Below are 55,123 nucleotides of genomic sequence, written 5' to 3' on the forward strand. Positions count from 1 at the left end.
AAAAACTCGACCATAAACAAATTCGCTCGACCATAAACAACTTTGCTCGACTATAAAAACACAAATACTCGATCATAAATAACTTGCTCGACCATAAAAACAAAAATGTTCGACCATAAACAACAAATACTCGACCATAAACAACTTTGCTCGACCACAAACAACTTTGCTCGACCACAAACAACTTTGCTCGACTACATATATATTTGCTCGACTACAAACTCATTATGCTTGACTACACAGATGCTATAAGTAGACAATGTGTTTGTTCAGAACTTCATATGCAATTGAAAAACATATGGAACAAAATTACTCAGAATATAGATGTACTCACCTGTCAAAAGTGGTATGAAATGTTCACCAATAGAACCTTTCTTCAGACTTGCGATAACGCAGATCACAAATAACTTAGAACTTGAACCCGATCTGGCTTTTTCGAGCTCTATAGAACAAGTTCTGACAGAAATGTTCAAGTGCAGATAAGACGATGAGAAGTAGGGTGCGCAGGAGGAAAGCTATTAGGAGGGTTATGTGTATTCTGATATTGTGAGTGGAAGAAAGGATATTTCAATTAGAGGGGTATTTGGGTCAAAAAAACCAAAGTAGGTCACTTTTGTGGTTTATAGAAAAGTAGGTCATTTATGTGGTTTGACTTTTTGAGAAGTTCATTTTTACAAAATTCCCCCAGTGTAACTCGCATAACTCATCCCGGACAAACAGGCCACTAGTGCTTGAGAAACACGGATCCGAGTCCGAGAAGCGCGAGACATAAAACAAGGAAACACAATGGCAAACTGCAGAAACAGAACCGAGAGCGACCTTACCATGGCGGCCCTTCTTCCCAATATGAGTGCAAGATGACATCTCAATCTCCAGTATTCCCGTGTGACCCATATTGCATGCCGTCTCATTCTGCTTTTACATATTTATAAGGTACATTTTTTGTCTCCGATGCTTTTTATGTCGAATTACTATTATTGACCTCTCTCTGCTTCATGGCTTCATGAATATCGACGAGCTAATTAGTTTTTCTCTAGATACGACAATTGAGAGTGCAATGGAGGCATTGACTGAGCTATGCGACCTGGTGGCACTGAACCCGACGCAATTCGCCGATAAGCTGGCCTGGATTTGCGGGAGATGCCCGCCATCGGATACCCTCCACGCCCGATCACCGAGGGTTTCGCGCTCGCAGCTCAATGCGGTGCTTGCCGTTGCCCGATTCCTCTCTAAATGCCGCGATTCCCCGGATCAACGTCCTAACTCCGTCATCCTTGACTTTCTCCGCTCGATCCCAGATTCATTTCAACGTTCCTTCTGGCCACAGGCGTTTAGTAGCGATTCTATCATGGCATTTTTCGTAGAATTCTTGGGATACGTATCAAAAGCAGCAGAACTGTCACCTGATTTCGCTGAGGATATTGCCGGCTTTGCTGGGAAGGCTGTGATGGCGGCCATTACTTATGTTGGTGAAGATTTAGCGATTTCTAGGGTCTTTTTATTAGCTCTATCACAGAATTTCCTGCCAGTTTTACCACAAGATGCTGATAGATTGGCGGCCTGTCTTCTAGATCAATGCTCTTTTTCAGTGCCGCCCACGTCTAGAGACCAGATTGCTGTAAACTCTGAAACGACCTCCTGTCAGAGTTCTCCACTCCCCAATGAGAGTGCCAGTCCCATAAACGAGGTGAGCCAGTCAAGCGGATCATCAAAGGGGTCTTCTGTGTCTAATGGTGGTAGCATTTTGTGGAAGAGTGGAGGGGATGCAAGTTTTGGTTTTAACGGCGGTGGAGGTGAAGGTGGTGGGGTTTTGCTTCGTCGGCAGATTGCTTTGTTTGAGGAGGAGTCTGTGGAGAGCTTGGGAAAACAGGAGTTAGCTTTTAAATTGATCGCACACATATTGGATAACGTAAGAATTGATCCCCAACTTTTGGACCAAGTGAGATTAATTGCGAAGAAGCAGCTGCAGTCGATGCCTCCTTTTCTAAGGGTAAATGTAACCTCATCTTCAACTGATGCTCAAATTTTGTTTATGGGGTATAATTTAGATACATATTGTCAACTCTATGGTTATTTAGTAATGTTTGAGTGAAGTTATTAATGTAAAAAGATAATCTGCTAAAGTTGGCTATGGTTCTGAAGTTAAGTGTGAACATTCGCATGTACATACATGATATAGATTTCTACAGAAAAAGTAGATTCATTTTTGAAGAAGAGAGTTCATATGGAAAATTGATAGTGATCTGAATGTGAATACGTACATGTGGTTACATAATTTTTTTCCTCAATAATTTTTGTAAATACAACGGGAAAATCTTGCAGAGCTGTTTAATGAGGGAAAAAGTTTGGTTATGTTCATAGCTAATTGTATATTCTAATGCTTTTTAATATTCTATATGTGTTTATACTTCTTGGGGAGATGATGGGGATAGGTGGTTGAGGAAAAGAAAATAAATTGAAACTTCTTCAGGAAGAATAAACAAATATTTTTTGTTATATGAACAGATAAGGAAGCGAGACTGGAATGAACAAGGGCCACTTCTTAAATCTAGAATCAATGCAAAACTAGCTGTTAGTCAGGCTGCAGCCAAAATGAAAATCAAGTGTCTTGCATCCCTTGAAGTAGATGCTAGAACTTCCAAGAGGTTGGTGCTTGAGACTCTTGCATTGTTGATAGATGTTGCGGAGACGTGTTTGTTCTCAGGATGGCGGAAGTTAAGAATTTGCGAAGAGCTCTTCCGTTCTCTACTCTCTGGGAGTGCAAAAATTGCAGCCAGTAGAGGAGGTGAACCGCTGCGCATTTTTCTCATTCACCTCAAACGTCTTGTGCTAACTTCTTGTTTACCGGTACGGTTAATGAGGGATTTGGTAAATGCATCTTGTTCCATTGTCATGCATGGTATAAGTCTTGCTGTTTTTTGGTATTAATATGATGCTTTTATAATGTGATTGTAACAGGCTGATACATGGGGTAGCAGCCAGGAGGCCATGTTTGAGAGTGCCTTGGAGATTTGTTGTGAGATAGTTGTTTCTGGCTGGACCAGGGACCGAGCTCCACTGGTTACCTTTATCAATGGACTAGCTACTAGTATTCGTGAACGAAATGATTATGAGGAACAGGTCTCCCCTACTATTTTACTCATAAAAATACCTATAAATACATTTTTATTTATGCGTGCATACACCTAGACTTCTGTTGTTCCACCTGCATGTGGGTATATGATTTTTTTTCTTTCTACAAGTGCCATTAAATTAATTTGGAATTTTGTGATATTCTTGTGTATTTGCTTAATTTTCCCTTCCCTGTAGTTACCTTTTGAGAATGCCATAAGAAGACAAGGGGCATGCGGTGATATATCAGATGATTTCATGTACGGGAGAATTTACGTCCATTAGCATTTGTTGCTTCCCATTTGTGCCTTTCTTTTCAACAATTCTTTATTTTCCTAGTGAATTTTTTTACCCAGCACATGATTGTTTGTCTCATAATTTTTGCATTTTTATTTAATTTGTTGTTTAATTGCATTCTATTCTGATATTCTCGTGCTAATTTAGGTGGATAAGGAGAAACAGGCAGTTCAATTTATGCAGCGCAATCTTATCCGCCTACTTGCTGAACTGAATGTTGTTGTCAAGAAGCCTGACGTGGTAGACATGATACTGCCACCTTTTATTGAAAGCTTGGAAGAGGGTGATGCTTCAACTCCTAGTTTATTGCGACTGCGAGTATGAAACTTTTGTCTTTGGAGCACGTATTTGCTGATAGTGGCACATCCACTTTTCTGATTACTTTATTTATCATGTGTATCTGAAAGGGTTATCTTATAAAGGTGGTTCCTTGATATTTTGTGGAATTTGCTGCAGCTTCTTGATGCTGTAGCTCGTGTGGCAAGTTTAGGATTTGAGAAGTCATATCGTGAAACTGTTGTTCTTATGACAAGAAATTATTTGAGTAAATTATCCACTGTCGGTTCTGCTGAAAGCAAAACATTGGCACCAGAAGCCACTACTGAACGAGTTGAGGTAAGAAAATTAGCTGAAAATTGAATCGTGATAATTTAGTTAGACCCTATTAACTGTGTGCTGACTGCTTTGAACGCATTCAAGACACTTCCTGCAGGATTTCTTCTGATTGCTAGTGGCCTAACATGTCCTAAGTTGCGTTCAGACTATCGTCAACGTTTATTGTCTTTGTGCTCAGATGTAGGCCTGGCTGCTGAGTCAAAAAGTGGAAGGTAGAAATCTTCTATAAGTATACAGGCTGATAGCATGTCAAGCTTGTATTTCTGTGGTTTTTCATTTAATGGGCTCCTCTTGGGGATTTTATTTTTGCTAACCTAATAGAACTCTTCCGATTTTCTTATGCATGTTACAAATTTGGAGTTTTCTTTTGATACCTAAACAATTGCAGAAGTGGAGCGGATTTTCTGGGACCTCTTCTTCCTGCGGTTGCTGAAATATGTTCTGATTTCGACCCTACTGTAAATGTGGACTCATTACTTCAAAAATTATTTCGCAACTTGTGGTTCTATATTGCGCTTTTTGGCCTAGCACCTCCTATACAAAAGGTCCAGTCATCAGCAAAGGCAATATCTACCAATCTAAACAGCATTGGAAGCATGGGAACGATTGCTCTCCAAGCGGTGGGTGGACCTTACATGTGGAACACACAGTGGTCTTCTGCTGTCCAGCGTATTGCGCAAGGCACTCCTCCTCTTGTAAGTGCACAGCTAATGGTGCTTCTTGACACCAATAATTAGTATCTTTTCTTTGTTTGCTTTTGTGGCTTGCAATTTTGTTCTTCAAATTTTCTATGAAACTGTAGAAATAGGTCTAAAGATATTTCTGTGTTCTGGTCATTCTTGATATCACATTGTCCGAACTAGTGCATTCTATCCACGGCTGTGTCAATTAATCAGAAAAGTAAATATAGTTTTTTTTCAGAGATAGTGATCTTTTAGTGATAAGACATAGGTTTTAAGCATTAAAGAATTACTATATTATTTGTATTGATCGTGAGTATTTTTTTCCCCTATATAATAAGATATCTTGAGTGATATGGGGGTTAAGTGCATATAGGTCACTGAAAGATACCCACGTTTGCAATTAGGTCACCGAAAGAAAAAAATTTCAAATTAGGTCACTCAATATTCCAATTTTGAGCAATTAGGTCATGTGGCTCTAATTCCGGCCAATTGATCGCCGGAACTTGCTGACATGTCCATTTTTGCATACGTGGACCAAAATGACGTGGAATTTTTTTAATAAAAAAATATTTTTTTTTTGAAATATGCAATTGTGAAAAAAATTTGAAAAAGTATATAAAACCTATGTTTTGACAGAATGTTTGTTTGCAAATAAGTCATTAAAATTTATGTTTGTTACCCAAATTGTCACAGAATGTACTTGTTATGTATTTCATATATGTCAACCCATAAAATCAAACATAACACTGATTTCTATCACCAAGTACTAATCCATCAACATCATCCAAAAGACATGAAAAATAAACTTACACATAATCCAAAATACATAAGAAATATACATCTAAAGCATTCAAAAGACCGTCAAAAGACATACATACAAAATGTGACCCAAAAGATAGCTAGTGCTCCTTAATTTCTATCACCATTTGTGCAAACAGATTCTTGAGATGCTTGTATGATTGAGGCAACTCTGGTTGATGATGTTGCAGCACCAACAGTATCACTTGTTAAGTTAAATCCTACTCTCATTGGCACAACACCCCTCCTTCGTATCCCACCTCTTCTGGTCACACCACCTCCTCTTGATCCACCTCTTCTAACACCACCTCCTCTTGTTCCACCTCTAACACCACTTCTAACAGGCCTTGTACTTGCAGCTGTAGAGGTATCAGCCTGTAAAACATACAAATATAAAACAAGTTGCATCAAATACAAATGTCAGACAAAACTAAATTTATAAGAACTATTACCATATTATGATTTCCTCCTGCCATCCCTGATGCACCATCAGATCTACAACCTCTCCTATTATGCCCTGGTTGTCCACATCTGCCACATTTAATCACAGGATAAGCCCTCCTTAACCTCGATGGATCTTGACTCTCTCCAGCTTCCCTTCTCCTTTTTACTTGCGGCCTACCCATTTTTTTCCTTGGCGGTGGTGGAAGCACAGCTTCAGCATGAGTATTGGGATACATATTCATACCATTAAGAGGATGCACAAAGTGGCTATACCCTCTCAAGTATGTTTCTTTTGTGTAATAATGACTTACATAGTCAACAATAGGATGTCCAACGTACCTGAGAGCTGCAATTGCATGGCAGCAAGGTATCCCTGTGAGATCCCAAACCCTGCAACTACATGTTCTTTCCATAATGTGCACAACATACTTCTCTGGTCTGTAGGTTACCTCAAAAAGTGAATGTGCATTATCCCCACTCCAGATAACTTCCCATCTCCCACTAAGATTCACTAGCTTCACAATCCTCTTTGCAACATTTGGTACCAGTGGGCTGTTGGAAGTAGAATCCAACATATCCTTTCTCAGCTTTACAATTCTCTTCATTGCATCCTTCCTCAATTCTTCTAGAAATGTAATAATAGGTTTTCCTCTATGTTTTAGAATGCTACCATTATATCTCTCTGAAATGTTGTTCAACAACATATCATTCTTACAAGTAGTCCTAATCTTAGCTCTACTCCACAACTTGTCAGCCCTATCATCCAGCCACTTCCATGTAGCTTCAGAAAGTGTCTTCATTACACACATCTCATGCTCAAATTCAGGAATTGTAGTCCTTGCAATAATCTTGTAGAACTGGCTTTTAAGTTGCACTCCCTTGTGTTCTTTGCTGAAATTATTGTACAGATGTCTAGTACATATTCTGTGCTTAAAACCAGTTAGCACCGTGTTGAATACATTCTCCAATCCCTACAAAACAAATATTGTCAATGCATGATGTTAGTGAATATGGGAAACAACAAAGAATTATTATGAACCAATTTTGTGAATGCATGAGGTTAGTACCTTTTGTTGGTCTGAAATGAAGGTCCACTCTCTGTCCATCCCCAAATCACCGATTAAATGCATCAAAAACCACCTCCAATTTTCAGTATTTTCAACCAAGACAACTGCCCATGCAATTGGATATATGTGTCCATCCCCATCTTGGCCAATTGCTGTAAGAAGCTGTCCTTTATAGCATCCTTTTAAGAAACATCCATCCAAACCAATCAGTGGTCTGCAACCATCCAAAAAACCCCTTTTCAAAGCATCCAAACATATGTAGATCCTATTAAATTGAGGTGGATTGTCAGCTGTAACCCTATTCACATGCACAATGCATGTGCTCCCCACATTTTTATTCCTTATCTCTGCACAGTAGTCTCTCAACCTGGCATATTGTTCTTTGGCTGTACCCTCAATCATCTCCTTAGCCTTCAATTTGGCTCTATATGCCTGTGAAATTGTAATGTCCAACTGCAAATTCTCACTAACCCATGGTATTAAGTCCATCAGTCTGATATCTGGTTCTAGTCTAATCTTATCAGCAATTCTAAATGCCAACCAATCTGATGATGCTTGCTTGTTGACAAACAACCTAGTACATGTGTGTGAATCAACCAGAGTCTTGATTTGAAATGTTTTTTCTCCTTTGATTTGGCTACACCAAACCTTCCATGGACAATCAACCTTTCCCTCACATTTCATCTGACATCTGCCTTTTTCATTTACATAATATTTAAGCTGAAATCCTCCAGCAATAGCATAGTCTTTCACAGCAATCTTGAACTCTTTTAAACTATTAAACTGCATCCCTAGCTCTAATCTAACTTCTTTCATAGGCAAATTTGGATTGTGTACAGGTCCCCTAGGCACTCTCCTCTTACTTCTCTGTTCTACCTCACTTTCATCAGAGTCAATAGGAAAATTATAATCAAGATCCCCTAAATGGTCACAGTCATACTCATTCAAGAAATCTTTAGCATAATCACTATCTGAGTCATCCTCCACAACCACCTCATCCTCATTCTCTTGCTGTCCATCCTCATTCTCTTGCTGCCCACCCTCATCCTCCTCCTCATCAGTCTCATTCTCCTCTTCATCAGTATCCTCCTCATCAGTCTCCACCTCTACATAGTGCTCTGAATCAGTCAATTCCTCAACATCAATATCCACATCAATAACAGCTTTAGGATCTGGGATTGGGCCATCATAAAATATGGGAACCTCCACAGGGTGCTCAACATAGACATTTACATGATCTTCCCCTTTGATACACTCTATCATGTGAAGGACATCCTGGTCATTCCTTATGGGTTTTAGACCATCCTCAAAACTCTTATTGGGCAACAAGAAACTACAATTCTTCAAACTGTTATACCTTACCTCTCTCAGACATTTCAATATTTCAAATAAACTAAACATATCTGAATTACAATTCTCCCAACATGAAACATCCCCTCCAACATATTCAATCTTTTGTGATATATTATTTTTCACTAGTTTACCCCCATGGTGTAAGACATGTCAAAATAAATGGAGTCCATTAACCTACAAGTGAAAAGCAAAATACCCAGCAAAATATATCAATTGTACTCAGAACTAACAACAACAGGTCAAACTCATATGAAAGATAGGTCAAACTCAGAAATACCTAGCAAAATTCCACCATAAGCAATACAACACCAACAGGTCAAGAACTAAGCACCAATCATGGGCACAAGACAAGCAATAAGCCTAGACGAAAGATATACGAGCTAACCCAGAAGGACTTGACCCAATCGACCTAACTCAGAAGAAAGATAGGTTTAGGTTATACCTTTTAGTTCTGAAACCACTGAAGCTTGCGAGACCTGCGACTCCTGTGATTATGCGATGAAGGCGGTGAAGGCGATTGAAGAAATCTGAGTTTCGGGCAGAGAGAAAACGGGCAGAGAGAAAACGGCAAAGAGTAAATGGGCAGAGAGAGAAATCGGGTTTAGAAGTGTATTTGAGAAGATGGTGGGAATGTATACGGCATATCAAATCTCTCTTCTTTACTCAATTTTTTTTTATTAAAAAAAATTCCGTGTCATCACAAAATTCCACGTCATTTTGATCCACATATGCAAAAATGGACATATCAGCAAGTTCCGGCGATCAATTGGCCGGAATTAGAGCCACATGACCTAATTGCTCAAAATTGGAATATTGAGTGACCTAATTTGAAATTTTTTTCTTTCGGTGACCTAATTGCAAACGTGGGTATCTTTCAGTGACCTATATGCACTTAACCCGAGTGATATGTATAAGGAAGAGTTGTTCAAACAACTCATTATGAATTATGCTTTGGGAGTCTGTCATATAAGATCTGTAAATTTTTAGCAGTCAGACCTTGTTAAATTCTTCCCTACATGAGACTCTTAGAATGTTTTAGACATTAGAAATTTGATCATTTATTCCCTCATATGCGCTGTTTCTACTATACTTGGAACCCATAACACCCTTAATTGCAGATCCAGTGCCTACAACACCCTCAAATTCCTGAATTTAATTCCAATAGCCAATTTATTAATTCTTGATGCAGCGTAGAAGAAGAAACACAATAAACAGCAGAAACCAGCAAGATTATAAGGTATAATTGAAGCTGGAACTATAACAGTACCAATTTTAGGCACCAAAAGACCAAGAACGTAGTTCTGGAATTTTAATATAACGTAGAAGCAAAAACTGACTGCTACAACCCTAAAAAAGAACCTTTTATAAGCCCTTTTTAGTACCCTAAAATCCTAGCCATCCATCCTAATGTAAATATAACAAATCCTAACCTTCCAATAATATTAAGTCACATGACCCACTTAATACGTAAATAATAAGCCTCATATAAAATATAGCTTAGACAATTAAATAAACACCCAAAATAAATAATTCAGAAAATTAGTCACTGTTTACGCTACAGTGACGTGAACAGTGCAATATGCTCCTGCATCAATTCTGTAATGAAACCACAGAAGAACCTGAAAAAAATTGCCCTAGTGCTCATGTTTACTACTTGGTGAAGATAGTTACTTTGCCATTCAACCCTTAAATTAACTTCTTGGGTTGGAGCATTTCACATCATTTTTATATATATATATATATATATATTCTAACACCCCCTCAGGTGTGGGCTGGGCAATCCCACGGCCAACACGTGCACAACAAACAAGGTCCAACACTAAGGCTACTCTAACTCAAGGCCCACACTTTGGGGCAACAACAAACACGCACAAAGGCCCAATTGGGTAATAACAAATGGGGGTTTAAATTGTGGAAGCTACGGTTTGAACCCAAGACCTGTTGATACCATGTTAAGATTAGTTACTTTGTCAACCCAACAACTTAACTTATTGGTTGGAGCATTTCACATCATATATATATTCTAACACTACATATAGAACCTCTTATGAGATGATTATCTTTGCATTTATGGATTGGCCTTGCTAACTTCGGCTGAACATACAATATTTTATGTTTTTATACATTTCTTTGTATTTCCATGGTTGCTGTTAATTTATATACTGTGGCTATATTTAAATTTTGGTACGATAATTTGTCACTCGAGGTTGTCAGCACAGTAAAATGGCTTGAAGACGAGTTGGAACTCAATGCACTTCACAACCCTGGCAGTCGTCGAGCTAGTGGTAATGAGAAAGCTGCTTTATCCCAAAAAGCCGCTCTTTCTGTCGCTCTTGGAGGGAAAGTTGATGTTGCAGCAATGACCACAATTTCCGGTTGAGTAACCTCCTTAATTTTTTGTTGCCTTCATTGGAGGGAAAGTTAATATTGCCTGCATTGGGTCAAGTCTAATTTTTTGGAGATGTTTGGTTATTCTTACGTTTGAGTTTTATGGGAATAGTGTCAGACCAAAATGAATAAACTCTACAATTCCTCATTTGGAAAGAGTATTGTATTATTTCACCATAATGAATAAACTTTCGATTTCTCATGTCAGGACACTACAGAGACATTTTTTCACTTTAGTTTCTTTCTTTTTTTAAAAAAAAGAGTTCTTTTGAAACAGGATGGGAGAGTTTTAGTTGTTCTTAGTTTTATGCTGATATGATGTCTGAGGTTTTGTTGTCTACTTGTGTTATAGGAGTGAAAGCAACTTATCTTCTTGCGGTAGCTTTTCTGGAGATAATACGTTTCAGCAGCAACGGTGGCATCCTCAATGGTGGTACTAGTGTGACGGATTCTAGGAGTGCCTTCAGTTGCGTTTTTGAGTACCTGAAAACTTCAGATCTTACGCCCGCTGTCTTACAATGTTTGACAGCTATCGTCCATAGGTCATTTGAAACAGCTGTACTGTGGCTGGTATGTCTGTCTTTTATAGAAGACCTTTTATAACTTCTTCTTTTTTATTGCCTTGTCATTTATCCCTAGATTAGTTGGACTTACCATGAATGAAACTGGTTTATAACACCTGTTTGAGGTGTTGTTTGTCTTGTATCAACTATTGGATGAGTTGGAGGTGCACCTGTGATTGAAAGTGGTTATGGGGTTATCTTTTTGTACGTATAAGGATGGAGATAGGATCCTTCTCTTTTTCCTTTTACTTCTCTCGTTATCATTTTTTATTATATTATCTGCATCTAAAGTTTCTTCTGGTATTTGTTTTTAATCTAGGATATATACAAAGGACCAATTATTAGTGTAACAATATGTTTAGAAGCAACACAAGGAATTCTTATCATAATAGGTCTACGTCAAAGATGATGTTGAGCTCATTCGTGTTTTCTGATTGTGAGGAATGAGCTTACAACATGTTTAAGATAAATACCCTTGATTTATTTTGTCTGCCACGGATGAGACCGTATGAAGAACTAGTATATGAAAGTTGGAGGCTTGAAGAGATGCCCCTGAATCTAGAGGCTCTAGAATAACTAGGACAAAATAAATGGAAATAAGTGTGAAAAGTCTGATTTTTTACTCATCTTGGGTCGATTCAGGATGATGGAAAGATTAAAAAGGATATTTCCGGCTTGATTTGAAGTGGTTCAATAGAATGGAAGAGTGCATGTGGTGTATTGTGCTCCCTATTCTGCCGTGAAGCCTTTAAGGGACAATATGCTCAAAAAAAAAAGAATGTTTCTGGAGATGAGAATGTTCTGTTGGGTGTCGGGTAAAACCTTTTGGATAAGCCTCTAATTCTGACTTTACCTTTAGTGGTACCAACACTAGGTTAATAGCCGGGTAACTTTGTTTTTTTATTGTATTTAGTTATATTCCTTTTATTGAGACTGATTTTAATCAGGTCAAGCAAAATGGTATGGATGAAAAGAGCTAACTTGGATATTTTAGGATTAGCTTTGATAAAGTAATAATGCGTTATTTGACATGTCACTCTCTCTCTCCCCCTCTCTTTCTTATCCATCTTGAAAATTTAAAAATTCCATACTCAATTTGGTTTCAGGAGGATCGAATAACTGAAACTGGTAATGAAGCTGAGGTCAGAGAATCAACTCTGTTTGCACATGCTTGTTTCCTCATAAAAAGTATGTCACATAGGCAGGAACTCATCAGGGAAACCGCTGTGAACTTGCTGAATCAACTTAAAAGCAGGTTTCCTCAGGTATAGTGTTTTTGGCAATTTTTTGTCTCATTCAGGGATTATTTTCTGCTATTATACATCTTGCACAGTACTTCTAAAACAAATGGGGTTGCTTCTTCTTCTTCTTTTTGTTTTTTTTTTTGTTTTTTGCAGATTTTGTGGAATTCTTCTTGTTTAGATTCCCTACTTTTTTTGGTTCATAATGACTTGTCTTCTGCTGTCATCAACGATCCGGCTTGCATAGCAACAATTCGGCATTCCTACGAAAGAATTGTTCGGGAATGGATCATTGTATCACTTTCATATGCACCATGTACTAGCCAGGGCCTACTGCAGGTTAAAAAAAATATTCTTTATGATTGTGCATTTAATCTGTTTGCTTTTCAGTGGTATGTCTGCCCATGTTAGTAGTGATAATTTGTGGTCAAACTATACCACCAATCTTTCCAAAAGAGACATTTGGGTACATATTTGGTTTTTCATTAAGATGTTCGGTGTAGTCAAAATTGTTTCTTTGAAACTTGTAATTTTGTTAGTCCCTTATTGTCTTTGACATTAATATTTGCTATTGGAAAGTATTTAATAACTTTTAATGAAGACTCAGTCTTACCTCAAAGGAATTCTTTTGAGTCTCTTAAAAAAATTTAACTTAGAATGTTATTGAGATATTAGGTTTGCTCCTCTCTTTAAATGTGTTCTTAACATCGATGTCTTGAAAATCGTGGTCTCGTATCTATTGTTGTTGGATTTTTATTCTCTAGTAAATTGTTTGAAATGTATTTTTCAGGAAAAAATCTGTAAAGCAAACACATGGCAAAGAGCTCCTAATACAACTGATGTGGTTTCTTTGTTATCCGAGATAAGGCATGGTACTAGTAAGAACGATTGTTGGACGGGTACACGAACAGCAAATATTCCAGCAGTCATGGCTGCTGCGGCTGCAGCATCAGGAGGAAACTTGGAATTGACAGAAGCCTTCAATATGGAGCTGCTGAGTACTGCAATTGTCAGTGCAACAGTGAAGTGCAACATTGCTGGACAAATTGATGGAATGAGGAAGGTTTATGATATTCAATCAAGTGCTACACCAACAGGTTCTGCGCTTGGTAGTGGCCTTCAAAGACTGATTTCGGGAGCATTTTCTCAGCCAACACAGGCTAAGGATGATTCATTTAATAAGGTGCTACTTAACAATTTTGTGCGTCTTCTTCAACAATTTGTTAACACTGCAGAGAAAGGTGGGAAAGTGGATAAGTCGCAGTTCCGTGAAACTTGTTCTCAGGCAACTGCATTACTACTCTCAGATCTGGTTAGAAGAGATACTCCTTTGTTTTGTCTGCATTTTTTGTAGCCTAACATATTTTTTTCCGGGTTTGTTCAATTCTTCTGAATGGTTGCTTTCTGGTGTCAGGGTTCTGCTTCAAGATCGAATATAGAAGGCTTTGCACAACTTCTGCGCCTTCTTTGCTGGTGTCCTGCTTATATTTCTACTCCTGATGCAATGGAGACTGGCATTTTCATTTGGACTTGGCTAGTTTCTGCTGCACCACATCTGGGTTCCTTAGTTCTTGCCGAGCTTGTTGACGCTTGGTTGTGGACAATTGATACAAAAAGAGGTCTCTTTGCGTCTGATGTAAAGTACTCTGGACCTGCTGCAAAACTAAGGCCACACCTTGCTCCTGGGGAACCAGAACCTCAACCTGAATTTGATCCTGTGGAGCAAATACTTGCTCATCGATTATGGCTTGGGTTTTTCATGGATCGCTTTGAGGTTAGGAATTTTTGTGTTATGTAAACTCTCTCTGAAACACATCTTGTCTGCTATGAGTGCTCATACTTACTACAGAGCAGTAGAATCTATGTATTAGTAGTACAAGGCATTTGTGTCCCCCACAATAAAAAGGAATAAATAACATAAAAGATAGTAGATTTTTCTTTTTATCTCTGTTCGCACCATCTACCTTTTATTTGTAGATTCCTTGGGGGTGTTTCCTTCACAATTTTGATGGCATTCTATTTCTGCTCCCCACCCGGGTTTTATAGGTAGTCCGACACAACAGTATTGAGCAACTTTTGCTCCTTGGTCGTATGCTACAAGGGACGACAAACTTTCCATGGAACTTTTCTCACCATCCTGCTGCCACCGGTACCTTTTTCACTGTTATGCTTCTTGGGCTTAAGTTCTGCTCATGCCATTCCCAAGGCAACTTGCAGAAATTTAAAACAGGGCTTCAATTGCTTGAAGATCGCATTTATCGGTGAGTGCAACTGAATCTAGTTTTTGTTTCTTTCTGGTTTTCTTTGGAGCATGTTTTCTTCACATTGTACTGAGAGTTCTTAGCATACCTGATCTTTTTGCATCACTTCATCTTTTCTGAATATAAATGAAACCAATTTTTTTCATGTTTTCTTATTCATTGTATATTTTTAAATAAAAAACTTATTTATTAGTCTTCTAGCTCGTATATGCTGCGACATTCAAGATTCATTTCGGAAAAGGCCTTTGTGTGTTAAATTTATATCTTATTGTTTTCAGTTTTTTGCATGTTGTGTAGGTTTTTTTTTGGTTTTCTTCAGTTGTCAAAGGTTGTATGCTTATTAAAATTTCAAATTCTTGAGGTTGCAGGGAACCTATTCTACTGGTTTATTTTAGAATTGACTAGTCTTTTAAGGTCATTTTTCTAAGAAAGTTTAGCATTCAAGATTTTTAGTTGACTTGCAAAACTGAAATAATTAAATGGGTATTTGGTGTTTAAGTGAAGCATATGGCAAGGAAAAAATTTGAGGATCATAGTATTTTAGATTTATGGTTTATTTGGATACCGTGTAGATTTGAAGAAGGGTCAATAATTTGACTCTGAGTCTCTAGGGTTTATTAGTCTCTAAATTCAATATTATTATAGAAAAGACTGCTTTACAAGGAGTGTTTAGACACTTTGTCTTAGGTTAACAGACTCTTGGAGAATCCTAATTCTATTAGAACTTTTGACTCCTAACAAGATGGTCAACGGACATACCAAACATCGAGAATACAACATCAAGGATGTATCAAACATTGTCATTCAGAACCATCAAATTCGTTAGAGAAAGCACCAAAGAAGTTACAATGCATGGTGTAAATCTTTTTTTAAAAATGTGTAACACGTAAATAGGAAATAACTTAAAATGCATAAAGCTACTGCAATGGTGACAGGCATGGTTGTTTCTGTGGTTTGAACTTGTGACCCCAAGCCCTTGGGTTGTGTGAAGCACTTCTTCTACTAGGCGTTGTCCACTCTCATGAAAAATCAATGCCTAAAAAGGGAAAATTGGAAAGCAAAAACAGACACCAAATAATATCAAAATAATCCCGTGAATGGAAAACATTGTTTCATTCTTGGAATAAAACATGTAAATTTGAGAAACTACTTGAAGTTGTCATTAGGAAGTGTAACTAAAATAAGTAAAAAGTTAACAAGATTAATGGGTAGTAAGAATCCATAGACTACATGTATGGCAGGTCATAAAATACATAAACTGTCTAGTGGCATCAACTGATATTTTGCATTGTTGCTGGGGTGGGGGACTATAATCGATAGAATTGCCTGCTGGAATGGATTATACCTGCTTTTTTTATAACAAGGTAGCCTCGTGCCTTTGGCTCCCTGCAAATCCCTGGCTACTTGAATGAGATGGAATTCCCATTTTGTATGAGTTTTCGATACTTTTTCTAATGGAGTTGAATGCCTTGCGCAATCCTTGCAACAGGGCCTCTTTAGGTTGGTTTGCTAATGAACCAGGATGGTGTGACCTAGATAATATGAACTTTGCTCAGAGTGAGGCTCAATCTGTATACATATTTGTCCATTATCTAACAAATGATCGAGGAGATACTTCTCAATCTGATTCAAAAGGATGCGGACGTGAAAATGGGAGTTCTTTGGCTGATGTGGTAAGGGTATATTACTTGCAGTGTAGGTGCTTACTGCTTTTTAGACATCTCATTTTTTCTTTTTAAATTGGTTTTCCTATTGTTTGTCTGAATTGTTGCATGCAGTTTATTGATAAAACTACTGTGTCTGCAGAGTGATCAATATCATCCTGTATGGGGTCAGATGGAGAACTATGCATTGGGAAGAGAAAAGCGGAAGCAGCTACTTTTGATGCTCTGCCAGCATGAGGCTGATCGGCTCGAAGTTTGGTCACAACCCACTAACACAAAGTAGTTTTTTGTTTAAAATTGTCAAAATTTTCATCATGTTTTGTATGTTTTTCTTTCCTTGAGGATTTTTCTCCCCACTTGTTTTTGTTATGCTACTGATTGCTGTTTCCTTGTCTTATATTCCCAGAGATGTATCTTCTCGGCCGAAAATTAGCTTAGATAAATGGGTTGAATATGCTAGGACTGCCTTCTACGTGGATCCAAGAGTTGCTTTATCCTTGGCCTCGAGGTTTCCTGTCAATGCTACTTTGAAGGCTGAAGTAACTAATCTGGTGCAGGTACGCTGCTACGGTCTTAGTAAACATGCCTTGGTTGGAATCACTTGGTTGTGTGGAAGGTAGTATCATCTAGGGAACACATGGCTACCATCTTATCATTCGCTACTAACCGGAGCTTTTATAATTTTACAATTATGTTTTCGGGAAAGGAAACATACGCTGACCATATATGTATTTTTGATGCTTTCCTTGGGTTTTAAGATTTGATTGCACGTTCACCTTTTTTCTCAACTAACATTGTTTGTAAAATAATAATAATAATAATAATAATACAGAAAATGAAATGGGAGCAATAATGCATCGGAAAGCTGCTTCTATAGTTTGACAACTCTTCTTTTTGTTGTTTGAACTGCCTCAAGGTTTTACATGACCCACGATAAGGTGTATAAGATCAATCGTGGTTGATGTCATGAAACTAAGACTGTCAGTTGTTGGAGTAAGTTGTTTAGTCTTTTAATTGTCTTCTTAACTTCATGACGTGATTAGATCTTTATATATTGTATGAGTAGCATGACTAGAAGTTTTTCATTATGCCATTTATGGAAGAATTGTACAATTAAGTAATTCATGGAGGCAACCACCTGGAGCATCAAACGAGCTGCCTCATTGCCCTTTCAGACCCTTCAGATTGAGCTGCTTTATAATTTTTTAGTGTGCTTAGTGCTCGTCGTATAAATGGTCTTCTAGTCCTGAAGTGTTATCAGAGTTGAGGGTAAAAACCTTAGCAAAATTTTGCTTTTAAATAATTTTTTTAGATGTTGTCCTCTTTTACTTGATCATTAACATCAGTTTTGCCTATTTTATTATGCATGTTTTTGACTGTGTAGCCGGCAAGCAGATTCCTGCATTTGGCATGATATTGTATTCTCATCCTAATCAATAGACACGACCTTGAGAAGCATTCATAGATTATGTTCTGCAACTACTCTCCCTCAGATGACAAATGCAATCGAATAGAAATTGGCAAATTGCTATTAGTGAGAATTGCAGTTGACATTTTTAGTGATTGAGTTGGTTCTTCCAGTCCACTATGTTAATTTGGAAAGTAAATGATTTGAGCAAATGTAACAAAAAATGAATGATTCGAGAAACTGTGAAAGGAAAATCTGATGTCTTGCATTGCCTTTATCTGCAGCTTCACCATTCAACATTGATTTTGCAAAACCGCTATTGATTCGTGGCAGGGATATGGAATAATTTTTTGTTGTCTCAGCCCCTAGTCTTATACTATTTGTTATGCATGGGATCTTCTTTTATGTGCTTTATTTATTTTGCTGGTCTCTTTATTGCAGACACATATATTGGAAAGCCGCTGCATACCTGAAGCTTTGCCATATTTTGTCACTCCTAAGGCGGTTGATGAAAACTCAGTGCTTTTGCAACAATTACCGCATTGGGCTGCTTGTTCAATTACACAAGCTCTTGAGTTCCTCACTCCTGCATATAAGGGTCATCCACGTGTCATGGCATATGTTCTTAGGGTTCTGGAGTCATATCCTCCAGAACGGGTAACCTTCTTCATGCCACAGCTAGTGCAGGCTTTGCGATATGATGATGGGGTGGGTATATAATCATAATGTTCCATTCAAACTAAATCTAATCATAATGTTGATTTTATGCTACTCCAAATGTTATACATCACTTTAGAAACTGCAGTTCTATTAGCCAGAACTTTGCAAAAATTCAGGTCCGGAAACTAAGTTTGGCACCTTGATTCAAGTTTTGTTTTCTTTTTCTTTCTTGAATGTTTTTGATTTAGGTTTTTGTTAAAAAGTGCTTTCCACCTAGTTTTGAAAAAGCTTTTACTTGTAGTTTTAGTTTGATTTCTATGAGGCATTGGCTGACCCAAATTCTATTGTAGTTTTACGTTGTTGTAAGTGATTTATGCCTGAACCAAATTCTATGAGGCATTGGCTGACACAAAATAATAATCTGAAGTATACACGGTAAAAGAATTAGTTGAAATGTTTACCTTGAACTATTTCTTTTACTTGAGAGATGACTTCAATTTAATGAACCTCTTGTAACCCAATGCTGTGACAAGTGTTGATGATCAGCTTAACAGGGTGGAAGTTGGTGTTTTGTTTTAATATGTTGACTTAACTCGACCTGACCTAATGGAATTGCATCTGAATAATGTCAGTGTGTACTTCTTGTTTGTCATTTGCAAATTTGCAATATCAGTAGATACTGCTCCCAATGGTACTGAATCTGTGTTTCATAATTTTGCAGAGGTTGGTAGAAGGATACTTGCTTAGAGCTGCTCAACGAAGTGATATTTTTGCCCATATTCTTATTTGGCATCTACAGGTTTAAAAACATTTTTTTTATTTAGTTAACTAAAATGGCTTTTGCATCGTATCTTCTCAGAGATTGTAGCAATAAATGTGTGATCTCTGAGACATTTGTGTATTTGACTGACAGGGTGAGACTGAACCAGAATCAGGAAAAGATGCTGGGATTGGGAAGGTATGTACTGTATCAACATAATGAAAAACCTTTATTTTCAATACAAGATGCTGGTTGAAGAATCTTTGGTCAATTTTTGTAGTTACTAGCGAACATGTGACCCATTGGTAGAGTTGCAGTGGTGCAACTAGAGGTCACAGTTTAGTTCCTGAAAATAGCCTCTCCACATTTATGTGGGGTAAGGTACATTTTGCATGTCCCCGACCTCACCCACTACAGGAGCCTTGTGTGCCGGAGTTGTTTACCATTTTATGAAATTGAATACTCATCAATATTGTGTTTGGTTGGAAAGAAGAGGAAAGATTGATGATGGAGGGAAGAGTTAGTAGGAAGTGTCAACAGGGAGAAATGAATGATAGGCGTATTACTTTGTCTGGTAGGGGGGATGAGTTGAGGAAAGAAATGGTAAGAGTTAGTTTATCCTCTACTAATAAAGTAAAAAAATTTCAAAATTTGAAGGATTGGAGAAAGGACAAAGAGAGAATGGTAGGGAGCATAATTTTCTAGTAACCTTCACATTTTGCTTTAGCACCTTCTCCCAAAAAAGAAGGAAGACATTCAATCTAAGAAATAAACAAAAAAAATAAATAAATTGTAGTAGCTATGTGTACATCCTTCGTAGTATTGTCGAAAGCACTGAAGGTGCTTCGGCTGTGCCTTGCCTTACCTGATTTCCTTTCACAACACTTGATTTCCTTCATAGATTTACTCGTTTACTTGTGTAAGATGAGATAAAGTCATTGTTTTATCAAAATTTCTACAAGAATACACTATACACTAAGTGCTTAGACGATTATTTAATTGCCGGTGGACATTTTGAACTAATTGATTTTTTTAAAAAAAAAAATCGTACACTTCCGGTAAGAATTACAAGAAGTGAACATACAACCTTTTCTTGCAAATGTAAAAGATGACTCATTCGCTAGGCTCCAAGGATTCATTCAAGAGGTTCAGCTGTAAATGTAAATCATTTTATTTATCCCATTAGATTAAATATGTCCACGGCCTTCTGTAGATTGGCTTATTATCAAATGTCTCTGGTTCATTTGCATATGAATACACCATGAAGTTGTAGAAAGGTTGCAATTTCCTTTTTGTTTGCATTGATCTGTCTTTTTCTTCACCCTGTTATATCATGCTCAGTGGCCTTTTTTTAATCATTTCAGAATAGTTCCTTTCAAGCACAATTGCCAATTGTTCGACAACATATCATTGATGGTTTGAGTTCTAAGGCCCTTGACTTGTTTAGAAGAGAATTTGATTTCTTTGACAAAGTTACATCTATATCCGGGGTACTCTATCCACTCCCTAAGGAAGAACGTCGAGCTGGTATCCGCAGGTAACCTTCTGATGTGTTAGCGCTTCAGCTTGTTCTGTATCTATTTTAAGTCCTGCAGTCAATTTCTCTGATTTGGCACAACAGGGAGCTGGAGAAAATTGAAATGGAGGGAGAGGACCTCTATCTACCAACTGCTACTAGCAAGCTTGTAAGAGGAATTCAGGTGGACAGTGGTATACCCTTACAATCTGCTGCAAAAGTTCCTATCATGATCACATTTGACGTGGTTGATAAGGATGGGGACAATAATGATATAAAACCCCAAGCATGCATTTTTAAGGTTTGCTTGTGAACTTTTTAGTCTACTCTTGTATTCTATTAGTGGAATAGTGCCAAAAAATCTGTGCTAAAATTCTTTTGTAATTTCTTTGTCAACAGTTTTTTTGAAACTGACAAAAAAGGCCGTTATTTCTTTTTCCTTTTTGCTGTTCTTCTATTTGTTTTTTGTTGGTCCTTTTCTTTTTCATGGAGGGATTGAGGATTCATTTGCCAAATTAATTTGTTAGTCTGTAACTTTGCCATTTCACTGATTTCTAATCGTTTGACGGATTTTGGCTTGTCATGATTTTTCATCTAGTTTTCCTTATTTTTAAATAATGCTGTGTTACTTTCTCATTCATTGCTGACCCACTTTCTTGAGCTAGGTTGGAGATGATTGTCGGCAAGATGTTCTAGCTCTTCAAGTTATATCACTTCTTAGAGACATATTTGAATCTGTTGGACTCAAATTATATTTGTTTCCATATGGTGTGCTCCCGACTGGCCCAGGGAGAGGTATAATTGAGGTGAGTTAGCCCCTTGATGTCTCTTTAAATAATAATTTTTTTCGTCCCAAAAAAAATGAGGTTTTACTTATTGACTCCTATTGTTTAGTTGATTGAATTGGAACCGGATTGAATTTGTTACTTTACGTTGCTCCTATTCTAATATGAGCAATTTCCAGATTGCTATGATAGACATTGCTAATCAGATGGTTTACATCTTTTAATATTTAGATTTTTTTTTTTCAGATTACTACTGATAACGTCGGCAAGTTCAAATATGTATAATCTTTTTCATTTTGTTTCACTGTAGTTGCTAGGGTGGTGAAGGAGAAATTTTTTCCGTAAAATGATTTGTGGGGACATAATTTAAAAAACTTCCTTTTGTATGTTGCATTGTTGCCTAAGAGAATTGAACTTCCATATTATTCCTAATACACCGTCTAAAACGCCAAGTCTAGTCAGTCCCTTGGCCTAATGTGCTACAGTATTATACGGCTGAATGCACTCTCTCTCTCTCTGTCATTTTTTTGCAGCAGAGGTAAATTGAAGCAAGGAAAAAACTTAAACCTGTTTTTAGTGTGATTCATGTTGTATATTGCGAATTTGAAATCATCTTCAATTGCTTAGTCGTGCTGGAGAATGGAAGAGGGTTCACTTTTGTTTATATAAGAAATGAGGAAACTAGGAGTGCATAAGGGATTCATAGTTGTTATGCGTGCGTGCGTGCAACCTTTCCTCCACAAGAGACAATTCCCTCTATATTTCAAAATTCCTGGGTTTCCCATGCTTAGTGGGTCCCAGCAAAGCTGAGGTCTGGGAATGTTCCAATGTAGACTTTTTTTTTTTATTCTGTTCATCCGTATGGAATAATTAGCAGAAAAATGAACAAAAGGTTGCAACCTATTGAGTGTAATTTGAATAGATGCAGAATTATTTAACCTGCACCTTGGTCACGAAAGCATATTGGGGGTTTGACTTTGTTGTTCAATCCCTATTGATAAGAATACACTTTCATAGTGTTGTTTAGAGTTCATGATAATGTAATGGCCAGTCATTCATTCATTTCAACCTGGGTTGAGAAAACTAATCACCCTTTAGTGATATGCTGGGAAAAAATGGAGAAATAATAGAAGAGCCTTTGAGGGTACTTAAATGTTGTTTGGCTTTGATTTCAGATGGTTGGTTTGATACATCTTTGATGCTGTTGTTGATAAAATCCCTTTTTTTTTCCATTCAAAGAGAAAATTATTAGATGGATTGCCCTAATGAATAATGATGGCTTGTTGCACAGAATATTAAAAATTGTCGATAGGTCAACTGAACAAACAAGTAAACATATGGTATTTCTCTGCGTGGGTGGCATGAACAAGTTATAATATTATAGGATTATCTGTTTCAGCTCCAGAGCATTTCTTCAACATTGTATTTTTTGCTCGTCTCAGGTTGTGCCCAATACGCGTAGCAGAAGTCAGATGGGTGAAACCACAGATGGTGGTTTATTTGAAATCTTTCAGCAGGATTATGGGCCGGTTGGCTCCCCCAGCTTTGAAGCCGCGCGTGAGAACTTTATCATCAGTAGTGCTGGTTATGCAGTTGCCAGTCTTCTGCTTCAGCCAAAGGATAGACACAACGGAAATCTTCTTTTTGACAAGTATGATACTCTATAGATTTTCTAGATATTGGCAAAATAGATGTTGATTTATTATATGAAACTCGTAACGTGCATGTTGCAGTGTGGGGAGGCTTGTTCACATCGATTTTGGTTTCATCTTTGAAATATCACCTGGTGGAAACATGCGCTTTGAGAGTGCACACTTTAAGCTGAGCCATGAAATGACACAATTACTTGATCCATCTGGGGTAATGAAGAGTGATACCTGGAACCAATTTGTAAGGTAGTACGCATATTGTGATTGGCCTGTTAGCTTAATGTTTTTATGAATCTCTCTGAAATCTTAGTTGAGTTCTTTTATTTACCATATGTCCACAGCTTGTGTGTGAAAGGGTACCTTGCTGCTCGGCGCTATATGGATGGAATAGTCAACACAGTTTTGCTAATGCTAGACAGTGGATTGCCTTGCTTTGGCCGGGGTGACCCAATTGGAAATCTTCGAAAGCGATTTCATCCTGAGATGACTGAGCGTGAGGCTGCCAGCTTCATGATTCGTGTTTGCACGGATGCATACAACAAGTGGACAACTGCTGGTTATGATCTGATACAATATCTGCAGCAGGGAATCGAGAAGTAGACTTTTGGAGCTGGCGTTCTATGTACATGATCAACTGGTAATTGGAAGTCATTTTCATTCCTATAGGTGCGCGATATCTCTTTGAAGGATTGCCAGTGAAGACTGGTGAGGATAAATGTCGTGGATAAGGGGACAGCGGGAATTTGGCTTCTTTGTGAACGTGGTGGGGTTGCCTGCTCGATTTATAAAGGGACACTTTCATATCTCTATCAACTTGGAATACGCGGCTCATTAAAAGGCATATATTTGTAGTCGTACGGCTCATTAAAGGTATATATTTGTAGGGCTAAATATAACTTTTTGTGTATACACGTTTCATTTTTATATATTTTTTTTCTAATATTGTGTCTCAACTATGGAAAAATATCCCGATTGAAAGTTGAAAAAATGATACATGGTGACAGTCGTAAATAATGCAGCGGAAGAGTTGTAACCAAATTGTCTTTTACAAGGTCAAAAAAGTAACCTTCCCATCTCCTTCCTTCCTCCCATCTCCTTCGTTCCCCACTTCATTCCTCTCTAAACGCATCAAAATTATTAATACCCTATCCTCTGATAGCATCTTCTGTTTTGCCTAATTTGCGGTTGTATGGTCCTAACTTCTTGATTCAAGGTTTGTTGTGTACATGATCGAGAGCTTATGTTATTAATTCGTCTTCCAACATGTTCCTCCAACATCTTTGGCTTCTTGATTTGTCCTCTTATTGGCTTTGTTTGATTCGACTTTAATTTAAGGTTTTTGAGTTCAATTTGGGGTTTGGGGTTTGAGTTGGGAATTCGCATGGTTCAATTTGGGAGATTTGGGGATTAACAAAGTTTAATTAGGGGTTGATTTGGCTTCATTTGAATGACATTACATTGTTGCAAGTTATGTCTTAATGTGATCATGGACAACATAGGTACTTTTATGTAATGTTAGGGATGAAAAGTTTCCAATTTAAATAGTTTAGGGACATATTGTTGAGCTTATTCATAGTTTATCATATAAGATTTCTTCAATTAAGAACAGTAAGTATAGTTTTATGTCATCACACCATAGACATGAAAATCGAAAACCTTGGAGAGCAGTTATTAATGGTTATATGACTTGGTATTTGAGTTTTAGGAAATGAGTCTAAAAATTGACGTGGTTGTAACAAAACCCTTAAAGCAAGATATATGTGCACTTGGCTTCGTTGAGAACAAATATTTCTAGTTGTTTACGTTTACACCTCATGAATGAGACGATATTCTAGTACAAAAGCCGAAAGACATTTGATTTTCTTCTCTCTTTTTGTCTTGGAAAAAGGACAACATGACCCCGAGAAGTGAGAAACTTAATTCAAAAGAGTCCCAAAACCAATTACACGCAGGATTAGTATTCTCTATAGAACACCTCCTGGAAAAACACCTCAAAAGAGATGAAAAAGCATGCATACAAGACAACCCACAACACTGTGAAAGGAAAAAACACTATACAGGGCTGCAAACAACTAGGCTTGGACCATAGAATGCTGAGATAAGTCTTGCACCAAACAACCTTGTAGAAAATGTGGCGGGTCAACTAGCCAAGAATTAGCAGGATGAGCAAGAGCAAACTTGGCCAGCATATGAGCACAAAACATTAAAAGGCCGGAGCACATGATGAATCGACCACTCATCAGCCGAGTGTAAAAGAGAAATAGCTTCCTCAAGAAATCCTCTCCAACTCTGCAGATAACCTGAACCAAACTTTGTTGCATCCACAACAATTTTTGAATCCCCTTCAAGCATGATTCTCTTATATATCCCAAGACATTGCAAAATGCCCCTGCCTCAGCCTCCACTGGAGTAAGATCAACCGGCCAGCGTAACGTGGATGCAGCTAGAAACTGTCCTTGAGCATCCCGAATTAAGAAACCGAAACCAGACATTTGATTATATTGTAATTAGTCTTGGGGAGAAAAAAAGAAAGTAAACTATCATTTAGATCAATGAAAAATATATCATTTTTGTATTGGTTACCTCCTGATGGTCTACCAGGTTCCATATCTGCATTTGAAGAGAACTTGGTTAGTTATCTTCTTCATGATTCCTGCTTAAATAGTCTGCAAGAAAACTATTAGTACCTTAATTTAACATGCTCAAATTCAAAGCAATATTCATAAATATCATTAAGCCATTTTAATCTTCTACTGGTTAGGTTTTTTTCCCTTTTCAGTTTCCAGTTAAGAAATCTTTAACAGCTCGATTATCTGTTCTGATAATAAAAAAATATATGAAAATAGCTAATTTAATAACTAAAAGTTCTTCTTCAAAGGTTATGAATTTTTAAGGGTATATTTTTCTTTCTAGCTTTTATCTCTTTTTGAGATAAAGGTAGTTCTTCTTCTTCCCAAAATTATTTTTAGGAATTGCTTTTAAAAACACTTCCCTAACACTCAAATGATGGAGGCATCAATTTCAAGGATTAATCTATCCCCTCTTTAAGGAAAATAAACCTTTGAAATATCCTCTATTCTAACTTTTATTTTTTTGTAAAAGCTTTTTATTCTGTTCAGTCCATGTAAAAATAAGTTCTTTTTGTAATTTTAGAAACAATGATTTCTCTAGTTGAGATAAACCTTTAGTAAAATTTCTTCCATAGTTTAGAAGTCCAAGCAAACTTGTAAGTGTTTCTTTTCAGTTAAAGTTTCAGGAATTTTTTTTTATTTTTGTAATGATATGTTCCTACATCAAAATGTCATTTTGAGTTAAAATGATAACCAATAAAATCTCTATTCTCTCTTTTTCTACTTCTACCCTTTTTGGGTGAAAGTAAAATTTCATGAATTTGAGATTTTTCACAAATAAATTTAAGATTTTTTTTATGTTATTCTCTTATTTTAGAGAAAACTAAAATATCATTTATGTAAACAACACATAATTCTTTCATATCATTAAATAAATTATCCATCCATCCATCTCTGAAAAATCTATGAAGCAGTATTTAAATCAAATGGCATGACTTTCTATTGGTAATGTCCTCTAGGTGTATTAAAAGTAGTCAATGCTTCTTACTCTTCAGTTAATTTCTATTCGTACTAATCATGTCATCTAAATTGACGTGACTAATCTTTTTACACTAATCATATCATCTAGGATGGAGTGACTACTCAAAACACAAACACGAACGATATTTTTGGAATGAGAGTTATATAGGTATTTACTTATGTGTGGGATGCTATATTGGTAAAAAAAAAACTCCTTTTCCTTTTCTAATTTCCACTCCAAGTCCACATTCTAACCCAACTTTTATGACACGTGTAAAATGTTATGTATAGGTATCACTTAAAATGATATCTAGTATTGTGTGGTTAAGAAACTTGTTCCATTAGTTTTGTAACACGTGTTGAGTAGTTTATTTATTTTATGAACAAGAAGACAAAACATTTGCAATGAGAGAATCATGTCCAAAATAAATTTTGGTGCCATTGCGTGAATGACTGGGAGCACCGGACCACAAAATACGGAAAAGACGCAAGAAAAGGAAAAGAAGAAGACAAAAGAGTCCTTAATGTAGTACTATTTCTTACAATCTTTTAACAAATTTATAATATTTTTCTAAATTTTATTATTACTTATGAATTTAATCTTCATCCACCATTTCGATGTCCTTCCCCACAACATCTTCAAGAGGGATCCCATAATAAGCACAAAAAAATCCAAAAACAAAAAAATTATAATACCCTATACCTTATATTTTTTAGGGCGAAGCTAAAAGACATTTGATTATGTTATAACTAGTTTTGGATAAAAAAAAAAACAAAAGAAAAGAAGTACGTTATCGTTTTGATCAGTAAAAAATATATATATTGTTATCAGAAAAATGTCATAAACATCTATTTTTTGGTGTTGAAGTGACTTACATCTCTACTTTCAAGTTATTAGATCTAATCAAATGACTGAGAATAAAATTGATTTAGTATTTAGAGTTTGAAATTTAGGATTTAAAGTTTAGTATTTGATGTTTAAGGATTTGAGATTTAGAGCATAGATTTTAGGTTTGAGGATTGTTTATTCAGCTTTAATCTAAAATATTTTTAGTATTTGAGACTTAAAGGAGTGTAGATATTTATATACAACTATATTTATCAATTTTGAAATTATATATATGCAAAACATGATCCGCAAGCTAGTTTCAATATTATTATATATTTCATCAATTTTTTTTTATAAACAAGCAAACAACAAACAATTTGCAATGAGAATCATGTCCAAAATAAATGTGGTCCCTAGTGCTCTCCAGTCTGAGAAAATCTTCGGTGGTTTCGGCGCACCACGTCATCACGCTGACGTGGTGCGCATGTTCCACTGAACATTCGACATATGGCGCCACTAATTCTCAGTCAGCAAATTTTGGATGACATGGCTTTATATATATAATTTTAGATAAAAAATATTATGTGTGATATTTTCAAATTTAGAAAAAGAAAAAACATAAACACAAAACCCAGATCTCCTTGCAACGTCGTCCAACCAATCTTCCATCTTCACCAGACCGGAGACTGTTGCCGCTGAGATCGAGATCTACAGAGAGAGTCAACGACGGTACCCATTTGGAGATGACCGTAGATCTGGGCTTCTCCACAAACCCAGATCTTCTTCGTCCAACCAGAAATTCATGCCCAATTTACGAATCCATTTGGCGACTCAACTTACAAAAATTTCTCCAGATTCCTCTGTCTTGAGTCTTGACGATGCAATGGGACGGGTCTCTTGCTGGCGCTGCTGGGGTCCTTGGTGGGTCGGGTCGGGTTTGGGTATCAAGTAGGGAGATCTGCATGGTTGAAGGTAGAGAGGCTAGAGAGATCTTTGGGGACTTGAAAGTTGGTGATTAATGTGGTTAAAATGATTAATGAAAGGACTCAGAGAGAGAGGAAGAGAAACTATTAGTGGATGAAGGGATTAGGTTGATTAATGGAGATTAAAACAGCCGATTTCAACTGATGGAAATACATCTTGAGATTTATAGAAGAAGAAGGAACCAGTAGCACTGCTTTCAAGGTCATGGTAGTGAAGACTCAAGCAGGTGATGCAAGTTGTAGAGATCAAGCGGCGTCGACCATATGACAAGAGGAAGATGAAGATCTTGATTTTTCTTATTTCTTTCTTTTTTAATTTTATGATTTTTAATTTTTGCTGACTGGGTATAAAGATGCCAGGTGTCATCCATTAAGTGGAACATGCACGCTGACGTGGTGCGCAGAAACCACTGAAGATTTTCTCCTCCAGTCTTCTCTCACTCTGAGGAATGACTGACTGAGACCACAGGACCACAAAAGTAGGGTGGGGGTGGGGGTGGGGGTGGGGGTGGGGTTCAACAGTAAATAACGTACTGTCCTACTCCTGTCCAGCACCGCAGCTGACACAATTGACAAAACCCTACATATGCTACTCCATTGAAATCATAATAATAAAAGAGAGAACGACCCAAAAAAAGGAAAGCCAAAGAAGACGACAAAAGAGTCCCTCTAATATAATACTACTTTTTACATTCTTCAACAAATTTATTATATATTTTCTTTATTACTGATAAATTCATCTTCATCCACCATTTCAATGTCCTCCCCCAAACATCTTCAAGAGGGGATCCATAAGAAGCGAAAAAATTAAAAATCCACACAAAAAAAAATCATAATCTCAACGTTTGGGAACTAAAAAAGGTCACCAAACTACCCTTTACTTCCTAATTACTCAATAGAATAGACTCTGGCGGACACCTGTCTCCTCCTTCATAGTTCATACTACCCTACTTCGTACTAACTCAACAGACTCTGACGGACACCTGTCTCGTTCTTCTTCTTCTCCATTATAATGGGCCTGCACTGAACCATATTACCAAACAGCCCCTCCATGTCCTCAAGTGTCCTCCCATGCGTTTCAGGCAAACAGAAGAAGAAAAACATCCAAGACAACATTGCAATTCCCGCGAATAGAAAGAAGGCCCCACCAATCGTTATCGCTTGGTATAGGGATATAAATGTCATTGACAGCACTCCACTTGTAAATCTATTCGCTGCCACTCCCATACTCATCCCTTGCGCGCGTAGCCTCAAAGGAAATATTTCCGAACTATAAACCCACGCGATGGGTCCCAATCCCATCGAGAAGAACGCCACCACTGCTAATACCGAAGCAATTGCCAATCCGATAGCCCACGTTACTTTCTCATCGTCGATCGTGAGGCTGAAACCGAGCGCTGCAAAGGCCAAAGTCATGCCACCTACGCTACTGAGAAGCAACGGACGCCGTCCGATCTTATCAAGCATGAATGTGGAGACCAGAACGAAGATTGTCTTGGTGAATCCAACGGCTATGGTGGCGAGTAGCGTCCCATTAGTCGATGTAATACCAGCTTTTTCGAAGATACGAGGAGCATACAGTACAACCGTGTCTACACCAGACGCTTGTTGGAGGAACAGAATACCAACCCCTGCGATTACGATGTGACGAACGACGGGGGTAGGGCGGAGCAACATCTCCTTCCACACGCCCTCTCCGTGACTTTGCTTCTGGACCTGCACGATCTCGTCGTTTTGGTCTTGTGGAATACCGGCTGCTTCTTTTATATCTACTAATCTCAATTGTGCTTCTTCTACTGTATCGGATGTTTTGTCGAGAACTCGCTTTGCATCGCCGAGTCGTCCTTGCATCACCAGCCACCGCGGCGATTCCGGCATGGTGAGGACTCCTATGGCGATGAAAACAGAGGGAATCGCACCGATTCCGAGCATTAATCGCCATCCCAAGTCAAGCGGAAGATTCGAAAAGACATAGTTTGCTACATAGCCAAGACAGACTCCACTATCTATGAACACCTGTATACACGAAGTTAGCATTGATTCATAGCCAAGTAACAAGACTCCACTATCACAAAGTTTGCATTGATTCATAACCAAGTAAGACTCCGCTATTCTATGAACACCTATATACACAAAACATGGCGTTGATACGCAGCCAATTAATACTCTGCGATTAATGAACACATGTATACACAAAAGCATAATAGCATAGCCGTACAGGGATGTGGTTGCAATTCTTTCAACTAAAATTAAATATAATTTCACACAAAACTATCTCAAATCAATAATTTAAAATAAAATGTGTCATTTAGCGCATTAGGTGCTAATAGAGCAACTCCAATATTTCATTTTGTACATGTTTTTTTCCATTTTAACAAAAAACTTTTTTAAGAGATGCTACTCTAATCACATCCACTATTTTAACACCAACATAAATATTCTAATATGTTCTAACATAAAAGAAGAGTCATTAGTCTTTACTCTTTGGACAGTTCACTAGCTCAAAATCAGGTTGGGAGGACTCGCAACTCCGTTTGACAAATTAGTTAAATCAAGAGCCAATGCAAACCTCTTAAAAATAGTTATGCCAATTTCAAATGAAACTTCTAGCCTCAAAGACCAAGTACTTTACACAATAAATCTTATACACTAAATCTAAATTCTAAAAAAAAAAAAAAAAAAAAAAACACACTTTGATAAGTTCAAAGACAACGTCAAAGGACACGTCACAAGCGAAGGGAAATTAGTGCAAATAGTAATAAACGCCAAAGCCCACCCCAGGGACATGGCCCAAATCAGAACAAAATTTTTTAAAAAAATTAGGGAAGAAATTTAAAGAGAATTAAAGAAAAGATTTCATTAAATTTTTACAAAATTACTTCCTCTCAAATGAGATTATTTGAACGGGAGAGATGATTAATTAAATTATTTATAAATTAAAAACATATTTTATCCTTCCAAAAAATGCTTTAACATAAAATTAAACCAATTTTTTAATTTTTTTTCTCCCTCCAAAGATGACCGTGTAAAAAATATTCTACCTTCCTTATTCTTCACTTTTCTCCCTTACTCTTCTCTTCCCCTCTCCAAATCCTCAATCCAAACATACCCCTAAATTTTAACACTAAATTCTAATATGATACTCCTGCTTCTCCAAATTCCCCAATCCAAACATACTCTTAAATTCTAACACTAAATTCCAATATGCTACTCCTACTTTTTAGGAAAAAACCACATAATTTAACAGATTTAGGGAGGAATTATAATCAATTCAAACTAAAAGAACCCCACCATCATAACATATTTATAGGTAGCCAAGTAATATTTCACTATTAATGAACACACAAGCACTGCATCCAAAGCATTCTTAAAACTAAATGAAAGAATTTGATTTTTTGTGTGGTAACGTGGCAGATCATGAAGAGAGTTATATACCAGACCTCCGGGAATGACGTAAGGAAGCCGCGCATGGAAGCGGGAGACACCTCGGCGGTGTAGACGGGCGCAATCATGAGGGCGTAGCCGACACCGATGCCGGCGACGAAGCGGCCTACCATGAGGAAGGCGTAGTTAGTTGCAAACCCCATGAGTAGAGCCCCAACGAAGAAGATAGCGCCGGCCATAACTATGGTGTAGCGGCGACCGATCCAGTCGGAGGTTCTGCCGGCCAAGGCGGAGCCAATTAAACAGTAGACGCTAATGCAACCGATGAGGATTTCTACTTCTGTGTCGTTGATCTTGAGGTCCTCTTTGATGTAGATAGAAGCTCCAGTCATCACTCCGATATCTACAACAATGAAATTTGTTCAGATCTACAACTACTCAAGAACGGACAACAAAATTAACAAAAACGGTACCGTTTTAGAGGCAACTGACCATAACCAAGCAGGACCGAAGTCATGGAAGCCAGTAGCGCACAAGCAAGAGCATACTTGTTTCGTTTTGGCTTCTTCAGAGGGTCAAAATCTGCAAGTGTTCTGTCTTGTACGCTAGAAACGGCATCGTTTAGTGCATCTGCACCACCCATCTTATGGAACGAGCGAGAGAGAGAGAGAGAGAGAGAGAAAGTTCACAGTAAATAAATGAAAAGGCAAAAAGCAATCAATCTTCCCTTGGGGTTTCTGTTCTGTGAGGAGGCGTATGGGGGTTGTTGTGGGTTGCTTAAATAGACAGAAAATTTCCTTTTGAGCGTAATTCTTTAATTTTTTTAATTATTTAATATTAGGTTTTTTGCTTTATATCAGAACCGTAGAATCATGTGATGTGGGGGATGGTACTTTTTAACTTTAACCCAAAGGAAATTACGTAATTAAATTGACCATTTAGGTATCATATCATGTGCGGCTCTGCTTTACAATTAAATGTGCAACTTGTGTCCACAAGTTTTGTAAGAGGACGTAAATGGGCCCAAAGTTCATTCATAAAGAGGGCCCATGATATCACCGTATCATTGTCCCTACAATCCATGAAAGTCGAAAAACATTATTTACACCCAATTTTTTACTAAATACACCTTATTTTAATATATTTTTAAAGTGTTAATAGGGTGTATTTAGTAAAAAATGGGGTGCAAATAATGTTCATCAAGTTTAAAGAATGCAATATGAATTTTTATGAGACCGCTAAAATATCAACACTCTCTATATATTTGACAGGTGTTACTTATTATTTTTAGAAATGAACATTTGATTCTTGTTTAATCATATATCATAAATATAAAATTAAATTCGTTGACCAAATTCATGTACCATAAATATTAATGTATGACTAAGGAAAACAAGATATAACATTTTAGTAAGTTATAAATAAATAAAATTAATTTCATTGACCATATTCATGTATCATAAATATAAAATTAAATTCGTTGACCAAATTCATGTACCATAAAGATTAATGTATGACTAAGGCAAACAAGATAAATATAACATTTTAGTAAGTTTTATTTTTATTTGTCAGACAAATATCATAAATAAATAAATAAATAAAATTAATTTCATTGACAATATTCATGTATCATAAAGATTAATGTATCACATTTCTCAAGATGAATATAAAAGATAAATTCAAAATTAAGGTATGAATAAAAATTAACAAGTTTTATTTGTTTACACATTTTCATAAATGTATTGTAAATAAAAACAAAGTTCATTTGATCAAATTCATGTATCATAAATATTAATGTATATATCAAATTAATCAAGATGAATATAAAATATACATCCACCTTAGAATGAGACAAGGGTCATGTACACATTTATGACTTTTAATGGGTTGAGTCACCTATGAAAGTACTAGGGCTGTTACTGGTATGGTAAATTATCCATTGGTATACCATTACCGATCAATTGGTTACCGAAAATAGCAGAAGATTGGTATACCGTTACCAATTGTTCGGTACGGTAAATTTACCGATAATTTCGGTAACGGTAACGGTAAGCAAAGTTCAAAACCGATAAATTTCCCGATTACCGACATATATATTAAATATATATTAATATTATTTTTAGTTTTAGTTTTATTTAATTATGACCATTAGATTGATCTAATTTAATCTAGACCATTGATTATTTTTAGGGTTATCATTTATATATCACTCGTAACAATTTCATTAACTTTAAAGCAACGTTTGCTACATAACAAAATTCTTTGTTGGTATTGATTACTTGCTTTTCTTCTCTCTTTCCATTATGGTCTTTTATCTTTATTTATCTTGTTTCTTCTAGCTTTCCTGCTATGGAGTTTAAAACACTTCGGATACTAAAAATATTAGAAATTAATGAAATGAAAGATTTTCCATTATAGATTGTTGGAATAAAGTTATGTGAATTCTCCTTTCTTTTTTTCTCCGATTGATAGGTATTTTCTCTTATTCACATGTAGCACAATGATCCTTCTCATTAATCTATCATTTTTATTATTGGTATTGTAGGCAAGATGAAAGTGTTGTAGTTTCATACAATGACTATTAAGCACAATGCTACTTATGCTTTTTTTTCTTTTCTTTTTTAAATAGGTTTAAGAATTGGTAAATTTACCAATTACCGACTTACCATTACCGATCGATCGGTTATACCGACCATCGGTATACCGACTCTTCCGGTAACGGTAACGGTAACATTTTTTGAGTTATCGAAAAAATTGGTATGGTAACAATATTCCGTGTTTGGTAACGGTAACCGTACCAATAACAGCCTTATATGAAACTATACATAGGGCTCTTGATCTCTTTCTTCAGTAAAACAAATTTGATAGCAATTCTATCATTCACAACAATTATTAAAACGAGTAAGGAAAAAGAAAATGAAGTACCTACTTTTCACATGTTTGAAACTGGATCTTAGGAGAATAAAGGCACAAAAAAGGATATCAAAATCGGGTCTTATTGTGAAAAGAAAAATATAGTACAGAATACACCATGCTACAAAATATAGATAATAATTATTGTGTATTATTCTTGCTTTGCGGTTTTGCTGAGCCGTGCACTCTTGTATTTTCAACCGACAAATATATATATATATATATATATATATATATATATATTGATTAATCATTGTTTGAATATTCAACTTATGTGATCAATAATATTCTCTCTTTTAACGTGAAATTCAAAGATGTTGGAGATAAATGTCCACGCCAATTCCATCACGTTGTCTTGCCGCATCCGCGAAGATGCAGCTTACGCAAAAGTCAAAAAAAAAAAAATAGTAAAGGTTAGGCAGATATTGGTAATATTTATGCATGGAATGAAAGTAAGAATTCTAAGTTTGGGCTTCTTTTGATGAATTATGCTGGTGTTTCCCGCAGGGTGGGTGCGTGCGTGCACCAAAATAATCAAAATTGGTTGTTGGGAGGTCAATTAGTACATATGTTTCCTTCCTTGGAATTAATCCCTTTTGCGTTCATTAAGGAGAAAAGGAGTTGGTCCAGTTGGTGTAACAACTTGAGTGTTGTTCAAATTAATGGGTTAGCACTTGCACCATGGGATTCCACCTACGACACAAAATGAATTCTAAACGTTGAATTAATTTTTCGACACAAAAAAAAAAGAAAAAAAAACGTAATTAGTTGGACGCATAATATGATTCTAGATTTTGGTTATAATTTGGCTGACTAGCTATCCTAAATTTTCAAATGAATTGTCAGCAATTTGTCATCATTCAATTGGAAACAAAATCCAATTTATTTAAATTTGACTTTTCTTTTTAAGCTTTCAATAGTCCAACTTCGGATCCGAGATATATGTTGGCCAACTCATAGGTATTTTTAATTGATTTGTGATGAGGTTCAAAACTCTCATTCGGTCTTGATGACATATCAGGTGATCGAACTGTTGTCAGAAAATATCTTCTCGAGTTCATCGAGGTGACTTGCACAGAATAACACATAAGCTAAGGAGCTCCAAGGGTGAGCTCGGGGGAACCCCTCCAATATTCAAGTCAGTAAGCTATCAATTTAGGGAGTGCTCGGAGTTCTCTCTCTCAAGTAGCAACTATGAGTGCAGAGTTCGTAATTGTTTACCTGGAGCTGGAGATCTCCCTTTATATGAATTGGAGAAATTTTGGTAAGAAATATCTCTACCATCCTAATTCTTAATTAGGCGGATTTTGAGGAGTGTGAATCTCATCTTGACTTCTTTCCTAAGTGGAGTCAGTCTTCTTTAGGACTCTTGCTGTTTGGTTATCAAGGGGATTCCGAGGGTGGCAAGCAAGATGATTGCGTGGATCCTCACTCCAGAGGATAACGAGCATCTTTCCATGATGTCTGTTACTGAGAAGATTTTGTAACTCATTGTTGCAACAATGAATGTATCTTCTTATCAATGCTTTTGTGTCCTCGGTATTTTTATATTAAAATTTTCTCCATATAGGTGCTCAACATCCTTTCCTTTATCCCCAGCCATCAGAAAGTTTATGTTCGAGGTGGCTGCTTTGAAGCACAAGCGAAACACTAAGGATCGGGTGGCTCAGCTTGAGGACATGGCGAAGGTGTCTGATCGGGATACCGAGAAGAAATCAAGAAGGCTTTAGCGATGGCTTCGACAAGGGATATTAGGCAGGCATTGAGGATTTCAGGAGCTGGAAGGAGTTCAGGTTTGTCATTCGAGAAGAAGGACTTTTTTACTTGGTGAGCTTCTACTAAGAAGGCGAGGAGAACTATGATCCAAATATGCCTCAACCAGAATTTGCTTAATGAGACCTGCCCTACTCTGGAGGGAAAAATATGATCTTGCGAAGTCAAGGGAGGAGATCATGGAGTTTCATCGTCTAGCCTGAGAAGAGGCCAAAAGAGCATATGAGAAATCCGAAGAAGAGGATTTCGAGGAGGATGAGGTGGACCTCACTCATTCTCCTCCTATGAATCCTTCCCCTGTTCGTTCCTCAATTATTGTTTTGGATGGGATAGGTGAGGATGAGGCTCCTCGAGTTCCTGAGGATAATGTTTCTTTTGTTCAATCCCCAACTCCTTCTATTGAAGTCCTTACTGATCTCCCACCGATCATGTGCCTATAGAGAATGAGGTTAACTCTAACAGATTCCTTGTACTTTCATCTTTTAAACAATGATGTACCATTTTCTCTTTCAATAAATAAAATTTGATCTCTTCAGTTGTCCTATACTTGAATTTTATTTTTACAAGCATTCAATCGAAGGATTATGCATACCGAACATATAAATATTTTCTCAACCACCTCTCATAGAACATTTTAAGAAATCTTTCTAAGTGTAAACCGAACATGCTAATTGGCGAATACTGAACATGTCTATGTTGCTCGATCACCAACATATAAAAACTTGTAAGAAAATTTTTTGTGTTGGTTTTGGCCAAGACCGAGTATGTCTATACTGCTTGGTCATACCATTAAAAAGTTGGAAATTTTTCTATGGGTATTGGACGAGGACCATGCACGTTTATGCTTTTACTCCTTCTAATGTGCCTTTCCTTTATTTTGACTTTCTCTTCAGCTAGTCACCAAACTCCTGGGTTTAGTTACTTTTAAGATGTCGAATTATTCCCAAGTGTTATACCAAACTTGAGGTTTGGTGTGTCATTTAGAAATTTTTAAGTCTCTAAGTGTTTGCTAAGAGCAATCCTTGATCTGGATTATATGAGGCTTTAGCTCGCTCATTTTTTACTTGAAATTCATTTAAAGTGTTTGTACCCAGGGAGCGGGTGTATGTTTTGGCAATTGCCCACCCTCTTTTTTGTTACCATAGGTTTTTTTAGGCTTTTTCTAATTTTTGCACACACTGAATTATAATTTTTGCCCGCCCAAATCTATGGCCAAACCTTTCCCAACTCAACCCTACCTTTCTCCTCTTCTCTTCTCCCTCTCGTAAGTTTGTTCATAACTGTAGTTATCAAAAATCGTATAGCCCCGATGGGCCACTTAGTAAAAAACTCAAGTTTGAAGTACCCACTTCGCAGGCCCAACTGGCACCTAGGCCCATGCTAAGGCCCAAATGAATTCCTCGAAACTCTGTTTACAAAAATCACGGTCGAGTAACTGTGAACAGTGACCCTGACGCCACATCTGACAATAGTGGCTAACGTTACGTCTGATACCTACTTTATTGTATGCAGGACGTCATTGTTTGACGAGATTTCCTATCTTCTTAGTGGCTCCAAAACGATGGAGGCGCAGAGGCACCTAGCCGACACACAAATGTCTTCCTCCCGGAAAGCATATCCAATCCAGTTCACACCTGCATACTTGGACCTGACAGGTATGTATCTCCAGGAATGATCTTTCAGCCATATGATATCAATTAATTTTGTTGCCCACTTCGATCTTCCACTCCAACACGTGTCCAATCCCCATCATATGTCCTTATACTCCCATCTTACTTTTAGTCTACCAACCCTAACACATCTGTTATGCTTGACTTTACATATTTATACTCTGGGTTTTACCATAAAGGGCAGGGATTGGTCACACGAATTTCGAGACAACCCTCACTCTGATACAAAGACCTTTCTCCTACCTTGGAGAAGGGGATTCGAACACTGAAAAACTAGAGTCATACATTTTCGACCCTTCACGAAATATTCAACCAAAAACACTCCAGCCTTCGTCGGTCGTTCATCTCTGATCGTCACTAACTTGAAAGTTGGAGCCTCCACTATTGGGCACCCCCTCAATCCGATCCAGAAGCTTTTACGGTTGTTCTTGTTGTGATACTTGCAGGATTTAAAGGTACAGACGAGTCTCCACGTAATCGAAGTTGACTCTTCAACGATTGTAGAAATTACACCTATAATTTGGCGCTCTAGATAGGGGGCCATTTGTAGTCATTTGATCGAAAATCTTTACAACAGTTACAACCATGACCATTTCTGGTGAAGTTATGACGAAGCAATTGATGGAATTTATGGTAGCAATGAAAGAAGAACTATCCAAAAGTAGGGAAGAGACGTAGTTGAACAACACTCGTTTGGAAGTCATAGCGATTTGGCCAACTCTCCAGTTTCATTCTCCCCGGCTTTTAATATTCCTTGAAGAATCTACATACACCAAGTCACACAATCAACTTGAGATAGCCTAAAATACAATTACAAGAAATGCATTAAGAAGAATGAGAAACAATGAGCAACGGAGAAGTCGAACTGCCCTGACAACGGCATCGCGTCCAGCTTCCTTGCATCCTCTAGGAAAATAAACCCCCTGATACCAGCCAGTGGCAAGACTGGCATAATAGTCATAGATATCGATCTTGGAACCCTCCACACTATCTTAACTATCTCAACATCAACTGTATCCATCCGGAGTTGGGGTCAGGAACTCACTTCCCCCCATAGACCGACTTCGCCTTCACCTATTTTCTCCTGGGAACCTTTCCAAATCTTTCTTTACATGCACCTCTTCCAGTGAGTCGGCTCCCAACCCATTATTTGTAGTGTTATCTCCAACAACACTTGATTTAAAAACCTCATCGTTAAGATAAACCTCCTTTTCATCGAGTTCTTCACGATCTCCATGCGCAATCTCGATTGGTGATTCATCAGCAACTTCGGAGTTAGGCATAGTAAATCTCGTCTCATTGGTGTGAGCTATCCTTCTGATCAGTGGAATCGCATCCTCCACATCTTCATTAGTCTCCTCGTCCAGAACTATTGGAACAGATACAATAGGGGCAAAGATAAAAGAAACGCCTTCACGACCCCTAGGCATGGTCAAGATGGCATCGTGCATGAGATTTTTAGGAGCGCCTCTCCCGACACCCACCTTTTGAGCCGCCACCTCATGCTTAGACTTCTTTCGGACTTCTATGGCTTTTCCTTTTCATTTCTCAAAAGGATCCTCTTTGTTATTCTTTCTGAGTTCTGCGGTGTCCCTAACTGCCTTGCTTTTCTACTCTCTTCATCTCTCTTAGCCTTGGCAGCCTCTGTTGCACGTTTTGCCGTGACAAACCTTTTGCTACCAGAGAGCCCCTGGCCACTCTCCAAGAGTGAAGCATCCTGGACCAATGCATTATACAAATCGTCCATGACAACCACATCGGTGAGCACATTGTTCAACATCTCGTCACCTGTCAAAACAGGAAAACCAGGAAAGACAACTAGAGATAAACATACAAGACACAATAGCGAGTTGCAATTTATGAACTTTCTTGTATATCTCCACAGGACTGACCTCTCCAAGTTATATTATGTCAAAATGTTCTTACATGACCTCTTATACTTCCCCAAACTGTAAAATGCGTTCACTCTTTTGGCCACCTCCGTACACTGCCAAGAAAAAACATATAAGATTCAATAACACCAGTTGATAAATTCACTAAGTCAGAACTTACTGTCGACTTCTAGCCAATTAAAATTCAGGTCTCCGTGATGCCCATAGACTAGGCCGCCCCTGGCAAAGAAATACTTGTTCTTCGAACCATCGCTGTGGTCATTGGAGATCGTCTCCAGAATCAGATCTTATTTTCCTCTACTGCGCACTAGGGTATACCTACCAGGCCCACTCGATTTGACATATTACTCTAGCGCCAATTCCCTTATACCAAACTCCACTCCTTCTATTTCCGCCAAGCATTGTATACTCAGTATAATTCTAAGACTATTGGGCATCCATTAGTTGGGTGAGATTATCCATACCCTACAAGCATCCACAAGCAAGGCTGGAATTGGGTATCTAAGTCCTAACTTAAACATGAAAACATAAAAGGAAGACCATCCTAGAACTTCATGGTCGACACCCTCCGTATCAGCCCTAGGTCTAATCTCAATAGACTTATGAATCTTATACGTCTCCCTCAAATAGGCCATATCACTCAATGTCAGAATTTCAATTCCTTCGGCCACAAGGGCCCGGTGATGTGATCGTTCCTCTCTACCTTACCAGTAGTCCCGCTCCATAACTCCGCCTCCCTAACAGACTTCTTCAAGGAAATGTCAACCTCTACTTCTTCTCCCTCATTACCATCACCTCTATTATCCCCTCCTCCATCACCGGCCTCCTGTGCCTCTGACCAGGACCATGAAAAGCTTACACTAGGCTCCTTTTCACCCTCCGAGCCACTGACAAAAGGCCTACCACTTCCAACTCTATCCTCACTCCCGGATTCCCCATCACTTGGTCGGGCCATACTAAAATTGGAATCTAATGTAAAAGGAACAAGAATTACTTTCGAGTAATCACTCTTAGAAATGGCTTCACCCCTCACAACACTTATTAAAACCCCAGTAAGCTCTATGTAGCAACGAATATGTTTTTCAATAAAGCAAAGTACCAACCATATTCTGGACTCTAGTCTAAAAGACGCATGAAATAATACGAGTTAAGTGACATGACTCTCCAAAGAAAACCCTAATCATTACTTTTCACGATTCATGAAATGTTTCACCCAAGGACGGTTAACCCCAGTTTCAAATACATAGAATAAACACTATTAACATTCAATGCTCGCCATTTTACCTTTACACGTGGAACGAAAACCCATGGCCTTTTTACCTTCATTAAGAGTGTACTCAATCTGACAAATGGGACCCCAAATTAACAACATGACGAAATTCGATGCATTGGCCTGAATTCCCGATTATTATATAAACACTGCCAAAACATGTTCCCGGCTCTTTAAAATTTACCAATCTAATACTTAATTAAGGCACATCACTTGGTTATCACTCAATCACATTAATGTTAATATTCAATTACATTATTACTTAGTTATAATATTGCTACATGCTTGTTTGGAAAGATAACATTACTCTCATTTCTTAGTAGGGGTCTATGACGGTAACAAAGCTATACACACCTCTTCAGGCTACATTGAGCTCTTTAGCTACACATGCCTCTTCAGACTGCATTAAGTTCTTCAGCTACACACGCCTCTTCAGGCAACATTTATCTGATAGTCTTTCGTTTTGGCAAGTACTACATAGCATGCGCCACAGGTCCCACTGTAATACAATTTAAAGTTAATAAAAAAATTTATTTTAATTTTTAAAAATAATAAATATGTAATATTCATCCTAACGAATCCAACTGTATAATTTTTGTTTGAAACAAAAATCATATTCAACATGAAAAACGCATAGCAATTTTAAATCGTCGGATATAAACTCAAAACATTTGATGTCTCGATCACGATGAATTTGATTTTTGTTTCGAACAAATAATATGTGGTTTGGGTTCGTTGGACCGAATCCTACACATTTATGATTTTTGTGCTCCAAAAGAGCTACAACGGGGCTTATTGTAGTTTTTACTACAGTAGACCCCCGACACCCCCATAATTGGAGGCTTATGAAAAAGGTTCAAACCCTCTTGGTTTGATGATTTCTCAATTGGTTAGAGTATAATATAAAGAAAGATGATGTCTTTTGTCTTTGTTGTTATCTTTTCAAATAAGAAATTGGAGATCAAGAGGGTGGTGATTCTTTTGAGCAATCCAATTCCCGTTTGAATCTTTCATATGTCTCCTATCAGATGCAAAGCAATGAAGGAACACTAGAGCATGCACAATCCTGAAAAATCTGATACCAAGAGAGCATACAAGGCAAGGGCTTGATTGCTACTCAAAGACAAACAGGTAATATGGATTATCAAACTCGACCACAAAGACATCGAGATTACAAAAGCATTATGATCATCTCACCAGAAAAATCAAGCAAGGGCTGCTACTCAAAGACGAGAAACTGATCAAGAGCCCCAGCTTAACAGAAGAAAAATCAGGCGTCTTATTTGTTTACATAAATCTCTTCAAAGATCACAACATTCGAAGGAGATAGGGGTAGAGCAAGCATATAATGATTATATTAGGGTTAGAGAGTTTGATTTAAAGTAATTGTATTGAGCATGAAATGTGGATGCAAAGAGTAAATAGGTTTTAAGCTAATTTCATTTAACAACATTTTGATAAACTTAAATATTCTAAAAAATGTGTTAGTAGTGAGTCAAAATTCATGTGAAATAACAGTTCTCTTAAAAATAATATCTTATAGTTAAAATTGGATTATGACTCATTCGATGCATTGAATTTATAATATTTAATTAATTATTTTTTAATTAACTTAGGAGTATCCAAAAAATATACATGTCAAAAGTAAAAAAATAAAAAGTTGTATATTAAGAAATCCACTTTTATGGAGAATATAGCTTAATACATTTGCCTCTGTCATATTACACAATAATGATTATAAAATGGTGGGGACTATTTGCACTCCCCATTTTCTCATTCACACCCCAAAACCCATAAAAAAAACCCTAGGCTGTTAACACCCCAGCGTGTCAAATTGAGACTCATTCCCTCCTCCCCTCTTTTCTTCACTCTCTCTGTTTCGTCTCTCACCTCTACCTCTCTGTTTTGTTGACGTTGATGGGCGACGACGATTACCACATCAATCAGGACAACATTTGTTGCGCCGAGTTCTTGGGTGTTTGGGAGAGGAGAGCTGGTTATGGATTCAAGAGAGATCTCCAAGCGGTATCTCAAGTCAGATTTTGTGGTTGATCTTGCTGTCGCACTTCCATTCCTCAGGTTTATTTCTGTTCTTTTTCATAATTTGTTATAACTGATTTTATGGTTTGTGTAATCTTTAATTGAATCAATTCTTAAGAGAGGAGACAATCATCTGTTGAATTTCTATTGAGTGAATAATGTATGTATTTTCATTTGCTGAATTTCTATTGAGGTTGTTAAATGTCTTGTGACTGGCTAATTTTCAATTCCATGGGAGCTCAGGTTCTTATTACTTCTTACCTTGTAGATTGTCATCTGGCTAGTGATTCCAGCCACAGAAAATTCAAGATCTGATCATGCTAACAACACTCTGGCTCTCATGCTAACAACAGTTTATTTTTTGACAAGAAACCTATATGGGGTGTGTTTGGTTTTTTTTGAAAAAATATCAAAATGGAGTGTATTCAGACTAGACCATATTTTAATGGGGTTTTTTAATTTTGGGATGGGAATGGAAAAATTGGGAGTGCAAATAGTCTCCCGCTTATAAAATAGGGTATACATCAAAGTTCCTTTCAAGAATTCAAGTTCCCATCAATTTTGGCATACCTATAAAATAAAATAAAAAACTTTTGCTTTTCCTTTCTACACATATTTTAGATTTTAGTAACAATTTGGTTCCAAATCAAATCATCGTACCCAATTTTGCCTACACTGGACCGGTATTTGCGGTTATGGAATTATATAGTGACAATAACTTTCAACCGATAAATATATGTCTATATATATACATTATTTTGACTAATCATTTATTCAAGAGAAATTTTATTCACAAAATTTGACTTTATAAGTTTACAACAATTTATACTAAATTAATAATAATTAACCCTAAAATACCCTTATCTTAGAATTTCGAGTTTAGAAAGTACTAGGTTTGTGTATTTAGAAGGAAATTGTGAAATATAATTACTGAAAAGAAATCTTTATTTGAAGTTCGAAGTCTTAATTTGAACATAAAGTGTAGTTGTTTCTTCTGTGTGTCTCCACAGTGAATGGAAACCATGGCAGCTCACCTTAAACCCAAGTTTCATTCTACTATTGTTACTTTGACATTATATTCAATTATTTGTTTCTTGAAGTACCAATAGGAGTCCAACCTTTTTGTCCTTCTCAATCTTGTATACAATTTAATACGGTCTTTGTTGTTCAGTAGTTTAGACTTGACTGATACATTCTTGATTCTATTCCCCAATCCTTCCCTTCACCATCATTTCATTCTCAGCTTGATTGATGCATTTTCAAGATAAGGACTACGTTTTTTTGTGAACGTACTAAACTTGATTTGTATTATTTATGTGTTAAATCGGGTAATTGATGTCCTATAAGAATAATGATTGAGACCCTCAAAATACCCTCATTTAATGTGGAGTGTTAGATGTGAAGTGGGTCCTAAATGTGTGTTTTTAATCAATGGTTATTTTAATGTCGCATAGATTTGAGAGACTTTTGGGGGTCTCTAGCATTGTCCAAATCGGGATGTTTGTGTTGATTATTGATAACAAAATCGGGACGGTCGTGTTGATTATTGAGAACAAATTAGGAATGGTTGCGTTGATTTATTTTTATTTAAGGGTATTTTAGACATTTCATATAAGGACATAGATGTAAATAAAAAAATTCTAAAAAATGTGTAAACTTAACAACTTTTGATGGTGTAAATAAATTTTGTCTTGATTCAATATTAAACTTATATGATCAATAATCTTTCGTTTGGCATGAAATTTACAGATGCTGATCAGCATTTAACCTGAATATATGAATATCTTGCATGCCACTAATTAACCATGAAATTAAAAAGGCGAAAAAAAAAAAGAAAAAAACAAAGCACATGCGCATGGGCCCACATAAGTATAAAAAAACTTGGTGGTTTGTGTAATTGGGACTCCGTTGGGGCCTCCTGTAATTTTATTATAGATTTTGTTGTAATGTCTTTTTTGGACAACAAAAATTTTTATTTTTATTTTTAAAAATCATAAAGGTGTAGTGTTTTTCATGACGAATCCAATGATTTATTTTTTGTTCGAAATAAAATCAATTTCAACATAATAAAATACATAATAATTCTAGACCATCGAATATAAAAACTCAAAATATTCAATGTTGTGATTGCGATGAATTTAATTTTTATTTTAAATAAAAAATATATCGTTGGATTCGATAGGATGAATATTACACATTTATGATTTTTAAAAATAAAAAAAAAAATTTACTGTCCAAAAAATGCACTACAGTGGACCTGCAGGCCCCGGCCGGTCGGGGGAGGCCGACCATGATGTGAAATTTGAGCTGAAACTATGTGGGTGGCACTTTCTTCTGTTAATTTAATAGTTAAAATATCCAATATCCAATTGTTTTTATGCACGTGTTTGGTTTGCATATATAAAAAGATTTGTAGGCAAATAAAAATAACAGGAAAAAAAATTCGCTAGATAACCTTCGCAGTTTGACTAGTAATTATCACAATATAGCATTATTTTATTTTATTCAAAATTCTGTTCATTCGATTATATATATGATGCATCACTTTCTTTGCATTGGCAATTTGGGTGGGTCTTTTCTCAACAAAAAATAATAATAATAATAATCATCATCATCATCATGATGGTTTACCAAGAAAAAAGAAGACCTCATGAAAGGACAATATATACTGTTTTAATTATATATATATATTGTATAATTTTCTGAAGTGCTTGGTTATCAACTTATCATGGATAAGCATGACTAACTTTTGGACTCTAGATAATCAGCAAAATTAGTGTTAAACGTGATAAGTGCAAATCATATATATATATATATATGAAAAAAAGAAAGAAAGAAGAAGGTGCTTAGGTGCATTGCATGTTGTTGTGTGTATATATATATATATATATATATATATATATATATATATATATATATATATATATATATATATATATTCGTTTTAGATAGCAACATTTGTTGACTAATTAATGTCCTTTAGAGAGAAATTTAAACAAGTAATAGTTTATTAAATGACTAATTAATCCATCCTTCAAAACCACGTTACACACTTTAATTCCTTCACGCAATTACAACATTAGTAGAAAAATGTTGCCATTCATAGGCCATAGCTGAAGAGGACCATAATTTTTTTTTTTTTTTTGAGAAGAAAAAGGACCATAATATTGGAATATATTTTATATAAATATATAGATATGTATATGTATATGTATATGTATATGTATATGCTATTGGTTTATTTATAAATGAAATGTCGAAAAAATAAGAAGACAAACGTGATACGTTGCTTGGACTTTTCTTTCTTTTTTTTTTGGTGATTAGTGAGTCTTTGTAGGGACCAACGATGATGATGACTCTTTTGAACCAGCATTTGATTTGAAACTATATATGTTCTTGGCAGTTTCTTCTATATATTCAACAATGGTTATATATAATAATCTTCAAAAAAGCCAAGTTGTCTAGTCTTTTCTTTTTCTTTTTCTTTTTTGTGTGGTCACTTTTTTCTGATGGATATCCCAACAGATATGCATTACACGCGTTTGCATCATGTCGGTTTGTTAAGGCTAGGCTTATCCGTTTATGGGCAGGTCCAAGATTTATTCTACTAATTAATACTATGTTGTTGATGATGATGATGGTTCACCAAAAATTAAAAAAAGAAGTGGGTGGTTCTCCATGGATAATGCAGGGCCCGTGCTGGTGGGTAGGTGTGGGCTTCTCACCCTTTTTGTTCCTAGATTAGATATGTACTAAATAAATCTTGTTTCTTTGATTGCTATGCACTTATGCAATAGGTTATAGGGGGTTTGGATAATTACTAATGGGGATTTGATGGAGATGACTCAGCTACACTGATCTTTATCTCCTTTTCTTTTCTTTTCTTTTCTTTTTATTTTGCAGGTATTTCGTGGATTGGACATGGCGTTCTGGGCTTTTCATGCTTGGACCCTATGACGCAATTGGGCTGCATGGAGGTTTATGGGCTATTCTATTGTGCTATGCATGGATTGCAGTTGCACTATGGTGTAGCTTGCTCTGGGTGTGAAAAGGGGAAAATTTAGTCACACCCCATTTTTTATTGTGCATACCCCGACTATGGTTGACTTTGTGTTGACCGTGTATATTTTTAGGGTTGAGCTCATCACACCCCGTAAAAAAGCTTTGTAAAGTTGCACAAAAACACTCTGTTTTCCTCCTTCACCACGGGAAGGCTTGTGACGCCGTGGAGGACGGAAGGGCTCACATTCAACTATATGAAGTTGCTGCTACTTGGGTGATCAACATTGTTGACAATGGTGGGTATTTCGGCTTTGAGTTTGTTGAGTTCGTTGTCTAGGTCTTCTTCAATTTTTGGGAAAACTGGGCAATATGTTGCTTCGAAATGTTTAGGGCTTAGGTTTCTTTCATTTCGTGGTTGCAAGAGAGTGAATCTGTTGAAGCAGAGGTGAACCATGACACTGCCCTAGTATTCACGACTGATTTGATATTTGATAGCAAAGAAATGGTGATTGAATGGGCAAGAAAGACGGGGCGTTCTAATGGAGTGGTGGTTATTGTCCTGAGGTCTGATATCAATGATGTTAATAGAACCCCTAGGATTATTATGGGATGTGAGAGGAGTGGTACATATAGAGAGAGAAAAGACAATGGAAAGTCCAAACAGGGTGTGAAGAAAAGGAAGTCTTCAACAAAGAAATGTGATTGTCAATTTCGGTTGAAAGCGTCAATGGTTGACACAATTACAAAGAAATGGGCATTGCATGTGCAGAATAGCCATCACAACCATGAACTCATGAAGTCAGCTGAGGGGCATAGCTTTATCGGGAGGCTTACTGAAGAGGAAAAGGTTATTGTTGAAAGACTTGGGAAGACTGGAGTGAGGACCAGAGAAATCCTTCAACAAATCAAATTGAATGATACTACAAATGCTTCTACCATGAGGACAATCTACAATGTCAGAAGTAGTTTGAAGATAAAGGAGATGGCTGGTAGGATACATATGCAGCAACTGTTTAAACTGTTAACAAAACTCCGGTATGTCATGAAGCATCGTAGCGAGCCTACGACGAATGTGGTTCAGGATTTATTCTAGGCATACTCTCCTTCTATTCAATTGGCCAAGGCATTTCCATATGTTTATATGCTTGACTGTACTTATAAGACTAACAAGTATCGACTGCCTTTGCTTGAGATTGTTGGGGTGACCACTACAGATAAGACGTTTGCTCTGGCATTTTGTTATATGCATTCAGATAAGGAAGACAATTATGAATAGGCATTGAATTGTTTGAAAGAATTGTTTGATGTTGAACAACTTCTAGGAGTCTTTGTGATGGACCGTGAGCTGGCTTTGATGAATGTTGTGAAGCAGGTATTCCCATTTGCAAATTGTATGTTGTGTTGTGTTCATATTGAGAGAAATATACTTAGTAAGTGTGTAGGATTCTTTAAAAGGAAAGCTGATTTTGATGAGTTTATGTTACAATGGGCTAAGGTTATGCACTCACCTACAATGGAGGATTATGAGAACAATATTAACCAGTTGATTCAAACTTTTAAGGAATGGCCAGCTGCACTAACCTATGTTTTTTGAGTCATGGTTGACAAATTACAAAGAGTTGTTTGTTTCATATTGGATTGATAAGTTCTTGCATCTGGGAAACACATCTACTAATCGTGTTGAAGGCAGCCATGCAAAGTTAAAGAGACATTTGACTAACTCTGTGCATGGTTTTGTTACATCTCTTGAAACCATTCATTTGCTTTTGCAGGGTCAGCTACTTGACATTACTGCATCATTTGAAGATAGCTTGACAAGAGTGCCACCGAGATTTAGAAATAATTTGTATAGGCAGCTGGTTGGAGTTGTATCAACTACAGCATTGGAGAAGATAGAGACTGAGGTACTTGTAGCTCAGAAAATGGGAGTGGATCCAACTGCTTGCAATCACAAGAACTTACAAACTCTTGGCTTACCTTGTGCACACATGATTGGGGCATATCTACTGGAGGGAAGGGGCATATCTACTGGAGGGAAGGAGCATACCCGTGAATGATGTGCACAACATATGGAAGAAATTAAATTTAACTTCCCAAGTGAAAGATGCAGGGCAAGGAGTCACAATAGACACAAAGATTGAGGGAATTTGGAAGAGATTCAGCATTTGCAGTCTTCCTCATAAGCTTGATATGAAGAAACAGTTGGCACTTCTTGCCAAACCAATGACATCAGATGCATTAGAGCCAACCAAAAAGGTATATTTGAGGGGAAGAAAACAGCGTGCCAAGAAGCCAAGATTAACTCCAACTAAAGACACAACTCGTGAACCTTCTACCTTTGAACATGCTCTTGAAAAGCTTGTTTTTGAAGATGTTTCATGCACACAATTGTCACAGGTATTTGCTATTAGTTCAAATGCTATGAAGATGAAAATCCATCGCACTAGAAAGCCAAATACTACTAATTAGGTGACTAGATTCCCAGATTTTTTGCGTCCTCATATTACACATGTGACTGATGTGCCAGGGGATGGTCATTGTGGTTACAGAGTCATTGCCAGCTATCTTGGTTTAGGTGATGATGGTTGGAAGAAGGTGTGCCTTGACCTGTTACAAGATTTGAAGAACAATCATGCTAAGTACAATAAGGTCTTATCTCCCTTGACCTCAACTGAAGAACTCACTGCTAGTGTGGATTGTATGGGCACTTTTGCAGATGTGAAGCACTGGATGACTATGCCCAGCATGGGCAATGTCATTTCATCTTGCTACAAAATTGCAGTTGTTCATATATCAGACGTTCAATGTCTAACTTTCTTTCCATTAAGAGATCCGCCACCATTTGAGGCCAACAATGACATTCTCACAATCGGATATATCAATGGATCTCATTTTGTCAGGCTTGAGTTAACTACTGATTCACCCTTACCTCCAGTGTCCAAGATTTGGCTTCAGTATAGTCATCGGACGGCTAGACATTGGATTACACAATATACTTCAAGGATTGACAAGTTCAAAAGCATCATGAGTGCAGGGAAGACAAACATGGCTACAGTTGAGATCATTGCTTGATCATTTTCCTTCTATTATGCTGTGATTTTGTTGTATTTGGCAAGTTGTGCCCTGTTTTTGTAGTTAAAATGAAGTAAATTCCCCTGTTTTTGTCTCTGTTTTGTGCACTGGGGTGCAGTTGTAAAAAGTTGCTATTTAGGTGTACTTATAAAAATTTAATTTTTTGGGGTACTGTTAACAGGGGGTGTCTTTATAAAAAAAAATAGAGTGTGACTAAAGCTCTCCTGTGAAAAGGCTGGCTTGTTGGGCTTCTCTTGGGCCTTTAAGGTTGCAACAATTCAAATGTGGGCTTCTGTTAATCAGCAGGCCATATATTACTACCTTTTGTCACTGGACCATGTGAAAGGTTCCAGTAAAAGGATGCGGGTTTGTCGACTTTCAACCAGTGTTAATGTGTACAATGTAGGTCTCTTCTTTTATTTTGGGCAAAGTCTACTTGAGATAGTGTAGAGATTTCCCTGTGATTTCTCTGGGATTTGTTTTCTTTTCTTTTGCTTGTAATTTCTATTGGATTTGGGTCTTTAAGACTTTCATCTTGGGTGTTCCGTTAGGACATTCAACATCATTTATATCATATTCTGGCTGAATTAGACATATTTGTTTATGAGTTTTCTTACGTAAAATTTTGCCTTACGAAATCAACACCACATAAATATAGCATTATCCTTAGATATATTTATTGTTTTAATTATATATTGTATAATCATTCACACACGGAATGAGAAGCTTGGCAACAGTCTCAAATGATGAAGAGTGTGCTTTTGTCAAGTGGGCGGTTATCAACTTAACAATGGATGAGCATACTAACTATGGACTCCACATAACCAACAAAAAATGCTTCATAATATTCAAAATTAGTGCTAACATGATAAGTACAAATTATATATATATATATATATATATATACATATATGTATATGTATATATCACTGAAAAAAAGGAGGCGACACCTTTTCTTCAAGCAATTACAATTTAGTGAATTTACGACATCAGTAGGCCATAGCTAAAAAGGACCATAATATTGGAATATATATTATATATATATAATATTGTTTGTACTAAATATAACCTCTAATCATATGATGACATGTAGCAATATGGGGTCATCATTGGACACTGTCAAACCCTCAACCAATCGGCAGGTAATACGTGACAAAACAAAGAGATTTTTTTTTATGGCCAACTGTTTGTTTTGCAGATATTATGATTTTGGGATTATGATTTTATCTGGCTGAAAGTTCAGGATTCGATTGTTGGAAATCATGATATCTAAAAGAACATTATCCAAGAGAGCTAAAATTAAGAGATTTATTGTGAATGTCGTTTTCTTCTATTTTAAAACGGTATGTTAACTAATGGACGAGATTTTAGCTGGATAAACTCAAACAGTTCAAAAAATAACAGAGTTTGATATCCTCATGCTCCTAATTTTTCTCAGACACATTTTCAGCTATTGCACCTTAATCAAAGACTGAAATTTACTTCCTTTTGCACTTTGAGAATCAAGCCATTTTTGCCACAATCATCCACCAAAAGCAATAAGAAACGACAATCGTCAACCTCAATTCCTCAATTCCATGTAAGAGACCTACTTCCCATGGGATCAGAACGTGTTAAATGTTCTTTGTACCTCAACAATCTCTATGAAGGAAGAACATGATCGGGATCAAGCCTATTGATCCATCCACTTTGAAGACACGAAGGTTACATGGGGGTTCAGGCTAGTAACCTAAACAACAAGTTAGCAAGTAGTTTCTCATGATCTACCACGTCATGACATGGCAAGATCATGCTAAGAAGCCAAGAGATGATGACCACCATGAAGACCAAGAAGACTAAGAAAAAGAAGCAAAATTTACAATCACCCCGTGTTAAATTTGAAGTTCTTTTCACGAATACACCCCTTGAACCAACAGTTTTGTGTTCTCCAACTGCACATAACTCGTTTGATGACAGGTCAAATTGGTGTGCAAATCTCATATCAAATTTTTTAGACTGACAACAAATCCTGACACACTCGAACCCTATAGATTCAAACTATTGTCCCGAAGAACCAGAATCGGCATATTTCCTCTCCCCCAACGCTTGAAAACGCCAACAAATACACACACAAGGGTTACTGCTGTATCTATAAATGAAATGTGGAACAATAAGAAAGAAAAAAAAAGTTTGTACGTTGAATACACTATAGTGTGAAATTTGATTTGAAACTATGTCATTGGCTCTTTCTTTTGTATATTTAATTTAATGGTTTATGTCTTCAAAAAAAGCCAAGTTATTTAGTCAACAAATTTGATGGATACCCCACGGTATGTAGATAAACGCGTTTTGCATTTGGGCGGTTTGAAAGGTTTATCCGTTTTTTGAAGACAATGCAGGGCCCGTGCTGGTGGGTCGGTGCGGGCTTCCCACCCCTTTTGTTCCAAGATTAGATATGTACTAAATAAATCTTGTTTCTTTGTTTGCTATGCACTAATGCAATAGGATTAGGGGGTTTGGATATATACTAATGAGGATTTGATGGAGATGACTCAGCTACACTGATCTAAATTTATCTACTAATTTTCTTATTTTATTTTGCAGGTATTTCGTGGATTGGACAATGGACATGGGGTTCTGGGCTTTTCATGCTTGGACCCTATGACACAATTGGACTCCACGAGTGCATGGAGGTCTTCGGGCTATTCTACTGGGCTATGTATGGATTCCTTGCTTGAACGAGTCCAGGGACCGTGGGCTATAAGAATTCCTTCGGATTGCAGAATGGTCTAGATGGTTCAGTCTGCTGATCAACAGAAGCCCACATTGGCATTGTTGCAAAGTTGGGGTGTCCATCGGGTTGGGTTCTGGCTTATCGGACCGGGTTTGACCAGACCCGGTGTTTTTTTTGACAAGGGATGACTCGTCCGGTAACCCTATTAAGGAGTTTCGGGTGTCGGGTCATCGGTTATCAGGTTTCTTGGGCCGGGTTTCGGAACCTTAACAGGCTCAATGAATGGCCTCAATCTTGTGTACTTTGTGGGTCTGGGCTTATTGAGGCCCAACATCTGACAAAAATGAAATTAATTAATTAAGACTCTAAGAAGGTCAAAAATGAAAAAAACTCCAATCTCCTCTTCATATGGGTTCTTCTACTGTACCCAAGCCTTAGCCTATTGACTTCAACGCAGAGTCCAATCCAGAGAGGCAGAGAGCTTCACGAAACCCTTGGAGAGACAACCCCAGCTCAGAACTCTTGTTCTCAGACAGTGCTTTAGTGGCAAGTTCTCCAATCTCATCAGAGACGTCGTCTCTTTTCCTTCTGTCCTTCTCAGTGCCTGCCAAAGTCTCACCCCCACGGCCCCGCTCACAATGCGCTGCCATCGTCCGCCATCCCATTATGGACTCCGTCTCAAAGCACTTCTCGGTTGAGGAAATGGGTCTCGACTCGCGAGGTTCTTTGTAAATTGTAATTGATTATTTGATAATTGATATTATATTAAGACTATTAGTAATTTAGTTACAGTTAAATGAGTTAATTGATATTTTATAATAGATAATGATAATTAGTTACATCATTATCATATATATATATATCATATGTAAAACTAAAATTATTAATTTAATTAAATAATTTATCGGGTTATCGGGCAATTATCAAACCCGGAACCCGGCCCTGTTAATTGATTAACTGGTCGGATAAGACCCGGTTCGATAAGAATCATTTCGGTCTAGCCCAATAATGCCCGGGTCAGGCCGGGTTTAAGCACCCGATGGACACTTAAGCAGACCATATACTACCTTTGGGCTTTGGCTATGGGCTATGAAGGTGTCGGGCTGCTAGATCGTAGATCGTGCTCTGGCTTGTTGAGCCAGCCCTTGCTGTTTACTTTCGATGGAAGTGGGCTCCATTGCATGAAATATTATCATGGACCATGTGTAGGGGCCCAGTAAAGGATCCAAGTGCTGCGTTTGTCGACTTTTGAGCCACTGCTAATGTGTACAAGGCGGTTTTCTTCTTTGGAAAATAACATATTAATGCTCAATTTATGAAAGTTGGACACTTAGATTAAAGAAAAAAGTAGAAATTATAGGTCAATACCTTTAAGAAGATTTTTGGAAATATAGGCCCACTCAAAAAACACATCGACACATAAATACCCATGAAAATGTCAATTAAATCATTACCCTCACTATATACTAGTTTATGTTACTGTTTCAAAGTGAAACCTATATTTCCTTCTATGAATCTTCATAAACAAGTCATGATTAAAGAATGTTTTTGATGATCTAAGATTAAAATTTTAAAATACAACATATTATTATCTAGATTTCAAAATATAATATGATTGAATTTTATTTATTAAATTTAAAATATAATTTTGATATTTATATTATACTATTTTGTAATATATTCTAATAAATATAATAATATAGTCTAGTAACAATTATATTATGAATAA

At 36.9% G+C, this 55,123-nt stretch overlaps 4 protein-coding genes and 1 long non-coding RNA gene across 7 annotated transcripts; 3 read left to right on the top strand and 2 right to left on the bottom strand.

Annotated features, from left to right (window-relative positions):
- Window positions 1–710: 710 nt before the first annotated feature.
- On the top strand, window positions 711–24,274 carry LOC119990523 (phosphatidylinositol 4-kinase alpha 1-like). Its single transcript, XM_038836486.1, has 27 exons — window positions 711–933; window positions 1,038–1,990; window positions 2,506–2,847; window positions 2,959–3,120; window positions 3,556–3,726; window positions 3,865–4,023; window positions 4,108–4,235; window positions 4,412–4,718; window positions 10,575–10,743; window positions 11,109–11,326; window positions 12,426–12,584; window positions 12,717–12,899; window positions 13,351–13,872; window positions 13,975–14,334; window positions 14,607–14,821; window positions 16,311–16,494; window positions 16,628–16,764; window positions 16,892–17,042; window positions 18,335–18,601; window positions 19,275–19,352; window positions 19,467–19,511; window positions 20,678–20,850; window positions 20,935–21,130; window positions 21,495–21,635; window positions 23,057–23,265; window positions 23,348–23,509; window positions 23,605–24,274. Exons 2-27 carry the CDS (start codon window positions 1,058–1,060, stop codon window positions 23,861–23,863), a joined length of 6,030 nt encoding a protein of 2,009 aa, XP_038692414.1. The 5' UTR covers window positions 711–933; window positions 1,038–1,057; the 3' UTR covers window positions 23,864–24,274.
- Window positions 24,275–25,126: 852 nt separating this feature from the next.
- LOC119990524 lies at window positions 25,127–26,685 on the bottom strand. 2 transcript variants are annotated; one of them, XM_038836488.1, is made up of 2 exons: window positions 25,847–26,685; window positions 25,127–25,718 (listed from the first exon to the last, which is right to left on the bottom strand). In XM_038836488.1, the coding sequence occupies exons 1-2, from the start codon at window positions 25,869–25,871 to the stop codon at window positions 25,336–25,338; spliced, it is 408 nt and encodes a 135-aa protein (XP_038692416.1). In that variant the 5' UTR covers window positions 25,872–26,685; the 3' UTR covers window positions 25,127–25,335. The 2 variants fall into 2 exon arrangements, with proteins under 2 accessions (XP_038692416.1, XP_038692415.1); XM_038836487.1 differs by having other exon boundaries at window positions 25,128–25,713; window positions 25,847–26,683.
- Window positions 26,686–29,315: 2,630 nt separating this feature from the next.
- Window positions 29,316–32,791, bottom strand: LOC119990826 (polyol transporter 5-like). The gene is made up of 3 exons (XM_038836951.1): window positions 32,542–32,791; window positions 32,106–32,452; window positions 29,316–30,681 (listed from the first exon to the last, which is right to left on the bottom strand). The coding sequence occupies exons 1-3, from the start codon at window positions 32,690–32,692 to the stop codon at window positions 29,623–29,625; spliced, it is 1,557 nt and encodes a 518-aa protein (XP_038692879.1). The 5' UTR covers window positions 32,693–32,791; the 3' UTR covers window positions 29,316–29,622.
- Window positions 32,792–35,916: 3,125 nt separating this feature from the next.
- Window positions 35,917–37,279, top strand: LOC119990827. The gene is made up of 2 exons (XR_005466090.1): window positions 35,917–36,470; window positions 36,562–37,279. It is a non-coding gene; the product is annotated as an uncharacterized LOC119990827 (long non-coding RNA).
- A 9,840-nt stretch (window positions 37,280–47,119) lies between these two features.
- LOC119991044 lies at window positions 47,120–51,138 on the top strand. 2 transcript variants are annotated; one of them, XM_038837227.1, is made up of 3 exons: window positions 47,120–47,317; window positions 47,511–50,006; window positions 50,137–51,138. In XM_038837227.1, exons 2-3 carry the CDS (start codon window positions 49,988–49,990, stop codon window positions 50,679–50,681), a joined length of 564 nt encoding a protein of 187 aa, XP_038693155.1. In that variant the 5' UTR covers window positions 47,120–47,317; window positions 47,511–49,987; the 3' UTR covers window positions 50,682–51,138. The 2 variants fall into 2 exon arrangements, with proteins under 2 accessions (XP_038693155.1, XP_038693154.1); XM_038837226.1 differs by having other exon boundaries at window positions 47,511–51,138.
- Window positions 51,139–55,123: the final 3,985 nt, after the last annotated feature.

The sequence above is a fragment of the Tripterygium wilfordii genome, chromosome 22, assembly GCF_013401445.1.
Source record: "Tripterygium wilfordii isolate XIE 37 chromosome 22, ASM1340144v1, whole genome shotgun sequence".
NCBI lineage: Eukaryota > Viridiplantae > Streptophyta > Magnoliopsida > Celastrales > Celastraceae > Tripterygium > Tripterygium wilfordii.

Bases quoted from the DNA above. Each gene is read 5' to 3' on its own strand.
- LOC119990523 (XM_038836486.1), top strand. From the start codon at position 1,058: ATGGAGGCATTGACTGAGCTATGCGACCTGGTGGCACTGAACCCGACG. The intron at 23,266-23,347 runs GTATGATACTCT...TGCATGTTGCAG, and splicing joins GGAAATCTTCTTTTTGACAA to TGTGGGGAGGCTTGTTCACA. The intron at 23,510-23,604 runs GTAGTACGCATA...ATATGTCCACAG, and splicing joins ACCTGGAACCAATTTGTAAG to CTTGTGTGTGAAAGGGTACC.
- LOC119990524 (XM_038836487.1), bottom strand. From the start codon at position 25,879: ATGCAGATATGGAACCTGGTAGACCATCAGGAG. The intron at 25,714-25,846 runs GTAACCAATACA...GCTCAAGGACAG, and splicing joins ACCTGGTAGACCATCAGGAG to TTTCTAGCTGCATCCACGTT.
- LOC119990826 (XM_038836951.1), bottom strand. From the start codon at position 32,692: ATGGGTGGTGCAGATGCACTAAACGATGCCGTTTCTAGCGTACAAGAC. The intron at 32,453-32,541 runs GTCAGTTGCCTC...TCATTGTTGTAG, and splicing joins TTCGGTCCTGCTTGGTTATG to ATATCGGAGTGATGACTGGA. The intron at 30,682-32,105 runs GTCTGGTATATA...TCGTGTATACAG, and splicing joins TCCTTACGTCATTCCCGGAG to GTGTTCATAGATAGTGGAGT.
- LOC119991044 (XM_038837226.1), top strand. From the start codon at position 48,112: ATGGTGATTGAATGGGCAAGAAAGACGGGGCGTTCTAATGGAGTGGTG.